The sequence below is a fragment of the Pan troglodytes genome, chromosome 21 (assembly GCF_028858775.2).
Source record: "Pan troglodytes isolate AG18354 chromosome 21, NHGRI_mPanTro3-v2.0_pri, whole genome shotgun sequence".
NCBI lineage: Eukaryota > Metazoa > Chordata > Mammalia > Primates > Hominidae > Pan > Pan troglodytes.
Genome location: NC_072419.2, coordinates 67,034,994 through 67,107,082, shown reverse-complemented (window position 1 = coordinate 67,107,082; position 72,089 = coordinate 67,034,994). Strand labels below are relative to the sequence as shown.

At 43.5% G+C, this 72,089-nt stretch overlaps 1 long non-coding RNA gene across 1 annotated transcript; it reads right to left on the bottom strand.

Moving 5' to 3' along the window:
• Nucleotides 1-31,831: 31,831 nt before the first annotated feature.
• Nucleotides 31,832-59,735, bottom strand: LOC134809153 (uncharacterized). Its single transcript, XR_010154151.1, has 3 exons — nucleotides 59,053-59,735; nucleotides 54,871-55,124; nucleotides 31,832-34,242 (listed from the first exon to the last, which is right to left on the bottom strand). It is a non-coding gene; the product is annotated as an uncharacterized LOC134809153 (long non-coding RNA).
• Nucleotides 59,736-72,089: the final 12,354 nt, after the last annotated feature.

The following is a 72,089-nucleotide window of genomic DNA, read 5'->3' as shown; positions in this document are numbered from 1 at the left end:
CTTATTTGTTTAAGTCAAGAATACACAGTGGTTTTGTCTGGTGTATTTTCTCTCTTTCTTCTTTGTTTTTGCTCAGATCTTCTTATTTATCTTTCTATTTCCCTTTCCTCACTCTAAATTTTTGTTTCAAAATGAGCAAACAACAGAAAAACAGCTATGAACTACCTTTTATTGTCTTAAAAATAATCCCAAATAGTACCCATGTCATAAGGGAAGCTGTTTATACAAATGAAATGTTTGCACAGATTGTTCTGCTCTTCCCTTGGCAATGCCGGGGCCCCTTTATTTTATCTCAGTAGAGGCAGTGAAGAAAGAAATAGCTCCATTTCACAAGAAATTAGTTATTCCAAGACACATGTTAGCTATTTTCCCTAACAACATGTCGTTAGGCACCTTCTCTCTCTGCCTGTAGGTGACTGTGCATGATTCAGGGGAACATCCCCATTCCCCTTTGGATGGAAGTTGATGACAAGGCACCTTGTACAAAGCAGTCAGTAAGGAGGAACGGCCCAGCCATCCAGGCGAAGAGCTCTGCCCAGACACCCAGGCAAGGAGCTCTGCCAGGACAACCAGACAAGGGGCTCTGCCCAGGCACCCAGACAAGGGGCTCTGCCCAGGCCCCCACACAAGGGGCTCTGCCCAGACACCCAGGCAAGCAACTCTGCCCAGACACTCAGGCAAGGGGCTCTGCCCAGGCCCCCACGCAAGGGGCTCTGCCCAGACACCCAGACAAAGGGCTCTGCCCGGACACCCAGACAAGGGGCTCTGCCCGGACACCTAGGCAAAGGGCTCTGCCCAGATGATGGACACAGTGCCTCGGATCCAAGTGAAGGGCTTAGGCAAATTGGAGCCTAAGTATAAATGCTGGGGTTTCAGGGGTTCTTTTGGAACTAGTATTTTTTTAAGTTGAAACAATTTCCCCCATACAATGGTGTTAGAATATTTTCAAATTGAAAGGCTAAAACCAGCTTCTTCCCTCAGGAAAAATGGACCTATTTTTAAACCGCCACATCTCACCTTTCTCTCAAATCACGCCGCTGACTTCAGAATGTAGCAGTGTTTTGGGGTATGAATTAAATTTCCCTTTAGGGCCTCAATCAGGGCTAATGGAAATGACTCTAATCCACCCTCCCTGGAATACAAAGTGCCAACCCCTTGTTACTAGTTGAGTTAATTTAACTGAACATGGGGGAGAAACGTTCAGATCCAAGTGAGGGCTTCCGCGGCAGCCATTGTGCCAGCAGCTGGCCAGGCCTGCAGGGCGATGGGCAGACAGGCGGGCAGTCTGTGATGGTGAAAGCTCTTAGGGTGGCGGCCTGTCCTCCAAGAGCACATCTGACGTGAAAGGTTAGAAGATGTGTCAGAGGATGTTAAGGTCACAGTAACCTGGTCAACCAGGGCCAGGGAACGGTCACCGACCTGTATCACAATCTGCAACCCCAGGGACCTCAGCACCCACGGCCACACCAGCACTGTAGTTGTTCTCACATCCTTTCTAGTACCATGCTATGTCTGCTTCCGCAGCCGCTGCACCAGAAGGAACGAAGGGGAATGCAACAGAGAGGACACTGGAATCGTCAGAGGGCAGTGAGGAGCTGTATCCATCTGGGTCTCATTTCTGCCTCCACCACATCCTAACCAGACCCATCTACACATTTCATCTGTAACCTGGGGTTAAAGAGAATGCCTACCACCTAAACTTTTAGTGAGAATCAACCAAAATACTATGTGGTCCAGAGGCTGGAAGTTTTCTCCAGAAATAAAGCACAACTGGAATTCTAATATTCTCCAAATATTTCTACTACTCTCCTCCTGGGGTTCTTAGAAAAATGGCTGATTCTGGGACTGGGGCAAGAAATGGACAAGATGAGCCTGGAGCATCCTGTAGATCTTGGAAGTAAGAATGTTCCAAAACAACAACAAAACCTCCAGTTTCAATGATGGGGTTATGGCAAAAAGACACAGGAGCCACTGAAGATGCCCCAACAGCTGAAGCTGAAATAATTGGAACAACAAAATAAATAAAGTGGTATTGGATTACAACCCAAAATATAAAATAAATATCTGTGGTCCATTAGTGATATAAATAAATGTTGGATACACAAATAAATGGGGGAGAAGACACAAATCTCCTCTGCAGAAGAATTCTGGATAATTTTTTTAGATAGCCGACTCTCTGGGAGGTGGCGCTAACTCCCACCTCGAAGCATGGACACAGAGTGCAGTGTGGAAATGGAGAGAACGCGAAAGTGCAGGGGAGAGCCCTGACACCACCTTGAGCCTGGTGACCAAGGTCAACGTCAGCAGCTTAAGTCACACTGGTACCACATACCCTGGACGGAAGGTGACAAGAATGGCACTTCCGCTCTGTCCTCTTCCTCCCCAGAACTGACAACCTTAGCCCAACCATGACAAAAACATAAGACAAATCCCCCTTGAGGGGCACTCCATCAAATATCTGGCCAATACATCTCAAAACTGTCAAGGTCATCAAAAACAAGGAGAGTACGAGAAACTTTCACTCCCTGGAGAAGCTGCAGACACAACCAAATGCAGCGTGGAATCCTGGGTGGGATCCTGGAACAGAAAGTAAACATTAGGGAAACATGAAGGAAATTTGAATACAGTCTATACATGAATTAATAATAATTCATCAACTTTAGTTTACTGGTAGGTTTATTGACTAACATGCCATACTAATGTAAGATGTGGATAGAGATAAGAGGGTGTGTGGTTTATGGGAATTGTTTGTATTATCTTTATAATAATTCTATAAACCTAAAATTAACCTAAAACAAAAAGTTAATTTAAAAGAACACAATGTGAAATGTTTTGAACAATATTATAAGACTGTCTTGATAAAAATGTATTCAAATTAAATGAGTGCCTTTTATTTTGAGATCACGCTCATTCTGAGGCGAGGCGGGGCTGGGAAGATGACCTTTAAGGAATGTCAGGACTAGCTCTGGACAGCCTTCCTCCTTGACGTTCTTCGATGATTACGATCTCCACATGGCCAGTGTCAAGCCTGAGGCCTACAAAGGTCTAGTGACCTCCTCAAAGTGACCCTTATGCTCTGTGAAGAAGCAGGGGCGGTTTCTTCCTTTGCTGTTGATCAGCTGGATTAAAATAATCATCTCTTTGATGAAGTAGATGGAGAAGGAACTTTTTAGACAGGAAATAAAGCATGCTTCCTCCTCTTCAAACACATGCTTGCCTTTGCTGTGAAGCATTTCTCAGCTCCTTTAAGGACAGCAGGCAAGATTAAAAAATTCCATCATATCATGTGGCAATGCACCCATTCATGCACATGTTGGGACCATTGCATGATTGTGGGAACTGAACATTGTTCTTTATGTCATGTCTTAGTGAGCTACTTAAAAAATAGATTCATTATCTGAGAATGACAGTGTTGAGCAATTACATATTGCCAATTACCTGTGCATCACAGCCGTTCACGAAAGAAGGCTGTTTGAAGTGACGTACCCGAGCACACTGCATGCATTTTAACAGGTGACCATCCTGGTTGCAGACATAGGCCACCAGAGGCAAGATAAACCCTGCCATGTCTGGAGCCAGCACCGACATGGATACCAGCAGAATGCCTCACTGTTTTTTAGCCCAGAGACGTCTCCTGGTGTCTGCATCTTTACTCGCTGAGAAATGAGGCAGAGGATGTGATATTATCCGACTTTCTGCAAAGCAAAATTGCAGTCTGAAGTTCTTCAGGGAATTTTAATGTCCGACGATATATAGCAGAAGATTCAACCTGGGATAAGTTTTGGAATGTTAACGTGGGTTTCCCCCAGAGATGGTTTATTAATACATGCTCTGGTCTCTGGGATCATGAGTATAAATCAGATTCTATTGAACTCTGTTTAAATTGTGCTACTGTGTCTGCTCTTATCTTTGTACAGTTTCTAAATCTGCTGAAAAACTTCTTGAAAAATATATAGAAAATGAAGTTTCTATGGCAATGTAATTTGTTTTACCCCCAGAAAACTGCAAAACAAATAGAAACCCGTCCTTAGACCAACCTCTTTCCTTATTCATTTTTTCTCCCAGTGTGGAGTTTTCACTCAGCTCAGCACAGGATGTCAGGAGGTGTGGCCAAGCAGGCGGTTCAGGAAAGGAACCCAGGCAGCTCTCTGCAGGGAGAACAGACACACTTCTGATTTTTTAAAATAAATGACGTCTCATTTCAGAGTCATGCTGAGCTCCAAATTTCAATTATTTAAATCACTGCCTCTTTAATACCCCTCCTCCCACCCACAAAAAAAAAGGACACCATATTTCCTAATGTTGGAGAAGCACCGTACCAGTTTGTAGACTTCGGCCCCTTAGAGCTAAGTAATTCTAAAACTCCAGGCTCGACTCTGACAGCTCTCACACTCCAGGACTGCTGAATCTGAAAGGCGACTGTGGCCAAATCCCCAAGAACCTTTTCGAAATCATCAGATCTGCGTCTCCCTCAGGGTGGGTGACAATGCAAAAAGGGAGTGAGCAGGTGCCAGTTTTCATTAATCTTCTTGTCATTCAAGGTTTCAGGGGGAGGGTGTTACAAGGTGACAGTGGGTCCAGATTTGCAAGTACAAAACAAACTTTCAGGTCCGAAGAGACAAAACAGTAAATCCCATCAGACAGTGCTGTCCTTTCCAATCAACCACAGTAGAAAGAAGAGGTGCAGCCTGGAGTTTTACCTTCTCCATGGCTGTTTCTCCTCCAGGTGTCATATAAATTGGCCAGGAATGTGTGCCTTTTCCTGGGAATGGTTTGTCTTCAGCAGTTTGACCTGGCTCTGGATAGGGGTGAATTTGTCATTGCCTGGGGAATCCAGGATCCTGCTGAGAAGTGAAGTCCTAGCCGTGTTGACTGGAAACACAGAAGAAGCTTAAGGACAAGGAGACCTTAAAGGTCCTATAGGAAATCCTGGTTTCCTCCTGTGCCCTTGGTTGATGGGAAATCAACATTTTTGGGAACCATTTTTTTTAAATGGCCCCTCTTCCTTCCTGACCCACAAGGATAAACCCTCAGAGGCCAGAAGGGATCTGATCAGTGAAGACACCTAAAGTCAACTGGGTGAATGGCATTCTCCTCCTTTGGGTATTTGTTATGCAGAGCAGGAGGCAATGAGCTGCCTTTTGAACCTGGAAAGAAATAAATGCAAGCCCTTTGTAGCAGCATGGATGGGGCTGCAGGCCCTTATCCTAAGCAAACCAGTGCAGGAACAGAAAACCAGATACCATATGTTCTCACTTGGAAGTGGGAGCTAAACCTCAAGTGCATATGGATGCAAAGAGGGGAACCACAGACACCGGGGCCTACTGGAGAATGGAGGTTGGGAGGAGGGTGAGGATCAAAACCTACCTACTGGGTACTACGCTCGTTACTTGGGTGACAAAATAATCTGTACACTAAACCTCTGTGACATGCAATTTACCTATATAACAAACCTGTACATGTACCCCTGAACCTAAAATAAAAGTTAATGAAATGAATCAATAAATAAACACATTCTATCAGGAACTCACATCCACGGGAAGGAAGAAGCTACTGTGTGGAGAGGAGCAGGGATGAGAAGGGCCTCCTGGTGCTGGCTCGTGTGCTGCCCAGAGGCCTGCTTCTGCTATCTCCAGGCAGCTGGCTTTCATGATTCTCACTATGTCCTCATAAAAATCCCCCCTTCCACCTGCCTCCAACTGGTTCTGTTCTCCAACAGCCCTCACTGCTGTGCCTCTTAAAGCGGCTTGTCTGTTTAGGGTTGGAGCCAGTGATAGCCAAAACACACAGCTTAGAATTGGGGTTGGGGACTCTAAAAGCACAGCAGGCTCTCTGGCTACTGCTCCCCAAGGCAGGGGTCAGGATGAGTGGAAGTGACGTCAGCCCTTCATGAGCGAAGAGGGGTTTGGAAGGAAGATTTGGAAGCTGTGAGGCTCCCCCATGGCCCTTTCACCCTGTCGCCTGTCCTGCCCCAGCTTTGCCTGCTCTTGATCCAGGGTGTAGGGTGCCAAGATGCTGGGATGCCAGAAAGCTGACCTTGCTCCAAACTGGCACACATATGAAGTGGGAGCCCTGTGTCCATCTGCCTTCCAAACCTCAGGGCTGCCTCCTTCACCACTGCCTCAGCCCTCCCCAACAACAGATACCCCATGCCTTTTTCCAGCAAACATACTCTTATTCCACAAACAGCTGTAGGATCTGGGTCCTCCAGGATCTGGGTCCTCCACCGTCATGCCCACATTAATGATAATGATTTGAAAATTAGTAAGTGGTTGGTGTGCACTTACTAGGTGTTAACCTCTGTTCTAAATCTTTATATGTATTAACTCATTTAATCTTCAAGCAACCCGATGTGGCGGTCACTATCACCATGCCCATTTTATATATAGGAGAAAACTGAGGCATGCTGTGGTTGGCCGAAGGCCTGGCAGTAAAACAACAACAAACATAAGAATAAGACAGCAAGCGCTAATGGCAGATTTTAAAAATATTACATGGAAACTTTCATGACAAAGAACTAGGTCTTATACTAGACTCAAAGTCACCCAACCATGCATCCCTATCCACATCAAGCTCCAATATCACTAAGCAATGTGAGATCCCAAACAGAAAATAATTGCCAAGATCACATAAGCATTTGGGCTTAGTGTAAACTACAGGGTCAGCCAACTGTGTCTTCTACTACGCAGAAAAGATTATGTTGCCTTTTCCCCTGGCAGCCTGGGCTGGAAATGGCCACTGAAGTTTTAACAACTGTTCAAAAAAAACCAGAAGTGAAGAATGTCTTCACGCTCTTGACAGTTATTCTGATTTGTGATTGCCACAAAAGGAGAGGAAACAGGGGCCGTTTCCCGTTCTCCCCCTTATCCAGACAATTAGTATCATTGATGTGCACCCAAAATAATCCCTCTTTTGTTCATTTGTTCACTCCTCCATCTGTCAGTCTTTTATGGAAGTGCTATGGTACACAAGGAAGTATTCCAGATTTTTTCAGGCATACAAAGGTGACTCAGGATTGCACTGAAACCCTGTTCTCAGGAAGATCACACTCCAGTGAAGAAGAAGAGAACATCTGTCTAAACAAACACCATGCAAGGGGTGGTAGGACTGTGCTGTAAGAAATGTGAAGGAAGCTTCCAGAATGAAGAGGGCTCTTGCACCTGGGACGTAAGGCTGGTGCAGGGGATGCAGGAACAGATGGAAGGGTGGATTTGAATGCAGTGACAGAAAGAGCAGCGGCTCCTGGGTGAGAAAGAATGCAGCATGATTGGGAAAATTAGGAGTATTTCCTCTTCTGTGGAATCATACAATTTACGAAAGGAGTAGGTTTGCTTAGATCCTAGGAGGCTTATCAGGCTAAGAATGTCATAGTTCATTCAGTAGCCTTAAAATTTTTCTGATTTTTTTAGTAAAAATAATCCGAGTGTTTCTTTAGGTTAATTAATTCTACAATTATTGAGCAGCTTTATGTAATAAGATGGGCTGGGAGAGCAACAGCCAGCCGGAATTCCATTACACACATGGGAGGGACTGGCCCAGGCTTTGGCTTAGTTGGAGTTGCTTAAGCAAAGAAGGTCATTTATTGACTCATGTAAATGGGAGGCTAAGAAGTAGGGCTCCCTCCAGGCATGGCTGAATCCAGGAGCTCAAACACTGTTCCAGGCATTGGTCTGTCCCTCTCCTCATTCCTGCTGCCTTTTCTGTTGGTTTGATTCTCTGGTAGATTGTCTGCAAATGGAAGCAAAGATGGGCCCTGCTGCTCCAGGCTTCCATGTTGCTTAGCACTGATGGTCCTGGAAGCAGAGAGATGGTTTTCCTTCATGATAACCATATGAATCCCCCAACAGGCTCTGATGGACCCATTTATCACGTCTCTATCCCTGAACCAGTTACAGTGCCCAAGGGATGAGGATGCTCAGATCTGCTGGGGTGGAGTGTGCGATGATCCCAGTGGGAGGAAGTGTAGAGCCTCAGATGAATCCCATGAAGCTGGCAGAAGACATTTTCCCAAGGCAGCTGTCAGAGGCCAGCACAAAGTCAACAAATGTTCACTCCTCAAGGCTCCTCTTTCCATTTTCCATGTTCCTGTGGCACTTTGCGAAATACTTATTGGTTTTGCCTGTCTTATTACATGCTGATTAACTGTGTGTCTAGTGTATTTTCCCAAGCAGATCATGAGATCCTTGAGGGCAGCACACTTCCAGTTGACATTGTGTCTCTGACATAGCAGACTGTCTGTACGATATTAGATACGAGACACATTTTTATGGGAATTCAGGAGGGCTTAAGGGCAGTAGTGCTAGAATGAAATAGAGAGGAGGTACACAAAAGATAGACTGTGTGTCCTGGAAAATTTCAGTCAGAAATTCTAATATTTGAAGAGGTTCCTTAAGGCATAAACAACTTAGAAATAAAACCTAGAAAGCTTGAGGTAAAATTATGAAGATGACAACTAGGGACAGAACTTGGAAAACCTTAGCAAGAAGCTGTGGACTGTCAGGACCCTGGTTTCATCTGTTTCATCATTGCTCCAACACAGTGAAGATGGAAGTTTTGAAGAAATTTCCACTGGATGCAGCACTAGCAGTCCATGTGGCCTAAGAAAAGCATTCTATGCCAAAAACATACCTCGAAGCAGAGTTTCTCTGAGTTCTTCAATGAGTGTTCTTAGATACCCAGAAATGACGGCTGTCAAATCACCGCATAGGCGATTTGTGTATTCTCCTCTATTTATGTATTTATTCCTTTTTTGGATTAGAAATCAAGAGCCTAGATGTGCTTATCACTGCTAAGATGTTACTGCTTCCAGGCCCTCTCACCTGACAGTCAGTGTTAGGAAATATATGTGTTTATGTTAATCTTGTGTATACATATATAGAAATATTTTTATATATAATCATCTACCTTTACATTACCCAAACATGAATTCATACTCATGTCTGCAACTCTAATTCACTACCACATGGATTATTCCAATGGCCTCCCCTTGCTTTTCTGTAAATTTTCACTCCAGCAGTGAGAAACCTGGCTCCTACCATCCACTATCCATTTACTTATTCAACTCCAGTATGCAGGTAGAGGAGTGTCAGAACTGTTAACCCACAACCCTGAGAGAAAGAGTGTTAACAACTAGAGTACAGTGCTATGTACAGTTGCCTTTGCCTGTAGTCTGCACACAATACTCAATTCCAGAGTTATTTAGTTGGCACCTTTTCCCCCAGCACCTTCAGTGAGATTGTGTCATACATCTGCAACGCAGTTATATTCTTATGTCACATTCAGTCTTCTATCCTTACTCCCTCCAACCTCCTAAATTATTTTTTAAAATTTGTTTACATTAAGGTGTACTACAGTGAACCTTATGGTAATGTGGGTTTTGACAAATGCATAGTGCCATTATACTATCATTCAGACTAGATTAACTGCTATGAATAATTTCCTAGGTTTGTCTGGGTGTGGTGGCTCATGCCAGTAGTCCTAGCACTTTGGGAAGCTGAGGCAGGCAGATCACGAGGTCAGGAGGTTGAGACCATCCTGACCAACATGGTGAAACCCCATCTCTACTAAAAATGCAAAAATTAGCCGGGCGTGGTGGTGGGCACCTGTAGTCTCAGCTACTCAGGAGGCTGAGGCACAAGAATCACTTGAACCAAGGAGGCAGAGGTTGCAGTGAGCTGAGATCACACCACTGCACTCCAGCCTGCAACAACAACAAAAAAAAAAAAAAGAAAAGAAAAAAAAAATTTCCCAGGTTCACCTATTTAACCCACCTCCTCTCAAACCCTGGCAACCACAGATCTGTTTATCATCTTTGTAGTTTTGCCTTTTCCAGAATGTCATATAATTGGAAGCATATAGTATGCAGCCTTTGACACTTGCTTTTTGCACTTAGCAAAATGCATTCAAGGTTCATCCATGTCTTTGTGTGGCTGGCTATATCATTCTTTATTAAACAGTAGTATTCTACTTAATGAACGCACCACATTTTATTTTGCAATCACCTACAGATGGACATTCTGGTTGCTACCAGATGGTGATATGAAGAAAGTTGCTAGAGGCATTTACCCACAGATTTTTATGTGGACATGAGTTTCAAATCAGCTATGTAAATACATAAGAGCATGATTGCTGGACCTTATAAGACTACATTTAGCTTTGTAAGAAATTGTCGACAAGTCTTTCAATGTGGCTGTACCGTTTTGCATCCCCATCAGCAGCAAATGAGAGTTCTTGTTGCTCCACATCTTCACCAACAATTGATAGTTTGTTTTTCATTTATTTCAGTCATTCTAATGGATGGGTAAACAAATATATTTTGAAATGAGCTCCTTTGGTATGTTTGTTGTTGGACCTGGTTACGTTCACTTTGATTACAAGTAACTATGCCTTTGGCTTAGCATTTGGTCCTCAGAGTTCTCCTATCATCCAGAACTGTTAGGAATATACATTAAAGGGATGAGGGGCCACAGAGGCACGTCTCTTCCTCAGATAGGGGTTACCTAATGTCAAAGCTGGTATCAGTGGAGAGAATAGATAGGAATTAAGATAATGAATACATAGCCACATCAACTTTGAATATTTCTTTAAGATGACTAGGTTTTCAATTTAATCCTAGGCTTAACTGCAATAAGTAGAAGGAAACATAATCTAAAATTATGATTCCAGAAGCCTCTAAATGATTCAAACCATAATATTTTATTACGAGTAGGCAATGGGGTTTTCCTGTATCTCTCCAAGTGCCCCTGGAGGTCTGCCCTCCCACCTAACTTTTATGACTGACATCAAAATGAATTTGGTGGAAGCCAGTGTCAGGCCAGTAGTGCTCTTGATTAAGAGAGCTTTCTACAAGAAGGGAAGAAACCCCAACACCAAAAGGAACAGTTTGAGTGTCCCTGCTCTGATAGCAGTTGGAAGTCTGGCTGTGCACAGTGATCGAAGTGGGAGGAAAGCACCCCACGGTCCGCCTGGCCCTCAAACACCTCCTCTTTGGCCTGTGTGGTAGGGGTCCTATGGGAAATCCCTTGATTTCCACATCTTGGAGCTGTCACCTTGTAAAATCCAGCTTCTGGAACCTTCTCAGGGACAGACCCAGTTTCTCTCTTCCTATCTGATTCCAGGCTGGTCTGTTCCACTTCCTTTTCTGGTTCCTGGTCCCACTGCATTTCTGCCCCCTTGTTGGCTATAGTTATGATTCCCCCTCGAGTTGTCCTTGGTAAACACCCATCTTGCTCTGAGCCAGGCCCCACTCGGTGCACAGGCCCACATAGGTGCCAGGTTGCCAGAGACAACCTTGCTGTGATGCTCTCTCTGCTCGCTAACACTGTGTCTGAAATTCTTGCCACTGGAGCCACTGTTTGAGGAAGATAGTCACAGTGAGAAACTGTCCCCAGAGGTCCCAGTGAACACACTGTGCAACCTTAGCACCGGATGACCTGGAACACCCGACAGCTGGTGTTATCTCAGATCCTGCAGTGGACAAGTTCCCTGGAAGCTACCAGAGAGGTGATGAGCAAATCAGCCAGAAACGGAGTGGCTAAGGGTCAATTTGGACAGGAATCCTGAAAGCAGAATGCAAAAATCCATGCAGTGAGGTGGGGACAGAAGCCGAGTCAGCAGGGCAGAGCAGGAGCTGAAAGCCTGGGCAGTGGTGAAGGGAGAGTTATGGAAAAGGGCTAAATCTGACAGAAGGTCACAGACAGGCAAGACTCAGGGGTTGAGACAGGTCCAGGTCTGAATTCACAGCAATGTCCTGCATGGTAAGTCGTTCTTTCAAAGGCCCATGCTGTTATGTGCATGGGAGGGACACCCACTGTCTCACGGGCATGGTGCTGTAAACCCAACAAAACTCTAAGACGGCTTGATAGGTCTCAGGACTTCACCACTGTCCCCGACTTCCTCAGCTGTCACCTCTGGTGGCAAACAGAGCCCTGAGAGCTTGAGAGGAAGAGCTGGGATTGGTCAGGAACGAAATGCAGGTTATGAGTTTCCTGGGACTGCTGCAGCAAAATACCACTAACTGGCAGGGCTTAAACAGCAGAAAAGGATCGTCTCATAGTTCTGGAGGCCAGAAATCTGAGATGAAGGTGTCAACGGGATTGCGCTCCCTCTGAAGCTGCTAGGGGTGGGTCTGTGATTCCAGGCCCCTATCCTAGCATCTTGCAGTTTGCTGGCAAACCTTGGCCTTCCTTCACTTGTAGAAATGCTACCCTGATCTCTGTCTTCACCTTCGGTGGGTATTCTCTCTATGTATGTACCAGTGTCCAAATTTCCCATTTTCTAAGGACACCAGTCATACTGAATTAGGGACCCATTTCACTCTATACAAACTCATCTTTATTAATTCTGTCTGCCATAAGCCTATTTCTAAATAAGGTCACAGTGTGAAGTACTGCAGGTTAGAGCCCGAGCATATGAACTTTGGGGCACAGCTCAATCCAGTATAGGCAACAGCCTTGGAATCTCCTAGGAACAGCTGTGTTGTGCTGGAGAAAGACACTTAGATACACACCTGGAGGGGCCTAGCTTCATAATTTATGCAAAATGAAATGTGAGATCCATTGCCTAAAAGTTGTTAGCAGTTTCAAGGTGTTGACAGTAAAGCATTAAACCAAGTGTGGGCCCTTCTGAGCTTGGGCCCTGTGTGAATGCCTAGGCTGCTTGCCGCTGAGGAGGAGAGGGAGTAGGCAAGGTCCTTGAGATCATCACCATCAAGAAATACCCAGGGGAAGCAAGGGGAGCTGAGGGTGAATTCTAAATTTAACATCTACTCAGTACCTGCTTAGCTTCTCCTGAACACTATTACAAATACATCAACAGAGAATCTCTTCAAATGCATTGTACAAAGTTTAATTTGTGTGCTGGGTGTGGTTCATGGGTATTCACCATGTTATTCTTCATATCCTTTTCTTATATCTAAAATATTTTCTAATGTGTTAACAAGTGATATTTTAGTGCATGCAGCTCTAACTCACTTTTTTATGCTTTCTGTCACTGTGCAATTTTCCAGCCCCCTAGCTGAGCCCTCTCTGTGGACACACATATGGTTTTTGTTGTTGTTGTCTCACTGTTTTCTATCCTTGGCCCTGGAAGTTTCCCTCTTTGAAGTGTGTATGGGTCTTGCCTCTCTTTCATCTCAGCCATATGCTTTCTCGCGTCTTGGAATAAATAAATCATGCCCACCTCTTTCTCTGAACAGAGGATTATTCCCATCCAGGGCACTCAACGTGCTCCAGGGCTTGAGTGAGCTGTGAGATCCTATTGTTTAGTGGGGGATAATTTTCAACACTCCTGCAAATATTCCCTCCCTCAGGAACTTGGGTAAGTAACACAGAATGAGAAGGTCATTATCTGAGCTTAGCTACAACACCACACAAAAAGCAAACTGTTGTTACTAAGAAACTGACCATGCAGAATGAAGAAAACCCTTGTGTGTTTTACATTTATGGGATGCAGGGCACATTTCTCTTCATAGCCAGCTGTTCATTGTTGCCACCCCTCGCCACTGTCAGGAGGCGGCAATGAGGGCAGTTGGAGTAACGTTTGGGTTAGTATGGTGTTTAATTCCATCACACATCAACGTATGCAAGTAGCCTCTCTCCTCTAATTGATAATTGTACACCAATTAACTTATTTCTGAGGGTCATTCTCAAATTCTAATCATGTTCCTTTCATGTCTCTAGAGAATCAAATTCATGGCAAATTTGCCAAATCTCATTCTTGTCTCTCCTGGAGCTCTCGAGCAGATATTCTACAAAGGATAAACTGGGCGTGCATTTCCTCAGTAGCTTCAACGATTAATAAATGTTGATGCCTTAGAAACACATCCCTCCGGAGCTCCCCTGGGAGCTTCCTGTAAGGACGCCCAGCTACTTTGGATTTATTTTGCCTATTTCACTCACTGTGTCCAAAGCCAAACTCTTCACCTTCCTAAACACACTCCTGCTTTCTCTAAACTGGTGGATGACCCAACTCCCTCCAAGATCACCACTGTCTGAAGCATCTTTGCCCCATCCCCCCACCCACCTCCACCCGGCCACCCGATCCTGCCAACCCTAGCTCCTCTTACTCCCCACTGACCTACTTCTACACCTCATTGTCCTTCCCTTTGTCAGATCCATGTCATTTTTTTTCTTGAGGGCAAGCTATAATCTCCTAACTGACTGCAGCATTCAATTCCATATTCCCTCCTTACCAATTCTGTCTTCACACTGCAGCCAGAAACCTTCTGAAATATCATTTCATGCCTCTGCTTAAATGCCTCTGGGCAGTGTGTGAGTTTCTTACAAAGTTAAACATACATCTACCATATGACTTAGCCATTCCACTCGTAGCCTACAGAAATAAAAGACATATGTTCATGCAAAGACTCGCACGCAAATATTCTACCAGCCTTATTCATTGTAGGCCTCAAAATAGAAATAACCCATATGTCTACAAACGGATGAATGGTTAAATAGCTGTGGCACATCCACACCATGGAATACTGCTCGGCAATGAAAAAAATGCATGCACACAATGACATGATTGAATCTGAATTACGATATCAAAGGGAGCAGCCTGTCACAAAAGAGTGCACACTGCGTTCCATTCCTTTGAAATTCTAGAAGTGACACCTCTGATCTATGGAGACAGAAGCAGGTCTGTGGTTGCTGGAACTGGGGAAGGGGTGGGTCGGATAGAATGGGCACCAAGGAGATTTGGGGGGCAGTGCAAACTCTTTATGTTTTAATTGTGGTGGTTGTACAGGTGTATATATTTGTCAGAATGTAGTGAAGTCACAATTGAAATGGATGTATTTCTATTACATGTGGAAGAAATAACTTCTAGGGGGTCCCTCTTCCTCTTAGCATGCCAGATTCTTTAAGGAGTCTACACAGCCACAGTCACCTGGCTCTGGCCCCGATTTCCAGGAACTTGTCTGGCCCCTTCCCATCCCCTAAACACACACAGTTCCCAGAACAACCCATGGTGACTCTCCTTTTTAGGCCTTTGAAAGGTTTGTTCCTCTGCCTGGAGCAGTCTTCTGTCCACTGTTTGTCCTGCATCCATCCTCAGGTTTCTGCCTCCACATCATCTCCCCTGGGAAGCCACCTCTCCCCTGAGTGAGATGCTGCCGCAGCATGGAAACCCCTCTGTCCATCGTGTTCTGAATAATCCATGTGAGGGGCTGGGAGTCTTGATGGAATGGGGCTGTGACCTTATTATTGTGCCCCGAAAGCCAAGCACAGGGCATGACCTGAAGCAATGGTCTGTGGTTACTTGCTCAATGAACGAGAGAATGCACTGACAAAAGTCTACGGATCCCTTCGCCGAAGGATAAGCAGTGCGAATGTTGTTGTGGGGCTGTCGCCGGATGTGGCCCGACCCCGCTGTTCTAAGGCCTGCCTTAGGTTGCCTTCCCAGGGAGTTCTGATTTTGAGACACTAGTATGCTGTGCCCTTTTCTCCATGAATGCATCTCAAAGACCGTACTTCCCAAATCCTACTGGTTTGTCATCAGTTTAGCCTGTTCATGTAGAACCAACATCTTGACTGGCCTTGAGACTGACACAGGCCACTTGGCTCCCAGCTGAGGGTCCTGTGAGCCTTTAGTCTACAGAGTGTGATTGTGCTGGCCCCAGCCTCTCAGGTCGTGTGGCAGCAGAGAAGGACAGGGGCTCTCTGAGAAGAAATATCAGAAAAAATTCATTCTGCAAGATGGGTGATGAAGGAAACACACAGAGCAGCCCACCCTTCCCTGTCCGTAGCAGGGGCTGACCCAGCATCATGGCAGCATTGAGCAGGGTGAAATAGAACTGTACCTCCCCAGCCAGCCAGACCCTCAGCCAGAGACAAACGCCACAGACAGCGCTGAGCTCTCCAGGCAGGATGGGGCTGTTCCTTACTCTTCTGAATTTCTTTAATGCGACCCGTAATACAAAGTTTTTAAATTTTTAATGAAGAAAAACATAAAAAATTAAAATTAAAAACATTAGGAGTGACCTTCTGATAAACAAACGCCTGGATCCGTGAGCCCCTGTGCGGGGGATGTGCATGCCTTGCCCCCGGCGGCCCTGGGTTGGCTGCCCAGCGCAGTCTTGGCTCCAATTACGGCTGAAGCAATTTTGGAGTGGACTCAGGAAGCAGTGGAGTTTGTTTGAGAGGCAGGTGTCAGGGTTTGTTGGTGCCCTGAATGCTCACTTTGGGTTGTATTAGCTTGAATTTTTTATGTTTGCCCTCATGAAAAATTAAACCAGAACGTTCTTACCCTTTAGCAATGCTCTTTGTCATCGGGACTGATAAAGAAATGGAGTTCCAAGGAGTCGGGAGGAAACTACAATGTGCTCAAGATGCATCAGATGCTGAAGGCTGGAGGAAGCTGGGTCCCTCGTGCATGCTGGCTTCCCACCTGCTCTGGCCAAAGAGTGAGGGCCTGGCCACAGTACAACGGTGGCATCACACAGTGGAGGTTGTGTGTTGCTGGACATGAGCCCATGAGCGTGATTCAATCCGTAATCCTTGACATTTGTTGAGCAGTGGCAGGAAAGGTGTGGGTTCCTTCCCAACACGGGCTTTTTCTGATGCATCCTCATCATGTCCACCTGAGAATTCCAAACCAGGACAGGACTGAGTTTTACTCTAACACAGTAAGGGGAGGCTCATTTCCCTTACGTGCACAGTAGACCAGTTGCCCTCTGTGGCAGGCAGAAAAACGGTCCCCTAAAGATGTTCTATTCTCAGAACCTCTGAATATTTCTCCTTGCACGGCAAAAGGGACTTTGTAGACGTGAGTAAGGTAAGGATCTGGAGATGGGGAGTCTCCTAGACTGTCCAGGTGGAGGCAACATGATGCAATCATAAGGATCCTTAACAGAGGGAGGCAGGAGGGTCGTGTCAGAGTGACGCAGTGTGGGCAAAGCTCCCCCGGCCATCCCTGGCTTTGAGATGGAAGGAGCCACAGGTTGACAAATGCAGGCAGCCTTCAGAATCTGGGAAAAGGGGATAGAAAAGGAGAGGAGAGGAGAGGAGAGGAGAGGAGAGGAGAGGGGAGGAGAGGAGAGGGGAGGAGATGAGAAGGAAGGGGAGGGCAGGAGGGGAGGAGAGGAGAGGAGAGGAGAGGGGAGGAGAGGAGAGACGAGAAGGAAGGGGAGGGCAGGAGGGGAGGAGAGGAGAGGAGAGGAGAGGGGAGGAGAGGAGAGGAGATGAGAAGGAAGGGGAGGGCAGGAGGGGAGGAGAGGAAAAGGAAGGGGAGGGGAGGAGGGGGGAGAGGAGAATGAAGAAAAGGAAAAGGGAAAGGAAAAAAGGAAAAGAAAAAGGAAAGGGAAGGAAGGAAACGAACGGAAAAAGGAAAGAAAAGGAGAGTTCTTCCCTGGAGCCTCCAGAAGACATGCAGCCCTGATGACACCTTGATTTTGAGCTCAGTGAGACCCATCTTGAACTTTTGACCTCCAGAACTGTAAGACAATAAATGAATGTTGCTGGAAGCCACTAAGTTTGTGGTTTGTTATAGTGCCAATAGGAGGCTAATATATCCACTTATTCCATATACGTTATAGAGGAGATGCAGGAATGGATGAATTTGTTCTTTCATGGGGAGAATTTCTTGTATTTGTTATCCCCTAGAGGCAGGGAAAGGGTGTGGCCTGCACTGCAAAGACCTAGGTTTGAGTCCCAGCTCCACCTGCTAAAGGAGACATGGTGTCGGACAGGTCAGTTTCCTGTAAAATGCAGATGGCGGTAGGCTGTTGGGAAGATCATCAATGGGAGAATGTATGGAAGGAGGATCTGTCTGATAGAATTAAGTACTACTGTCACTTTCCCCAAAAACATCATACATTTAGTATCTGCAGGGACTGAGTCAGGTGTCCACCTTGTGAGCTGGGTGTGGAGGAAACTTCATCTGATCCACAGACTGAGAATACGGAATGGTGCAACAGAGAGTACAGAAGGGGCGCTACTGAAGCAGGAAAAGGCATTGCTGGGAGTCTAGAAACAGTGCTGCTAGGATGTTACTCTCTGAGAGTACAGAGAGGGCATTGCTGCAGCAGGAAAGGGCTTTACTGGGAGTCTGGAGACAGTGGTGCTAGGATGTCACTCACTGAGAGTGAGTAAGGTATTATTGAGAGTATGAAATCATGGAAAGGCGACTGCAGAAGGGGTATGCTCAGTAGCACCCTCCATGCTTTCAACAATGTCCCTCCTGTACTCTCAGTAACACTTTCAGACCTTCAGCAACACCCCTTCTTTACTCTCAGAAGCACCTTTACATACTCTCAGGAATGCCGTCTCTAGACTTGCAGTGACACCCCTTCTGCAGTCACCATTTCATGATTTCATGCTCTCAATAACACCTTACACACTCTCAGTGAGTAACATCCTAAAAGCACTGTTTCCAGACTCCCAGTAACGCCCTTTCCTGCTTCAGTAATGCCCCATTCTGTACTCTCAGTGAGTAACATCCTAACGCCACTGTTTCCAGACTCCCAGTAACACCCTTTCCTGCTTCAGTAACGCCCCTTCTATACTCTCAGTAACATCCTAACAGCACTGTTTCTAGACTCCCAGCAACACCCTTTCCTGCTTCATTAATGCCCCTTCTGTACTCTGTGAGTAACACCAGCAGTACTGCTTCCAGACTCCCAGTAATGCCCTTTCCTACTTCAGTAATGCCCCTTCTGTACTCTCAGTGAGTAACATCCTAACAGCACTGTTTCCAGACTCCCAGTGAGAGGTGAAGCCAGCTGGACTTCCTGGGCCGAGTGGGGACTTGGAGAACTTTTCTGTCTTACAAGGAGATTTTAAAATGCACCAATCAGCACTTTGTAAAAACGCACCAATCAGTGCTCTGTAGCTAGCAAGAGGTTTGTAAAATGGACAAATCAGTGCTTGGTAAAATGGACCAATCAGCAGGATTCTAAAAGTAACCAATCATGGGGAGGATTGAGAAAAGGGCATTCTGATAGGACAGAAACAGGACATGGGAGGGGACAAATAAGGGAATAAAAACTGGCCACCCCAGCCAGCAGCCACCCAATCCATCCCCTTCCACACTGTGGAAGCTTTGTTCTGTCGCTCTTCACAATAAACCTTGCTATCGCTCACTCTCTGGGTCCATCCTGTCTTTAAGAGCTGTAACAGTCACTGCGAAGGTCCACGGCTCCATTCTTGAAGTCAGTGAGACCACGAACCCACCAGATGGAATAAACTCTGGACACACCAGTAATGCCCTTTCCTGCTGTAGTAATGCCCCTTCTGTACTCTGTTGCACCATTCCATATTCTCAGTCTATGAAGCAGATGAAGTTTCCTCCACACCCAGCTCAGAAGGAGGATGCCTGACTCAAGCTCTTACCCATTGGACCACGGTGTTCTCTTGGCCATGGGCTTAGCCGAGTTGGGCCACACGGGCCTCACTGGAGGTTCCAGTTGGGGCCATGGTTTAAGCCACTCTCTCCTGGGGCTTGCTGAGCTCTGGGGATGACACCGTGGAGTTGCTGCCATCTGTCCTGTGACGATATCTGAAAGTGAAGCCATGCTGAGGGAAACGAGGCTGAAAGATGAGGAAAGATGGATTCCGACTGGCATCGTTGGAACACCTGGATGCTGTCGATAGCATGAGCCAATACTTGATGTCTTTCCATAAGCCGGGGTAAGCTGTGTTTTCCGTCACTTGCAACACAAAGAGATCTAATTCAAAGGCGTTCTTATGTAGAATGTGGTCTGCAGTCTGCCCTATCTTCAAGCCAGGCTGAGGGCGGGTTCTTGCGTCATCTCCTTAAAGTGGCTTCTGTAATGTCCCTACTCGGTGAACCCCTTTAGGCTCCTCGCTACCTCCAGTAGTGGATGAAATTACGCCCCAGGGGATCAGGCCTCCACAGCTGACCAGCGACAACTCCCTGACTTTATTTTCCATCACCCCTTACATCTGGACAGCATCCTAAATGTTCCAGCTACCTTCTGCTTTTCACCATGCTCCTTCCACCCAGCAAACTCTTGCCACTGATCTTCATGCTGCCCAGTTTTGAAGTTCAATTTGAACTTGAACTTCATGCCCTAAGTCACAAAAAGCTTTCCACCGTAACTCCAGAGTTGGCCTCCAGTGTGGCTCATTTCTTGAGTGTCTACTATGTCCCACTGAACTTGGCTCATTTATTATCTGCTTTGTTCCACTGAATGGGAAAATTAAACCCTATGAAGACAGGGACTTCTGTGCTCCCAGTTCCTACTTCAGACCCTGGATCACAGCCAGCACTCAATAAACATTTGTACATCATCATATAGATTTCCTATAACAACTCTGAGGGACAAAGTTCCTGCTGCATGAATGAAGGGAAACTGAGGCTCAGAATGAATCATGCCGCTCAAGTTCACAGCAACCTAGTCAGGTGTGGGCTGGTCCATTTCAAACTTATGCTCTTGCCATTGTGAAAAACTGTTTCCCGTATTCATTCCCTCATTTGTTCATTCACTAATAATTCACAGAGTTATCTACTATGGGTTTTGTATTGGAGTCATTTGCAATGCAGGTGTAATTCACTCCTTACCCCATACAGTGGGCATCACAGGGCACCCACTGCACAGAACCAGTGAATGCTACTGCTGAGACACTCAGAAGATGCTCAGACAAGTCCCAGCAAGGGCAGGCCTTGGTCAGTTTTCCTCTGCCTCACTGCAGGTTCTCTGGGAGCCGAGATCATGTCCCATTTGCTTTGTTATTTACTCCAAATTAGCACACAGCGGGATTCCATATTGATTTAAAAAACTTACTACTGTTACAGTGAATTGCCATTTCTACTCATCTCATCAAAAAATGAATATAGAAAAGAGATCAATTAGCAGAGTGTGGCCGAAGCTGGAACTGTGTGCAAGGCTGTGCTGTGAGAGAAGGCTGAGGAGGTCAGAAAGCTGACTGGAGAATTCAGGCTTCTTCCTGGGTAAAGCACCTCCCAGAGGGTAGGGTTTATACCTCCAGGAGTATATGGGCTTTTCCCTAAGGCATGCAGATGATATTCTGAAGATGAAGTGTTTGAACGTGAAGAACTGACAGCATTATGTTGGATCTGATGGTGTCTATCTTAAAACATTCAGGCTTGTTGTCACTAAAATAGCTCAGATTAATAAGGGGTTTCTTCTTTTCCCAGAGTGACTGGGGATCTCCACGGCTTTGAAAAGACAAGGTGATGGGTAGACATATCGACATATCACAAAAAGTGGGTTTTTTTTAATGTGGAGAAAAGAAGAAACTGAAAGTAAGGGAAAAATGGCAAATGAAGGAGAATCACTTAATTCCGATTCTGGCAACATGATAATTTGTGAACATTCAGACGTGGGTCAGGAGGGAGGTTCCTTTTTCCTTGTTAAAGATTGTTCAGCAGATGAATTGTGAATAAGGGGTGACTGTAGAAAATATATGTTGACTTCTGTAGAAGAACAAATTGTTTTTAAGGTTACTGTGGTCATCAGATTGCAGAACAAAAAAGACTTCTATTTTCAGTTCTTTCCTTTAGTTGCCATACAAGCTTGACATATTTACTCAAAAAAACAAAAAAGAACGTACATCTAGAGGCATTTTATAATCTGGAATTTTTGCTAATTAACACTGACGGTCTCCTAATTTGGTGAAGTTTGATTGCGTGAATACTTTCCTTCAAAGAATTCTATAATTTTAGACTTGGAGAAAGCCTGAACAGTTGTCACAAGTATGACAGATGTGAAGATGAGCTATGATTTTTCCAAAAGTTTTAGGGAGGGAGAGGAGGAGAAGGGAGGAAGAAAAAATAGGAAGGTCAGGGAGATGTGGGTGTGGATCTCGGGGCCATCACTCACTCGCTCTGTGAGCTTTGTCAAGTTTCCTAAACACTGTGACCAGCTGCATTCTGGAGGAGAGGATACAGAGGGGTTTGGCATGGAGCAGGATGACTATTAGAGTTGAACTATTCATCCACAGAGATCCAACTGATTTCTTCTGACTTTTCACTAAGGTGCCTGCCACTGAAATAAGATTTATCAGTCTGTCAGTTTTGTTATTTCTGGAAGGCATTTCAAAACATCCTCCAAGGATCTGAATTAATTTTGTAATAATGAGATAATATCAAAATATATATAACATATATATATAATATATATAGATCCCTTGGGATCTATACCTAAAGAGGGGGTGGAGGTAAGAAGAGGGAGGTGGGGGAGAAGAGGACAGAGGAGGAGGGAGAGGGGGAGGAAGAGGAGGAGGGGGAAGAGGAAGGGGTAGAGGAGGAGGGAAGAGGGTGGTGGAAGGAAAGAAGAAAGGAGTAGGAAGGGGAGAAAAGAGGAGAAGGGGGAAAGGAAGGGGAGGAGGAAGGGAGAGGAGGAAGGGAGAAAAGAAGGAGGGGGAATGAGGAAGGGAGAAAAGAAGAAGGGGAGGAGGAAAGAGGAGGAAGGGAGAAAAGAAGGAAGGGGAATGAGGAAGGGAGAAAAGAAGAAGGGGAGGAGGAAAGAGGAGGAAGGGAGAAAAGAAGGAGGGGGAATGAGGAAGGGAGAAAAGAAGAAGGGGAGGAGGAAAGAGGAGGAAGGGAGAAAAGAAGGAGGGGGAATGAGGAAGGGAGAAAAGAAGAAGGGGAGGAGGAAGGAGGAGGGAGGGAGGAGGAGGAGGTGGAAGAGGGAAGAGGAGGAGGAGGTTGAGGAGGGTCTTCGTCATCATGCTGCGGTGGCCTGACCAGCAGTCCCAGCTGACTGCACGGGAGCTCTGGAGCTGAAGCAGCCCATTACAGGGCATGGGGCTGAGACGGCAATGCCTATATGCCTCTGTATCCATTCCTCTTTAGTTGGGCTGCCCCAGAAGGTGTGTGAGTGAGGAAGCGCTCTGCTTGTGAGGCAGCCCTGGAAGAGGGTGATGACTGAAGGTTGCCTGCTCACAGCACCCAGCAGCTGGTTGGGAAGGTGAGCTGGCAGATCATCCCTGCCCACCCAGCTGCCCTTAACTCCCAGTTTTTAAGTCTGTAGGACTGAAATGAGAGGCCTCTTAGGGCCCCAGGGGAATGAATGAGAGATTCCAGATAAAATGCTTAGCACAATGCCTGGCACGGGAAACGTCAATGAATGTGAATGAAAGCAATAACAATTATTTATTATTATTAATAGTTATAATAACTTGAATATGACTATTTGGGGATGCTTTACAAATATCTCAGCGTACCTAACCTCAGGCATCATTAAAGTCCGGCGAATTGACTGCTGTGCCCACTTTACAGATGAGAGCCACAGACTCATGGAGGATGAGCACAGAGCCGTGACCAGGGTGGGGGTTTCAGCCAGGAGTTGGGATCACAAGTCGTTTTTGAAAATTTCACAGTGGTCCTGTCTTGCTGACATTGTTTGAGATGGTTTTTCATCCTTTTTTGAGTGGTCTCCTGACTTTTCCTGGTCTTGCTGGAAGGATGTTTGGTGGATAAGAAGGAGGATGTGACCTCCCCCAGCGTGGCTCTCCACAGAATGCAGCCAAAGTCCCGTCCTTCATCTTGAGGTCGCACTCAATGTACCCGAGCTCCTCCCCGTGGTGGGGGAACAGCTCCAAGGGCTGAGCACGAGCACAGCTGCTTGTGCGTGTGAACTACACAACTGTTCTGTGATTGCCTAGAATTCCGATGTTTCCAGTTCGGTGTAGTAAAAAAATGTGCTTCAGTGGATGCTTTTTATCCTTACAGCACCAGTGTCAGAAGCACATGCATAATTTAAAAACTGTATATTTTCAATTATTGCGAGTTTCCCAAACAAGGGACTTTTTCTTTGTGAATGTTAAATGCAACCAGGTGATCATTAAAATCTTTTTTTGTGTTGACAGTTTCTTCAGCTCTGAAACTGAGTTAAAATTTCTTAGTAGTAATTGAGATCTCTTGGGAAAAGTGTTTCAAAAAAGGAAAACAAGATGTAAACAGCTTTTCCAGCAAAGAAAAAAAATAAAGAACAGAGGGGAAAAGAGAAATAGGCTTCAATTTTACTTGTTTTGGAATCAAAGTCCTAGCCAATATCTCACTGAGATGAAAATTATTCCAAGTTAGAGGAGCAGGGCTAAGAATGTGTGTTTTTGTGAAATGTATTCACATTTTGGCCTTGCTAATACATGTTACTATCTAGCCAAAAATGACAACATAACCAAAAGCACTGGCCAGTGTTATCTAAAATATCAGATATATAGTCTGATATGATCTCATTATTGCAAAATTAATTCAGATCCTCGAAGGATGTTTTGCAATGCCTTTCAGAAATAACAAAACTGACAGCCTGATAAATCTTATTTCAGCGACACCTTAGTGAAAAGTCAGAAGAAATCAGTTTGATCTTTGTAGATGAATAGCTTGATGTTCAAACTCCTTCCAGCCTTTAGATTCCATGTCTGTAAAAATATCACATAACAATAGGCGATGCTGAGACATGTCAGGACTCAAAGTTTCTTGGTTAGAATAATTGATTTCTCGTTAAACTCCTATACATACACTTTTAATTTCTTTCAAATCAAATTTCAACCCCCACACATGATTTTTCCAAAACTCTTCTTATAATAAAATGTCTAGAAAACTGAGAAAGTTTAATTCATTTTCAACTTAGAAAGCTAAGAGCCACCTTAAATGTTGTAAGTGACATCTCAGGGTAGCCCCACAGCTGCTCCTGACAGTGCTCATAGGGTGGCCAGCACTGGTGCACTCATCACACTGGGGCTGTTTTGTGGATCCAGATGAGGAGGTAGAGGCTCCCCTGTCTTTCTTTTTGAGAGCTGTGTCTCTGTGACATCCATTAGCCAGACACATCTGCACAGAATATGGAGGTCATGATAAACATCAGTAGTGTGTCCAGATGGCAGTCCCCATGTCTCTTTTTTCCCCTTTTCATCCAGGTGTTTTGGCAATAAAAATAGCTGCCCAGCTTTTTATGCAACGATTGCTCTCTCCGAATATTCAGTGTACCTTCCTTTGTACCAGTCCAGAAGTCTCTGAAGCATTTCACGGCATGACATCTGGAGAGGCTCTGGGGCTGGGCTGCTGGGTTGGATGTCAGGTGTACGTCTTCCTGACTGCGGCATCTGGGACACCGCTTAACAGTTCAGCGCTTGGACTTCCTCATCTGCGGAGTGCAGTTATTCACGGACTTAGGAACGAGATTAAGTGAATTCATAACACAAATGGCTTTGCACCGTGCCTGTCCACAGTGAGTACTCAGTACGCCGGGCTGTTTTATCATTGTTGTTACTGCTGTCGTTAGAGTGTGCAGACCCTGATTGCTGTTTTGATTTATTGCTTTCAAGATTCTACAATTCTCTACAGGCTTGTGGTCAAGCCGTTCAATAAGAAACTTTTCTCACCTCACCTGCTGTCAGGATTTGATACAAATTTCGTGTTGGTATAGAAGGAGGTTATACTAGCAACAAATGCTAATAATGCAGGGGCCTGCATGCTTTTCAATTAAGTAGATGAGTGTCAAGTAGAGTGTTCTGGTTGAAGAAAGAGGCACCAGCAAGAATGACAGGTTTAAAGTTAAGATTTGGACTTCAGTGCAGTTGGCCTTTTGCTTTTATAGCGGAATGGTTTTCTAACATCTTCTAAAGAATCCTCCAAATTGTTCGGTAGGTTCCTTGTATTTTCCAGTACAATACTGAGCAGAATTGATACACTAAAAATTTTTCCCATTTTATTTATTCATCCATTCAACAAATACTTATGGACCACCTACTACACATATGGGTGTGAACGAGAACCTCAAGTCTGATGGGAAGGGCCTGTGTTCTGGGCTGCCAGGAAACAGCTGTGAAGGAAGGAGCAGCTGTGACAGCTACTGTTGTGTCTGAGAGGGGTGCAGTGGGTAAGAGACTAGAACAGAGACTGCGCTGGAGTACGGTGGGGGTGTTAGGGGGCCTGCAGTTAGGGAAACATTGGGTTTTGAGGGGAAGCATTGAAGCTGAAATCTAACTGATAAGAGGAGACCAGCATCCAAAGACCTGGGGAAGCGCGTTCCAGGCCATGAGGCAGCAAGCACAGGGCACAGGTGTGTTTCTATGTTGTATCCGTGTGTGTGTGTGTTGCATCATCTGTGCACGCTATGTGTATTGTGTGTTGTGTTTCTGTGTATTGTTTCTGTGCATGCTCTGTGTGTTTGTATGTTGTGTGTGTATCTGTATGTTTGTATGCTGTGCCTATGTGTATTCTACGTGTTTGCATGTTGTTTCTGTGTGTTCTGTGTGTTTGTGTGTCTGTGTTTGTATTTGTATCTCTGTGTGTTGTTTCTGTGCATGTTCTGTGTGTATGTTGTGTCTTTGCACCTTCTACATGTTTGTATGCTGTTTGTGTGTGTGTTCTGTGTGTTTGTGTGTCTGTGTTTGTATTTGGGTCTCTGTGTGTTGTTTCTGTGCATGCTCTGTGTGTTTCTATGTTGTGTCTGTGTATCTGTATGTTTGTATGCTGTGCCTATGTGTTCTACTTGTTTGTATGTTGTGTGTGTGTTCTGTGTGTTTGCGTGTCTGTGTTTGTATTTGTGTCTCTGTGTCTTGTTTCTGAGCATGCTCTGTAGGTTTGTATGTTGTGTCTGTGTATATGTATGTTTGTATGCTATGCCTATGTGTGTTCTACATGTTTGTATGTTGTTTCCGTGTGTGTGTTCTGTGTGTTTGTGTGTCTGTCTGTGTGTGGGTAAAGAGCAGCTGCTGGGACTGAGCCTGTGTCCAGAGCTGTAGCTGTCTCACAAGGTGGCTGTTGGGCCCCTCCCATGGGTCCAGCTGGGAGCAGACTTGTCTTACTCCAGGGTAAGAGTCAGGTCATCAGAGCTCGCAGTCCAGGCACACCCAGGATGGCCAGGCAGGAATGGAAAGCAGCTCCACACCTGTGCCACCCACTGGCGTTCCCAACTGCAGAACTGAAGCTAATTGCTCACAGGCACCTGCACACTTCCGCCACACACGTGTGCACACTCTGACACCAAACTCAAGCTGCTATACCATCAACTTCTCTAGAAGTTCAACAAGGGAAGTAAGTTCCAAGAAGAAGAAAGCATGAATACAAGAGCAAGAAGACGAGGCTTAGTTTGGGGTTTCAAAATTGGTTTCAGCTGCAAACTCTGGGTCACAGCTCGTAAAGGTGCTGTCCATGGGAGAGAAGAGCAAGGTGGGTAGGAAAGGCTTTGGCCTCCTGGGCAACTTTGATTCTTAGCTTTTCTGGGACTGCATGTAAATGTCCTGTTGTTCCTGTTTGTACTTTGAGCCCTTTGCTCTAACTCCAATTGGGTAATCTTGGTTTGGACAAACTCCTCCAAGGACAGGAACAGGCCTTTTCTAAATTGCACCGAGACTCCAGGTTTAGATGGAGGATTGGTTGCCATGGACTCAGACTCTTTCAATATCAGGGCTCTAGGAAGGTTCCTTAGAGACACTGAGTGACAAGCTCTTCATTTAGAGAGAAAGTCCAGACAGACAGGATGGCCGTGCCAGAGGCAAGTGAGTTAGAGACAGATGCTGGCCTTGAAACCTGTCCTAGGTCTGAACCTTGATCTTTCCCTTTGTAATTTATCGTGGATGACTTAAAATTAGCTTATTTCCTTTTTTTTTTTCACTGCATTTCTGCTTTGCAATGAACAATCTCTTAAAACAAACACATTTGGAAAATAACAACATATCTTTCCCAAGGTAATTTCTTATACTGCTTTTCTGATTTATGCATTTACTACTATTTTAACATCTTCTTTTTTTTTTTTTTTTTTTTTTGAGATGGAGTCTTGCTCTGTTGCCCAGGCTGGAGTGCAGTGGCATGATCTCGGCTCACTGCAAGCTCCGCCTCCCAGGTGCATGCCATTCTCCGGCCTCAGCCTCCCGAGTAGCTGGGACTACAGGTGCCTGCTACCATGCCCGGCTAATTTTTTGTATTTTTAGTAGAGACGGGGATTCACCATGTTAGCCAGGATGGTCTCAATCTCCTGACCTCGTGATCCGCCCACCTTGGCCTCCCAAAGTGCTGGGATTACAGGTGTGAGCCACCGCGCCCGACCTATTTTAACTTCTTAAACTCTCATATGGTATTCCTGGCATGTAGGCAATAACTGATACACTTATCTTCAGTTTGGCGTTGTTTTTCTCCCTTCCGTCTCAGGGAACTCACATATACTTTCTAACTTTTCCTGTCTTTTCTGCCAAGACCTTCCATAGCCATTTTTGACATGTTTACAAATACCTTTGGCCATAAGAGTAGGGCATATTTGAACTTCTTTAAACAACTGATAACATGGAAACATTCTTATTATAATCAATTTAATCATTGCAGAGTACACTGAGTGAAAGAGGCTAAACCCTCCTTTGAGTATCTCTGTCACACCACTGTCTCCTCATGGAAATTCTTTAACCTTGGGGAGCATAAGAGTGTGCTCCATAGACCTTAGCCATCAATTCCTATAGCTATGGGCATGCACATACATTCACTTTTCTTTTTTGTACATAGAATTAGGAATTAAGATCATGTCTTTCTCTGGTCTTTTAATAATATGTTGGTTCTAAAGAGCAGTGATTATCACCTGGGAGCAATTTTGCCCCCACCCAGGGGACATTTGGTGATACCCAGGGAAAATGTTGGTTGTCACAATGTGGGAGGGGGAGCTACTGGCATCTAGTGGGCAGAGGCCAGGGATGTTGCTAAACATCCTACACTGCACAGGACAGGCTATCAACAGAGTGAGTCAGTAATGCTGAGGCTGAGAACCCTGGGAGGGCTCTACCTTCCCTCCTTGGGGACAGTGGTGCCCATGGTGTGGATCCTGAGTAGACAACAGGCACCCACGAACATTCAGGTGGTAGCTTAGTGTCCAGGGTTGCAAGTCTTGCTGCAGTAAACATCCAGAAGCACCCTTCTTTGTGGTATCAGAGGCAAAGTATTCAGCGAGGTCGAACTCCTTGCTGGACTGCAGACACAGACACACCACATTGTCACATGCTTCCAAGTAACACACATTCTGTTCCTTGGAATTTCCTTCCCATTCTTCTGCCAGAACTACTGGAGCAAGAGTACTTCCTGTTCTTTTTTCAAGGCTTCCTTCAAGAACTTCGTTTTGGAAGCCCTCCCTTAAGACCAGACAGAGCAGTTATTCTTTCCCTGTGTGTACTTGGAGGGTGAAGTGCTTCCTAAGCAGACCATGGCCTCCACGAGAAAAGGACCCAGGCCAGTCTTGCCCATGGTATTAAGCCCAGCATTTAGCACAAGGTTGGCACAATGGCAAGCACTCAGAAAATGTCTGTTGGTTGAAAAAGTGACTGAACATATGTTAGCGTTTATCTCACAAAAGCAATTATTTAAATATGCCCTGTCATCTTCATTAGACTATGATGTCATTATGGACAGGGGCTGTTTTTATTTTCATTATCTCCAGTGCCCAGGACAATACTTGGCACATAGCAGCATGAATAAAGGAATGAGTGTGGCTGACTGGCTAACTGAATGAATGAATGAAGTGTACCTAACTGAATGAATGAATGAAGTATAGCACCCTAATCTGACCTTATCTGATCAATGCTCATCCAAGATAATTTTCCTCTTTAATAAACATTTTGGTATTCAAAGCACTCTGCAGCCCCACAGTGAGGACGTTGGGTATCTATTGCTGAATAGCTGATTATTCCAACAACCTAGTGGCTGAAAACAACAAACATTTATTATCTTGTAGTTTCTATGGGCTGGGAATCTGGGTATGGCTGAGCTAGGTGGTTCCAGCTTGGGGTCTCTCACCAGGCTGCAACCAGGTGTTACTGGGCCTGCAGTTACCTCAAGGCTGACTGGGGTCTGTTTGCAAGCTCATTCATGTGTCTGTGGGGAGGCCACCATTCCTGACCAAGTGAGCCTGTCTGTGAGGCTGCCTTAGGATGTGGCCAGGAGAGAGTGCCCAAGGCAAAAGCCACAGCCTTTTTATGACCCAATCTCAGAAGCAGCATCTTATCCCTTCTACCATATTCTGCTCATTAGGAGCCAGTCACTAGGTCCATCCCACACTTGTGAAGAGATCACTCCAGGATGTGAATTTCAGAAGGCTGCAGCATTTGGACCATCCTAGAATCCACCCACCACAGTGGCAGTTAATTGGTGTTTGTTTATTTGGATCAGGTGATTCCTGGGTTGTTTTATTATTTCAACAAGTTCAATAGCTTATTTCTTTAAAAATGTGCTAAGAAAGCACAGGCCACAGAAGGCACTGGTGGAGCTGATAGTCCAAACAGCCAGTGCAGGTCTCCTCCCAATGAACCCTTCAACACTGCTGGCCTTGACTGGGGTTAGGAGGGGCATTGTTAGAAAAACTGAGGGGTTCACAATTTGAGGCCCTGAAATTAATCAAAGACAATAATTGGCACCTAAGGCACTAAGAGTAAATATCTCACAGAAGAATTGGATGCCAAACCCTCAGGTGGCAGAATCCCTGTCCAGCTCTGCAAAGGGAATCAGAGCTATGTTAGCGTCCTGGGGCTGCTGAAGCCAATTGCCACAGCTTGGGGGACTAAAACCACAGAAATGTGTTATTTCAGTTCTTGAGGCCAGAAGTTGGAAGTCAAGAGCTGGCAGGGTTGGTTCCTTCCGAGGGCTTTGAGGGAGAATCTGTTCCATTCCTCTTTCCTGGCTCCAGAAATCCTTGGTGTTTCTTGGCTTATTGTAGGCATATCCCTCCAAGCTCTGCCTCCACTTTAGACGGGCATTCTCCTCTCTGTGTTTCTGTGTCCAGCTTTTTAAAAGGACATCATTGGATTTAGGGCCCACCCTAATCCTGTATGATGTTATCTTAACTTGATGACATCTACAGAGAGATTGTTTCCAAATAAAGGCACATTCATAGATACTGGGGGTTAGGATTTGAAGATAATATTTTGGGGGATTCAATTCAGCCTGCTATGGAAAGTTATAGTAGGAAATGGCATTTATGCTTGAAGTATTTTGCAAATAGGTTTCTCAAGGTCGTCTCTGTTGTTCAAGCTCAGGACAGGTCCTGCCTTTCCTATGAGCCTTTGTCCTGTCTCTTTCAGCTCCACCGATGGCTGCAGAGCTGATGTGCAGCCTTTATGGGCTCAGACTGTTTCCAGCTTTGCCTGTTCCCTTCCATATTCCAACCTCTGCATCTTCCAGACACTTGGCCCTTCCTCCTTCCTGAATTAGAGCTACTGTGTAATAATTATACCCGTTTCATGCCCAGCTCACAGCCTTGGCATTTGCTGTTGCTGTGCCTGGAGCACTTTCCCACTGCTTCTTTGCATGTTTGGCTCCTTCTCTTATGTCAGCCTCAGCTCTGGTGCCTCCTCCTCAGCTAGACCATCCCTGACCTGCCTGTACAACAAGGCCTCCCCATGTCTCCTCCCCAAGCATTTACTTTTCCATGAAGTTTTGTCATCTTCCTAGAAAATGCCATGAATCCTGCTCTTTGTCTGTCTTACCAGTGACACGTGAACCCCCAAACGGCTGCACTCCACTGGCCTCTGCTGCTTCCTCTTCATTTTTAGAACACACCTGCCACCTGCCAGGTGCTCATAAATATTCATGGAGTGAATGAATGTCTCCCTGCAAGGCTATGCGTTATTTGAATTTAGGATATCTGTCTGATTTGTTTCATCTTTGTGTCATCCTCAAGGTCCAGAAAAATCGTTACATTCATAAGGCCCTCAATAAATATCGATTGCGTGCATAAATGCAGTGAATTGATGGGTTTATTCATGATGTATCAGATTCATAGTAGTTGTTCAATGTAGAAAAAGTAGGGTCTGGAAAGCATTCCATTTGATAGTGTAGCTTCAGTGTTTTCAGTGTTTCCTGAAATTCAATTATGTATCATTCACTTTCATTTTCATACAGCTAGCACAATCATTTATATAATATATTCTTTAAAATAACTCAATTTTTAAACATAAATCAATTTACTCAGTAATAAAATTTTATCATTATTGTAAAGGGAAAACTAGTATCATTTGTTATAAATAGAATGTAACCCTTGAAACTGAATATAATAAAACACTGTTACTAAGTTCTAGCTACACAGGGAAGGATCTGAGCTTGAGGTGGGAACCCTCTCTTTGTTATAAAAAGAGATTTGGTTTTGATTTTGCACCATAGTTTCGCAAGATGTTACCATTGGGAGAAACTGGGTGAAGAGTACATGCAATCTCTCTGTTATTTCTTACAACGCATGTGAATCTAGAACTCCTTCAAAATAAAAAGCATAATTTTAACAAGGAGTTTAGCAAGCGGTGCAGAGATGTTAAGTAGCAGTTAATCTCCTCGATCACATCAGGAACATTCAAACAACACCTGAGAAGGGAAAAGTTCCTTCCAGAGTGATTCCATTGTATTCCATGACATTCCTATGCACCACATGACATCATTTTGGAAAGAATAATGCGCATGGCCCATGCTTTGGGAAACACTGGCATAGGAGGACCCACAGATGGGGGCAAATGTAAAGTCCTTCAGAGTCATCTTGGGCCCAGCTACTGTGATTCCCAACAGCCCCTGGGACACGGCATGCAACCACCCGGTATCTGGCAAGGACAAGAAGCCCTGGAAACTCACACATGCTGGTGGAGGCAGAACGTGGTACAACCACTTGAGAAAAACAGTCGGCAATCAAGTTAAATATTCTATCCTTGGCCTCAGCAGTTCTATTCCTAAATATTTACCCAAGCAACATAAAAATAGCTGATCATACAAAGACTCATACCCAAATATCTATGGTGATAAAAGCAGATCAATGGTTGCCTAGGCTGAGTGGATCAGATATTGACTATGAAGGGGCATGAGGAAATAGTGAGGGACGTTTCTTTATCTTGACTGGAGGAGTTGTTACACTGGTGCATACATTTATCAAATCTCATTGAACTATACTCTTAAGATCTACGCATTGCATTTTATGCAAAGAGATTTCAATAAATTTGGTTTGAAGTAACTCAAACCATGCCACACCTCAGGTTCAGGCTCTGCAATGGCTTCTTCCACATTTAAAATTAAGTCCGCCAAGCCCCGTAGGTCCCTTCCTATGGGATCCCTCAAGCCCCGTAGGTCCCATCCGATAGGCTCCCTCAAGCCCCGTAGGTCCCATCCTATGGGCTCCCTCAAGCCCCGTAGGTCCCATCCGACGGGCTCCCTAGAGCTCAATAAAGAGCTCCATCTTCTGCCTCAACCACGGTCCTCACTCTACCCAGTCATACCGGCCCTCTTTACTTTGTGGATCCTCTCAGAAGATAATCCTTTTCTTGCCACCAAAACTAATGCAGCCCCCGCTCTTCTCTGTCCTATCACCTGATTTAAATGATCTGTCTGGTGAGCTCACCGGGTCTTTACTCGCATGCTGGGTCCACAGCTCCACTGTCCTGCAGGGTCCGTGAATGTGGGCCCCTTATCTATTTCATCATCATAACCCTGCGTGTCCTCAACTCCTGGCACATATTGGGTGGCCCCATCCATACACGGTTGTTGAGTGAATCCATGAGATGTCAAAGGCTATGATGTAGACTATATCATGAGCCAGAACCAGGCTTTCCTACCTCCAGACAATCAAGGGGCCTTGATTTGGGATTGAGGGAGAAAGGAGTAGAATCCAGGAAGGAGAAGAGATTGAGGTTTACCCAGGGTGCAAAGTCCTGGCCCCTGACTGTAGGCTGAAAACTATAGAAATCATAGAACAATTTTAGCAATGAAATGCAGAAGACCCTGCATCAACTTTAGGTGGGACTTCGGGTATTTTTATGGCCACAGAGCATCTTCCCATTTACCTGCATGGCCCAGACACAGACTTCAAAACAGTTGAGGCCAGCAGGCTCCGGGTAAGTGGTAGGATTCCAGAATGGCCTCAGCGTGTTGTGGGAGGCAGCAGGCGATTTTCCTGGACTTCTGAGTTTATGAGAACCCCAAACCCCAATTAGCATTAACATTGAGGTCTCAATGTATCATGGCAGGAAGCTTCCGAGTGGTGAAAAGGAAGGTGAACATCAAAGCTCGGAAGACAAGACGGTGGAGCAATGGCAACCAAGAGCAAGACGCTTCCCTCTCCTGTGATGGGGTGGCTCTACGTGAAGCCCCCAAACTGGACACAGGTCTGGCAGAATAAGGAACCCACTGAGATTTAGCCCCAACATCCAGCATAAAAGGGAGACTGACATAGAATTTGAGTTAGTTAAAAATAAGGCACAATGCTTTTCATGTACTCCTGAGTTTTGTGGACTGATGTTCAATTTGCAGCCTTCTTAGTTGATTAAATCTGAGATGAAGAAAGAGTGACCAACACTTTCACCTTGGAAAGCTCTGGAAAAACAAAAGGGAGAGACAATTAGCTTCATCCATTAACTCACTTAGTCATTATGCATTCATTCATGTAACTACCAAACACGTACTGAGTGCCTAATACTCCTGAGACACTGAGAAGTTTCTTGGAAACACAAAGATGAATAAAAACCATGCCAGGCAGGAGTTGGAGGAAGGCTCTGGATGCCACCACGCTCTACCTCCTGGCTGGACACCAGGCAATGTTGGTAACCTTCTGCCTCCAATTTCTGCAAATATATAATTAATAAACACAAGGTTATCTTCTAAACAGTTCTTAAAATGAGTCAACTCTGTTTAAACTTGTTCTTTTTAGAGAAAAATGTATTTTTGAAAGAGTTGGTTAGTGCTAGGGGAAATGTCTGGGCACAGCTCAGTCTGGTGTGAGAGCAGGAAGCAGCTCTGTGTGTCTGGGGTGGGTACGTATGTAGGACCTGTGGGAGACCAGGTTGGGGGAAGGCCCCTCCTCATCAAGGGCTCCTTTGCTTTGGTTTTCTTTGGCGTGGGAGGTGCTGTGCAACACGGGAATACAGGAAATAAGATCTCTGCTTGCAAATTATTACTGAACAGGCAGGACACTGCTGACCCATTGAGTCATTGTAGCCCAAAGAGCAATATTGTTTCAGTTGCACAGCCTTAATTTTGCTTGTCAGTTGTTGAGACAAATGCTGGATGTTGGCTTACTCAAGCCAACTTTAACCTCTTTCAAACCAGCTCTTCAGCAAGACAGAGCCTGGAAGGTAAAATCTACATTTGCCAGACTCTTTTGTAGCTGGTGCTGCAGGTGACCTCGGTGCTAGCTGAAGTTGACCTTGATGCCAGCAAGCAGACAATCTCCACGTCCTGGAGGGCGGGAGAGAGTGAGGAGAGAGCTGGCATGGGGAGGCCAGCAAGAGCGGAAAGGCCCTGGGATGCTCAGCAGTGGTTGTGGTCCCTAGTGTCCTGAGGGCTGTGACTTGCTAGGGCAGCAGGTGTTGGCACACTCCATAGTATGGCTGAGGGGTTCCTGTGATGGCATTGCCTTGGCTGCATGGTATCCAGGCTTGATTCCCTGGTCTTCCTGGAAATGCTATATGCTACCCAAGGTCCAATAATCAATTCATTTTGGCTTAAATCAGCTCCACTGGATTCTGTTACCTGCAACTAAGAACTGTCTGATAGAGTTGCCAAAACCCGATGTTTGGCTTCTCTTGAAAAACTGAAAATCTTTAAAAGCTGCAACGGATTTTCACAGAGCAACAGCTACAAGCCATGTAAAGGTGGCCTTCCTGAGAGAAGCTAAGTGCCGGCCGGTTAGCCACCAATAGGCCCAGTACATTCATTTCACTATTGGTCTGATTTCCACTGGCACTTGAGTTTGGGTCTGACCTAAAATCACTCCAACATACAGGGAGCTCTAGACACCAAATCCCATTTTGTTGCTTTATTTTTTTTTCTTTTTGAACCCAAAAGCCTAAATACTCTCTGAAGTATATAACTATTTTTAACAAAACCAAAGTTTTAGTTTTCACTTTTTGTTTGAAACATTAAAAAAAAAAATCAAGCCGGAAAATTAAATAGATGGGTAGAGTAAAAGAAAGATTGATTTGAAATTTTGAAATGCACGAAATATATTTTTCTCCTGATGGGAAATGCCATCATCTGGTTGTGGGCCATTAATATGCTATTCATATACCAGAAGAATATCATGTTAGCAGAAATTAATCCATCAGCTTTTCTATGTGGTGACCAGCACTGTCAGTTTAATAGCCACCAAAAAGCTGACGACGTGGAACGAGACTAAATAGCAGTGTAAATAGAGAGCTACACGGTGATTCTTCAGATGCCTAAGTAGATTAACCTGCTTATCGATTAGCTGGCATGTAAATTAATGAGTTATCCCCATTAATTATGTGTGTGTCTTCATAAAAGTCCTCATTGGATTTTCTAGTGATAAAGTGAGCCAAGTAAAGAATAAAATGAGGACGATGCCACATGTAGATCCCTGAATTTATGGGGCAATTTCTCAGGGTGTTTTCTCCCGGGTTATGTGATTGCTCTTTTGCCTTTCCACGTGCTCAGAGTGCACTGGGTATGTCAAAATTGACTGCCCTACCCGGAAAGTCACTCAGCCTACGGCTCCGCTTCCTCTGACAGCTGCCCCTAACTCTGGTTAACACCTAAATTACCCCTCACATCTTTCTTCAAGACGCCTCCAGTGAAAAGCCTTCCCGGACGCCTTCACATGCAGCTGGGTGTCCCCTCGGCAGCTTCCTAAGGTGTCCACCATACCAATTCCTGCACTGCAATTCCTTGCCCTGCTCCATCTCTTTAGCTGGGCCAAGAGCCCTTTCAGGTGGAGCCTGTGGTTTTTGGTTCTCTGCTCCCTCATGCCCAGATGGAGCTGGGTACAAGGTGGGACCTCATTGGGTGCCAGTCACGTTGAGGAACCATATTTCTATTGTCAGAAACCCTTGTTATGGGTCCGCCTTAGGATTGCTCCTGCGGAGGATGTGATGAGCTTGGGGACAAATGCATCCTGCAGGTGGGATGCTCCCTGGCTCCTCGAAGGTGGCTTCTGTGTCTATAGGCTGGAGAGTGGAGAGAAGGTGCTCCCAGGGTCCCAGCCAGCTATGAAATCCTCTTTTTGGGTGTGCTTCCCCACACTCGGTGTCTGGCCTCAGGGCTGCCTGCCCTTTCTGAACCCCTGCTGCTCCTGGCTGCTGCATGTGGTCCCATCCCTTATTTCTCCTTTAGGTGTTTCACTCTCTTTTGGTGACTCATCCAGGGCATCCTCTCTTTCTTGCCCTATATCCTTCGTAAATTTCTTGACATTTCAGATAAGTGGGTTGCACCCTTCTCTGATGTAGATATTTTCCTATTTAGAAAACAACATATATTTTCATTAAAAATTGGGAAATGAAGGAAGGTAAACATGTGTGATGAGTTCTCCATCTTAAAACAAAACTTTTGGCCTTTAAGCACTCTGTAAATTAACCTGCCCTGGACCATGTCTGAGAAACTATGAATGACAGTAAGTGTGTCTTTTTGTACACACTTTACAGCTTTACAGCTCACATATTAAGTCCTTTTTGGATGGACTTCGCCAGGTTTTATTTGCCTTTTCACCATATTTATTTGAACTGGAAGGAGTGGGTAGGAATTGCATGAACTGCCTGGCTGGTAGCACTGACGCCGTCCTCAATATTTAACTGACAGTGGGGTGGAAGGGATGAGTGGGCCATCCTGGCTACATCTCAGCTCTGCCACTGATGATTATGTGAAAATGGCACATCTGCTTTTCTCTCTGAGGTTCAGCTCCTTCTCCCTTCACAGTGGGAGAGTGTGCATGAGATGATCGCCTGCCAGCTGTGGAATGCCATAGTTCTATGGTGCTCCAGTAAGGGGCAGTGGGCGTGAATTTCTAGACATCTTGTCGAATATGCGAGGACAAAGTGAATGCTTGTGTTCCCCTTTGGAAATGTCAGACTCCAGGAAAGTAGTCAGTGAAAATAGATGCTTGGAGTAGTTGTGTACAAGAGGAAGTGGTGCATATCAAAGTGCCCTTTTCTCTGTTGCCTGAGGGCTGTTTCTCTATGTATGAGGACCATTTATCTTTTATCTTGCCTCTATGTACAGGTAGCAAGATCCACAGAAAACATCATCTGTTGCATTAAAACTCAGAAGGCATCACCATACAAAACAGGGGAATGGGTTCCTGACATATTTTTACTCTCTTTATTTGAAAAAAATCCCAATTTGGCTTGAAATTGAACAAGTTTTATATTCTGCTATGAATGTGGAGGCTTCAGATTAAAAGAAGCCAACAAATTAATAACTCAACCATTCTTAGGTGAGGAAAATTCTCTGAAAAAAAATAAGGGAGCAGGTTATGACATAGTAGGAGCTCAATAAAAGTTTGATGAATAAAAGAACGAATGAATGAACCAATGCACAAAAAAAGAATGATTTTCCAGTTGTTCAATCAAACGACCAAGAAATGACCTAGCCTGGTTAAGCTGTAATGAGAGGGCATTATTTCTGCAATGCTGATTCTTCTTCTCATAACTTGGCAAGGAGATAATGGTCCAGAGAAGCTCAGAGACCACCTCACTCTTTGCATGTATGATGTTCACCTGACATGCTTGTAAAACATGATGATGCCCCGTGCCACCCCTGGAGATTCTGTTTGAGTGAGGCTGCCAGAATGCTGTATACCTCTGGTTCTCAAACTTGTCCACTCACTGGTACCACCTAGAAAGCTTGAAAAATGATTATACTTAGCCCCCACAATTAGGGATTCTAATTAAAATGGTATGGGCCATAATGCCTTGGCATAGGGATTTTTAAAACTTCTCTGGGTTATTGTAGTGCGCAGGGGAGTTTGAGAGACGCTGCTGTGAGAGTAGCAAGTGTCTCAACTGGTTTTGGTAATTGCTTAAGAAGACAGCAGCCCAGAGCTTTGCCTGTCATGAGACACAGTATGCAACGAAGTCTGTGAAGAGATTTTTGATTTGGAACATCTGATGGCATAGATACCTTTATATCCCATTACCTACAAAATCAAGAAACGGTATATTAAATATGACAAATGTGCTTTTAAATGTACAATTGATTATGCAAGAAAGGAAACAAATTCCCCAAGTGCAATAAGAAACAGAGAGAACGAAAAGGCAGTTTGCATACCTATGCTATGTGACATCTAGGTGTAAGAAAGGGAGGAGGGGTACAATCTCTATAATCTAGGGAAGAGATTCTTTTTTATTTTTATTTTTGAGATGGAGTCTCGCTCTGTCACCCAGGCTGGAGTGCATTGGCGCGATCTCGGCTCACTGCAAGCTCCGCCTCCCGGGTTCACGCCATTCTCCTGCCTCAGCCTCCCGAGTAGCTGGGACTACAGGCACCCGCTACCACGCCTGGCTAATTTTTTGTATTTTTAGTAGAGACGGGGTTTCACCGTGTTAGCCAGGATGGTCTCGATCTCCTGACCTCGTGATCCGCCCGCCTTGGCCTCCCAAAGTGCTGGGATTACAGGCGTGAGCCACCGCGCCTGGCCGGGAAGAGATTCTTAATTCTAGCTACGAATAAGAATTGCCTAGGGAAATATTAAACCACATTAATGCCCTGTCTCATTAAATATCTGTGTGGATGGGGCTCAGCCATCAGCATTATTGTAAGTTCCCCAACATGATTCTAATATGCAGTCAGGTTGATTTGGGATCTTGGGGTTAATTTCCATATTGAAATCGAAGGAGGCTGATTATCACCATCATTACTCTGGATGCCATAGTAATGCAGAAAAACAAGGAAAAGGAATAAAGACTAAAGGACTGGAATACCATTAATTGTAGATGGTGTGGTTGTCTACAGAAAACTTTAAAAATTGACAGAAAATCTATGGGAACTAATAAAAAAGTTAAACAAGGCAGACAGGTACAAGAACAATGATGAAAAAATAGTTGTATTCCTAACAATAAAGAATACAATTAGACCATGGCATATTTTAAGAAGATATTCACAACATTAAAAACTGTAGAAGTAGCTAAAAACAAAACTAATGAAAGACAAAGAAGTCCTTTAGAGAGAAAATAATAAAAGGTTAGTAAGGACATCAAATAAGTTTCAACTCGATGATGAGGTGTACCATGTTCATGAACAAAAGACTTAATCTTTTAATTAATTCGACAAATAAAATTCAGCAATTTTCACACTTCAGGTGGTATTCTGTGAATGAATTTTATACTTAATGGAGTGTATAATATTATGCATAGTATACCTGATGTTAATAAATCATATGGAGAAAAAATAAAGCAAAGTGAGGGAGATGAGAAATGAGAGAGTGGAGGGGATTTCTGTTTTTTATACAAAATTCAGGGATAATGAATCCTGATAATGTGATATTTGAGCAGGAAGTGAGGGCATGAGCCAGGAGGATATTGGAGTAAGTTATTTCAGCCAGGGGAAAAAATGACACCAATGCCCAGAGAAGGTGCATGCTTGGTGTGCTGAGAGATGACAAACTGGTATCTCAGTATGGGTGGAGTGGGGAGTGTGGGTGTGTGTGGTGGGAATGGTGGAATTTGAGGCAAGAGAATTAGGCAGGTGCAGTCAGGCAGTGCTCTGCTGGATACTGTAATAAGTTTGACTTTTATCACTAGTAGGATGGGAATCTTTGGATAATTCTTAAACAAGGGAGTGAGATTATCTAACTTAGGCTTTAAATGGCTCACACAGCTTCTGTGTGTCAATAAATTGAAAGAGCACCATGGTGGAAACCATAATACAAGTTTGAGGTTATTGCTATAATCCAAGTGGCAGTCATGGTGGAGGTGGTGAGAACTGAGAACAAATTCTGGATACATTTGAAAGTACAGCCAGTAGGATTTGCTGATCAACTGTATATGGAGTGTGGTGTAGGAGGAAGGGAATGAGGAGTTAGGTCTGGAATCTATAAAGTCTCAGGTGATTATTAAAGTTACTACATTGTTAGTTGTACATGGAATTTTGGAGTTCAGAGGAAGGTGGATGAAGTTTAGGCTGAGCATAAAAATTTATCAGTATATAGACGGTATTTTTAAAAAACGTCTCCGTGAACAGCTCTTCTCAAAGGGTGGTCCCAGGAATAGCAGCATTGATTTGTTAGACAAATTCTTGGGCCTAACCTCCGACCTACTGAATTAGAAGCTTCAGGGATGGTGTCCTACAATCTGTGTTTAACAAGCAATCTACGTGATGTGAAACATGCCGGAATCTGTGAACCTTGCTCTGGTGATTATGCATAGAGAGAGAAGATGGTTGTTCCAACTAAGGAGCCCTGGGACCTGCTGAGGCACTGAGGGCAAGACATGGAGATAAGAAGGAAACCAGCCAAAAAGACTGAAAAGAAGAGCAAGCAAAGTAATACCAGGAAGGTGGGAAATCTCCCCAGATAAAGCACAGATTTAATGCAATCCTAAACAAAATCTCAGAAGTTAACAGAGCTTGACAGCTGATTCTAAAAGTCATATAACAGAGTAAAGGGCCAAAGATGGGTAAGACAATTGTGAGAAAGAAGCAGGATTAACCTCAGTAGAAATCCCAACAGCTGTAGAGGATTTGTGCATGAGAGAAGCAGTATCTCAAGTCAATGGGAAAGGATGGACTGTAATAACCGGTGCAGAGACAATTGGCTAGACATATGGAAAAAGATATATTTAGATCCCTACATAACACCATATACAAAAATATATTCCAGATGGATTAAATTCCTACAGTGGAAGGCAAATGTTTGAAAAGAAAATATAGAATAATATCTTTAACTCATTGGGATAGTAAAGAATTTCTCAAGAAAAAAGTGATAAATTTGAATACAACAAAATTTAAAATATTCGAATGATTAAACTCAGTTTCACAAATTGGGAGACAGTATCTGGAATATGTATCAGGGATAAAGTTTGATATCCAGAATATTCAGAAAAAAATAATAATTTTTAAAATAATAAGGGGAGAAAAATCTGGCAAAACTATTTTAACAAGAACTCTCTAGAGTAGAAAACCTAAATATGCAATGAACATATGATACAAAAATGCTTGGTCTGTTAAGGATGAAAATGCAAACCAAAACATTAGCATATCATTTTCTACCAGGCTGGCAGAAAAATAATAAGGACAATACCAAGCTGTGTTAGATTCCTATTGCTGCAGTAACAAATAGCTGTAAATTTAGTAGCTTAAAACAAACCGAATTTGTTCTCTTACAGTTTTGGAGCTCAGAAGTTGGAAAACAGTCTCGCTGGGCTAAAGTCAAGGTGTTGCACAGCTGGCTCCTTCTGCAGCCTCTCAGGAAGATTCCCTGTTCTTGCCTTTTCTGGCAACTCCAGCTCCATTTCTCACATTCCTTGGCTCATGGCCCTTCCTGCACCTTCAAAGCCAGCAGCCACAGCATCCTCAACTCTCTCTTGGATTCCATCCTCACATCACCTTCTGGTTCTCTGATCTCATGCCTCTTTCTTATAAGGACCCATTTGGATTATCCAGGATAATCTCCCCACTCAAGATTCTTAACTTAATCCCAGCTTCAGAGTCTCTTTTGTCATACAGGCTAGCATTCAGAAGTTCCAGGGATTGGGAATTGGCACCTTGGAAGACATTACTCAGCCAACCACACAAGCTTTGGAAAGGATGGGGCCACTAAGAGCTCCCATGCCTTAAAATGCAGTACAGGTTCATTTAAGACTAATTTGTCAACACCTCTTAGCAAGTTCATCCCCTGTGGCCCAGAATTTCACTTCCACTTGTCTATCTTACTCTCACACAGTCTTGCACAAGAATGTTCCTGGAAGCACCTTTTGAAGTAGCAAAGTAAAAAAAAAAAAAAGGAAGAAGAAAGTTGACTTTCAGAAATGTCACGGAAAAATAAATAGTGGGTTTATTTACAGCAGGACACTGTGCAGCAGTGAAAATAATATCAACATGTATCAATAATATGTATCAAATGCATTCTAAATGCAAAAAGTATCTTGCAAAAGAAAGAATATTATTGTACGCAGGTAATATTAAAAACACACAAGAAATGTGGATATTGTTAATGGATGCATACATATGTTGTTAGTCTAATAATCCAAGGAAGGATGAACAAGGATTTCAGAAGTGATTATTTTTATAGAGAGTGTTAGGGGAGAGAAATCAGAAATCGGGGTTTAGCTTTCTATCCTGTTTCATTAGAATGGTAAAATGATGGCATTTTCTCCTTTAATCTTGGTGATATGGGTTTCTATTATATTGCTTTTTAAACTTTCCTCTAATAGCTTATAAATTCAAAAAGTAAAAAATAAAACAGGGGAGCCTGAAGGTCCATTATTGAAAAGTATCCCTTCCTCTAACTGTATCAAGTGGGGGTTCATCTGTGCTAACAATGCTGTTAGAATGCACCGGGCTTATCCTGCACACTGCCCGACAAAACCACTACCTTTCCTCTATTTACAGCACCCCGTTTTTCTTCTGACAAATGAGCCCTTGGCCTGCCTTTCCCAGCCAATTTCTGCATCCCACAACCCATGCTTTGGGCCCTAGAGTGGAGAGTCTAGCACAGAATGGCCCAGGATGGAGAATGATTAGTGCAGGCCTATCCTGTGAAGATACTCCGAGGAGTCTGGCCAGAGGTTTCCACCACTAGACGACCAGAACAGCTCCGGTCCCTGACCACTCCTGAGTTTTCACTGTTCCTCTGATTCTCTCAGTTTTAATTTTCTTTTTCATGTAGTTTAGCCACAGTCTGATTGTGTTACTTGTAAGCAAAGAGCTCTAATCCCGATCCACTTCCCCGCACCCATGTCTGTGTAGCAGAACCTGATTCCCGTTCCACTTCCCTGCATCACTCTGTGTTTGGAGCCCTCGTCTCCAGCCTCTCTCTGGCACCACTCCTGTGCACATCTGCATACCTCCTCTGCAGTGTGTCTTATTCCAACCCTGCTGCAGTGGCCAGCTGCTCTCAGGTTTGGAGCAGCTTCTGAACCTTCGTCGCTAGTGTGCCTCTTGTTTCATGGCCGTGTGCCATGCCTGCACAGACCTGGGTGTTCACCAGGTGTGAGCTAGAAGTGCTGGGAGACAACACTCAGGGAGCCGCCCTTGAGCAGGTAGGCAGCTGAAGAATCAGTGTTTCTCCCCTTAGACTCCTCAGCAAACTGTTGTGAAATGCATTTAGTTAGGTCCCAAACAAGGTTCACTGGGACCTAGGAGGGAGCTGTGGTCACGGCAGTGGCCTTGTGCCCACGTCCCTGGTTCCATCCCTTATCACTCAGTACTGCTCTCTGCATGCCTTTGTCTCCATCCCTGCTTTTGGGGAAACTGAGGCTATAGCACTCACTTTGGGGTTATTTATTTTTACTATGGAAGTTTTCAAACAGACACAATAACACAATAAAGCCTCCTGTGTCCATCACCCCGTGTCAACACTAACATGTGGCCGATCTGGAATCATCTTTTGCTCCTCTTTCCCTTCCCTTTCTCCTGCCACCTCCTCCACTGGGTTATTTAGAAACAAGTCCCTCATATCATTATATTTCACCCCAAATTTTTCAGTCCACACCTCTGAAAAATTAAGCCTCTTTTTCTTAACACAATCTAACAACAATTTCATACCTAACACTGTTAATAAGTTCCAAAATCAAATATTCATTAAATGCTAAAACGTCCTACTGGTCAATGTCTATGTATTTATATTTAATTGGTTTGCACTGGGATCCTAAAACGTCCATAGTGCATTTGGCTGCTCTTTCTCCCATCTCTTTTCATCTGTTGCATCCTCCCTTCTCCCCACTTCAGCTCCTGATGTTTATTTACTGAGGAATCTGGGCCATTTGTCCGGTAGAGTTTCCTGCATTCTGGATTTTGCAGAGTAAAACCCCATGGTGTCACGTGACATGGTTTCTGTATCCCCTGTATTTCCTGCAAACTGGTTAGCAGGAAACCAGATCTGGAGGCCCGACCGCACTCTGATGCGTGTGTGTGTGTGTGTGTGTGCGTGTTGAGGAATACGTCTCCAGAGAATGGTGTTCTCCTTGCAGTGCGTGGCCCAATGTCATCTGGGGAGGTTCAGCTCCACCAAGGTCCACTTTCAGGGAAGGAATCACAGAGTGGGATTTACCCCGAGGCTAACAAAGCTGAAGCCTCAGGGCCGGTGACTTGTGAGGGCTGGAGCTGCTGGGAGCCATAGAACGTCCTGGCTGGGGAGGGAAAGCCAGAACGCAATCGGGACTCATATTCATGATAGCAAGGCCCAAGGAATCTTAGAAGAAAGAACCTGAACTCCAAGGGCTACCATAATTTATCGTGACTTATTTTCCAATTTTAAATTAGCATTTATTTTTAAGCCTGTCTTTCTTTTTAAAGAAGGCTCCAAAAGTTGTATTATGAGTTTTAGGTCCCACAAAACCTGGATTTGCCTCTGCTGAAGAGGGGAGGTAGTGGACAGTGTTGCCTACGTTAAGGGGAGTGTATGTGAGTGTGTGACAGTGTGTGAATGTGTGTATAGGTGTGTGAGTGTGCAAGCGTGTGTGTGAATGTGTGTATAGGTGTGTGTGACAGTAAGTGCAAATGAGTGTCTAGGTGTGTTTGTGTAAGTGTGTGAATGTGTGCATAGGCGTGTGTGAGTGTGGGAATGTGTGTATAGGTGTGTGAATGTATGTATAGGGGTGTGTGTGGATGTGTATAGGTGTGAGTGTGCATGCAAGTGTGTGAATGTATATGTGTGTAGGTGTGTGGATGTGTGTATATGCGTGTGAATGTGTGTACAGGTGTGTGTGAGAATGTGTGTATAGGTGTGTGAGAGTGTGCAAATGTGTGAGTGGGTGAATGGGTGTATAGGTCTGTGTGTGTGACATTAAGTGCAAATGTGTGTGTAGGTGTGTTTGTATGTGTGAGAGTATGTGAATGTGTGCACAGGTGTGTGTGAGAAAGTGTGTGAATGTGTGTATAGGTGTGTGAATATATGTATAGGGACGTGTGTGGATGAATATAGGTGTGAGTGTGCATGTAAGTGTGTGAATGTATATATAGGTGTGTGTGAATGTGTGTACGTGTGTGTATGTGCATAGGTGTGTGTGTGAATGTGTGTATATGTGCGTGTGTACAGGTGTGTGTGTGTGAATGTGTGTATAGGTGTGTGTGTGTATGCATGTTTGAATGAGGGTGTGTGTGTGAGAGAGGGTGTATGTGTATGTGTCTGTGTGTGTGTGAGGAAGGCACTGAGGGCCTGGGATCAGGAAGTGGAGTTTGGATGCCAACGATGCCAACTGGGTCTGGGGAAGGAGGGGGCTGGGCAGATGCTGTCCATGGAACAGGACTCAGGGTTCCAGCCCCAGGGCTAGGCTGAGCTTGGCTGTGGCCTGTGTGTGCTTGGCTCCTTCTGTGGTCTCCACTTGATGCCCAGGCTGGCCCTGCTGACCTAGCTGTGGGCTTTCAGAAGAGAAACCCAGGCTCAGGAAGGACAGAGGCTGAGTCTGGCCCACCTAGATAGAGAGAAATAGGTCTAAGACAGCCACCTAAATTTCCAGGTTTCTTGTCGACCTTACAGAGCCCACCACCTGACACAACCTGCAGCCCCTCCACTGTCAGAGTGAGGCAGAGGAGAGGGCAAGACAAGAGAGATGGGCAGGTGCCGGCTCACCCCGTCTCTTCCCAGCAGGGCAGAGCAACATTATTAAGAGGATTTCCTCTCTCAAAGGGCTTTTAGTCATATCCCTCATGACTGCCGAAGTCTGCAGTTAATCTAGGCTGAGTCCCTTGCAGGTTTTAAATGAGGTTGTGTGAAATACCAACGTGTATCCACCAGCACGGGTGTCATTTGCTTCTGAATATATCAGTGTGCACGCACACATCTTCAGAAATAGCCTTTTCATTAACTGCAGTGTGTAGTTTGGTAATTTAGAATAAATTGGCTTCCAGTGTATTGGCATGTTTTGGCAGGAAATTTGAAGTAGTGGGGGATGTCTCTGCTACATGGTGATGTTCATTACTCAGAACTCATTTTAATGGTTCTTCAGAGGGGTCTGTCTGTGTCAGAAATCTGGCTGTAAATAAACATGGGCTTCAGGGGCTTTAGGGGAGAACAAGACCGCCCTTTCCTATGCACCCAGTGGCTGCTAAGGAGCGAAGGAGAGAGTGTGGAAACCGGGTTGAGTGTGGCTTCCTTCATTCTTTTTCACCACCTCCCCAACCCAATGTGCATGGAAGACGCATATGCGCAAGGCTTTGAAGTACAGGGATGAAGGGTACAAAGATCAGTTAGACATGGGTCTTTTTCTGAGGGAGTTTGCATGTAATTCAAATCAATTCCACAGCTATTAATAAGCATGTCTTTTGTGTTAGACTCAGAAGAAACAAATGGTAAACCTAGCCTGGGTTCTCAAAGCTTTCTGTGCAACAGAAGAGGCAGACAGGAAGCTGGAATTTAGAGAGAGTCAGCTGAGTGAAATTCATTTTCATTCATTCATTCATTCATTCATTCATCAAATACATGCCTATCACATTCCAGAGGCTGTGGTGGGAGTACAGGTGCTTAAGAAACAGATATCTTCATTTAATCTCTGCAGATGCGGGGAGCAGGGGTGATAGGGGAAGCTTCCCACAAGTTCCTTCTGCCTTGTCCTGGAGAAAATTCTGCTCTCAGGCTCTGAACTCCAACCAAGCTGGGATTCTAGTCCTTAGAAATTATCCTGCTCCTTTCTTTATCGCTCCATGTGGTCCCTGTAGGCTGGGTGGGGCTCTTTTCACACCATCCTATCTGACCTACTTGTAGGTCTCCGCTTCCAACTCACCTCCTATGAGAAAACCCAACAGGACTCAACCACCGAGGTTTGCCCAGCGTCACCCATGAGTCATATCATTTGTGCGTCTCATCTGTAGTGCCCATTGCCTTGGCAAATAGCTGTCCAGAGTTTCTTTGTAGACGTCCAGCCTCAGCGGGAAGGCAACTGCGTCTGTCTTGTGTGTTGCTGTATTCCACTGACAGCAAGGGCCTGAAATACAGGAGGCCACCAACACATATTTGTGATATGAATGAATGAATAAGGGAATGGAAGCATGAAGGAATGAATGAAAGCCTGCATGGTGTCATGGTACCCTTAGGGTTCTGGTGTAAGTCTGCCATTTTTGCTTTGCAAAAAATGCAAATGGGGGGCAATGTAGATTAATTATTAAGTTGGCTGATGCAGCGGAAAACGTGAGATGACTTATAAAGCAGGCATCCCTGCCCCCTTTTCTGATGCCATCCACTATAGAGACTTGAAGATGGATTATTTATTTTCTTACCTCTCTGCTTTAAAGTCTGACCATATGACAAAGTTCTGGCAAGTAAGAAGTAAGCATAATGCTGCCGTGGACTTCCAGGAGAGTCTTTTCCTCTCTTAAAAAAATGAGCAGACATATTGTTGGCACTGTCCTCCTTCCCTGAATGTTGATACAACGGGTGGAACTATGGCAGCCCCCTTGTGATGATGTTCAGAAGATGTCGGAAAAGTCCGTGGATAGGAAGGTGATGGCAGTGCATGAAGGCTGAATAAACCTGGTGTTTGATGGCATCCATGAGAAAGTGAATTTAAAGTGACAGCCACCTCTTGATACCTTACTATGTGAAGACACATACTCTTGTTTGTTTTAGCCATTATTTCTTGGGACTTCTGTTACTCACTGCTAAACATGTTTCCAACCAATACTGCTAACTGGGGGAGGGCTCTGGCATTTTATGTTTTAATTCTGAACCACGTTGTAGGTTAACTCAGTACTTGGGTGCTGGGCAGAGATGGATCACTGTGAAGAAGCAGAGAAGGCCTTTAGTCCTGTAATCCGCGGTGCACCTCCTGTGGCCACAGCGACCTCCCTCCAGCAAGCCTGGGAAGGTTATGATGCTACTGTAATTGCTGTAATTGATGACTTGTCCACGGGCTTCACGGCTGCTCCCTTTTATAACCCTTCTTAGAAAAGCCTACAGCTTTTATTCGGCTGTGGCGAAACACAGACAACTTTGATGAAGCTTCTCTGCCTGGATCCTGGACATTGTACATGTCTGTGCATGAGGGGAGAGAGAACCACTTCCCTTCACTGCTGGCGAGCTGCGCCACAAGAAACTCACCTTAATGCCTCAGGCTTCTCAAACTCATGGGGCTGTGCCAAGCCCCCTCCCTGCTGCACATCTGAAGATCCCGGCCCTGTGTTCTGCAGGATGCCCCGGCTCCTGCTGAAGGACCCCTGCCTGCATCCTCACACTCGCCGTAGAGCTGCTCAAGGCACCGTTTGCACAGGCTCCAGGCTCTGACTTTCACTTTGTGCAAAGTGCATGTTTTTGTTGAAAATATCCCATAATCCCCAGGTATGAATGGCAATACTGGCTCCCACAGAAGCCCCTAGAAGCTACAGTCCTGTTTATTCATTTCTACTTTCAGCAAATATTTAGTGAGCCTGACTACGGGGCCAGGCGTTGTGCTATGTGCCCTGCACAACAGGGAGGAAACTGTAGCTCTCGCCCTCATGGAACTGTGATGGGGGAGATGGATGCTAATCACAAATTCACATGCATAAGTGTAGAATTGTTAACTAAAACAAACGCCATAGGGAGGGGGTTTTGAGGGCCCATAAAAAGGGGGTATACTCCTCAGAAAGATCAGGGACAGAAAGGTCTCTGAGGAAGGAGCATTGAAGCCGAGATCTCAGTCAGGGTTCCCGGCTTCAGTGCTTTTGGCATTGGGCTGGATCATTCTCTGTAGTGGGGAGGTGGGTGGAGGGAAGGGGCTGTGTTCTGCACACTGTAGGGTGTTGTGTGCTTTCTGTAATTATTTCCTTAAAAGTTTTGTTGCTAGCATGAGATATTCTTTGGCAAACATAAGCCTTTCTCAATTGTCCTCAACTGGGGAAACAGGAGAGGCTTATTTTGCCTAAGATCCAGCCAGCAATAAAAAAATAAAGAACATCTCTCTGGTAGGGTGAATGGTGGCTGCTATTCACCCTGAAGGAGAAGCAGAAATATAGGGCTTCTCTCTGTTTGTGTGTTTTGTGTATCAGTTTTTACCTGTGATGAAAGTAGCTGCTTCCTCACCATCGCCATGACTCGCCATAAAGTACCTGTAGACTCCAGCCTCCAGGTGCCCCAGTGATCCTCAATTCCTGATAGTCACACTCTTGTGTAATTTCCTTCCACATGGTACCAGGGTTGGTCTGCGAGACCAAAAGAACACAGAAGAGGTGCTTCTTCATTCCTGATATTGGGTTATGAAAGACACGGTGGTTTCTAGCTTGGTCTTTCTTTCTCCTTCTTGGGTCATTCTTTCTAGGGAGGCCCTGTTGGCAGCAGCCCCACGGAGAGGCCCAAGGGTAAAAAGATGAGGCCTCCGGGCCACAGCCATGAGTATGATCCCAAATGCAGAGCTTCCATCCCTAGTCCAGTCTTCAGATGACGGCAGCCTTGGCTCACATCTACAGTGCAACCTCATGAGAGGCCCTGAGCCTGAAATACCCGACTAAGCTGCTTCATGATTCCTGATCCACAGAAGCTGCAAAAATGATATTTGTTGTTTTAAGCCAATACATTTCAAAATAACTTGTTACACAGCAATAGAGAGTAAATTCAGTGTTCGTGTGCATTCAGTGATTGGCAAAATCCAGAGAAACATATGGAGGGACCTAGACCACATGGAAAGAACAAATCTGGATTTTTCATTCATGTGTCCATCTATTTGAGCACATCAGTACAGTTAGAAAGTTTTTCAAAGGTAAAACCCAGTTTTATTTTTCCTAATTAACTTTAAAGCATCCCAAAGAAGTGATCACAGTCTTGGTGATAGGTTCTGAGAATATTTGAGGGATGGATTTTATGTGGAGTCAGTGAATGATGAGTTAACTTGAAATATCCAAAACATCACTGCCAAGGCCAATGTCATGGAGTTCTTCCTGTGTGTTTTCCTTTAGGACTTTTATGGTTTCAGGTGTTACATTTAGGTCTTTAGTCCATCTTGAGTTGATTTTTGTGCATGTTGGAAGATAAGGGTCCAATTTCCTTTTTTTTTTTTTTTTTTTTGGCATGTGGATATACAGTATTCTCAAGGTCATTTATTGGAGAGGCCATCCTTTCCTCATTATGATTCTTTGGTGCCTTTGTGGAAAATTAGTTGACCATGTATGGTTGGGCTTATTTCTGGGCTATCTGTTTTGTTTCATTTGTTTTTATGCCAGTACCTTAGTGTTTTGATTACCATAGTTTTGTAGTATAATTTGACCTAAGAGCTGTGATGTCTACAGCTTTTCTTTTAAATCTTTTTTCACAAGCTTGCTTTGGCTATTCAGGGTCTTCTGTGGTTCCGTATGAATTTTAGAGTTTTTTTTTTTTTCTAGTCCTGTAAAGAAAATTTTGATAAGGATTGCATTAAATCTGTAGATTGCTTTGGGTAGTATGGACATTTTAACTATATGAATTCTTCCCATCCGTTAACACTGGACATCTGTTTATTTATTCGTGTCTTCTTCAATTTATTTCATCGATGTTTTATAGTTCTCAGTGTACAAATATTTCACTTCCTTGGTTAAATTTATTTCTAAGTATTTTATGCTTTCTGATGTTACCATAAATGGGATTATTTTCTCGATTTTCTTTTCAGGTAGGTCATTATTAATGTAAAAAAATGCAATTGATTTTTGTATGTTGATTTTGTATCCTGCAATATTACTGAATTCACTCCTTATTTCTAACAGGGGTGTGTGGGTGTGTATCTGTGTGTGTGTGCATGCACATGCATATGCACGTGCATACACACTTGTGTGTGGGTGTGGGTGGTCTTTAGGGTTTTCTACATATGGAATGAAGTCATCTGCAAATAGAGATAATTTTACTTCTTCCTTTCCAATTTAGTTTCCTTATATTTCTTTTTCTTGTCTGTCTGTTCTTGCTAGCACTTACAGTACTAACAAAAAACAAAAATAAACAGATGGGACTATATCAAATTTAAAAGCTTCTTCACAACAAAGGAAACAATCAACAAAATTAAAGGCAGGTTACAGATTGTGAGAAAATATTTGTGAGCCATCTATCTGATGAGGAGTTGCTATCCAAATTGTATAAGGAACTGCTACAACTTAATACCAAAAAACCCCAAAACCTCCTTAAAAATGAGCAACAGACCTATATAGACATTTCTCCAAAGAACACATACGAGCGGCCTACAGGCTTACAAAAAGTGCTCAACATCAGAGAAACATCAGAAAACATCAGAGACATGCAAATCAAAACTACAATAAGATATCACCTCACAACTGTTCGAATGCCTGTTATCAAAAAGACAAGAAATGTGAGTGTTGGTGATGGTCTGGAGAAAAGGAGCCACCATCCACTGTTGGTGGGAATGTAAATTGATGCAGACATCATGGAAAACAGTATGGAGTTTCCTCAAAAAATTAAAACTAGAGCTAAATACCTTACGGTCCAGCAATCCCTCCTCAAGATATGCATCCAAAGGCAATGAAATCAGCACCATATGAAGGTATCTGTGCTCCCATGCTCACAGCAGCATCATGGACAATAGCCAAGATATGAAAACAACCTAAGTAAATGGATAAATTGCTGTGTGTGTGTGCATGTGTGTGTGTAATGGAATACTATTCAGCCTTAGAAAAGAAGATCCTGCCATTTGCGACAACATAGGTGAAACTGTAGGACATTATGCAAACTGAAATAAGCCAGGCACAAAAAGAAAAAATATTGCAGGAAACTCAGTTATAAGTGGAGTCTAAAAAAAGTCAAATATATAGAAACAGAAAGTAAAATGATGGTTACCAGAGTTAGGATGGGGGGAAAATGGGAAGATGTAGGTCATGGGTACAAAGTTGCAGTCATATATGATGAATAAGTCTAGATCTCTAATATCCAGCATGATGACTGCAGTTAATAATATCGTGTTTTACTGGAAATTTGGTAAGAGAATAGATTTTAGATGCTCTTACCTGTCTCTTACACACACAAGTAACTATAAGAGATGATGGCTTTGTTAATTTGCTTGACCATGGTAATAATTTCATTATATGTGTAGTAACATATCTAGTGAGATATATATACACATATGTTTACATACATGTATATCTCAAAACATCATGTTTACCATAAATATATACAATATAAAAAGAAATTTCTACCATGAAAAGCATTTCATATGGAACATTCACAGCACTGAAAAAGTAGTTGAAATTAAAACAAAAAATTCTTTTAAAAAAGATTTTACTTGTGCTTCTATTTTCAAAGAAAACTTGTATGAAGTGAACAAATCATGTCCTTTTGTGCAACCTTTTCCCCACTCCCATGATCTTTAGGCCTTTGTGATGAGGAATCTGAGATGGGAATTGATTCACATTCTTACAGGTTGACCTGGCTTCGTATTTTTATTCCAAAGAGTTAAATAAAAGTCAATTGGATCCCTTTTTTCTTAGACAAAAATTTGCCCCACTGATTATATGAAAGATTAATATAAAGAAAAGTATGGAGAATAACGTCAAAAAGACCCATGGACCTGAAACCACAACTTAGCAAATATTAATTTTTTTCATTTTCCTTCAGATATTTTTAAAGAAATAGAATGGTACAGAGAGAAAATAATTCTTTATGGAAAACATCTCAGATCTGTGCCCATTCTACTTTCCACCTCTCAAATTTGGTGATATCCTTTGATTCATGTTTTCATATTTCTACTATACATGCATGTGACCAGTAATGATACATAGTATTAGCCTGTGTTTTTAAAAAATTGTAATTTGATCATGTTTCATATACCCTTCCAAAACATGTTACTTTCACTCACCACTATACCGTTATGTTTTTGAGATTTATGAATTTAGACATATTTAGCTCTAATTTATTCATTTTATCTGCTGCATATTATTCCATCAATGGTGAAACTATATATGTGTGTTTGTGTGTATATGCTAGTGAAGACTAAAATAGTTCTAATTTTTCTTTATCCCTAAAATACTGCCCTGACACAGTAACATGTGGCTCTTACTTACTTGTGTTTCGAAGGAAAGGATGTGCACTCTTTTCATAGCAGCAATCATAAACCTCAGTGTGCATTCCCTTTCAATGAAGTTCATTTCCAAGGCTGCCGTTGAAGCCATGATGTTTCTTCGTATCACAGGCCCAGCAGGTAAAGCAAGGAACTGGTTGAAACCAGGAGCTCCTGGTAGATCACACTCTGGGTTTTCCATTTTCTAGAAGCTGTTTTGTTGACTGCTTAAAAAAATACCAAAACACAACAAAACCCACCAAAAAAAAAGGGGGGGCACTGTTTCTAGAAGTGGAAGAAAGTAAAAATCTCTCCAGGTGAACTCCAGGCTCACCCACCTTCTCCAAATGCCGGGATCTCTTGAAGGTTCCCATGCTGTGGGCTCCCTCCTTCCCTGTGCCACTCCCAGGGTGACATTTGAATATAAAACCAATAATAAGGTAAGAGGGGGCTGGAAAGGGCCGGGCGCGGTGGCTCACGCCTGTAATCCCAGAACTTTGGGAGGCCGAGGCGGGCGGATCACGAGGTCAGGAAATTGAGACCATCCTGGCGAACACAGTGAAACCCCGTCTCTACTAAAAATACAAAAAAAATTAGCTGGGCGTGGTGGCGGGCGCCTATAGTCCCAGCTACTCAGGAGTCTGAGGCAGGAGAATGGTGTGAACCACGGAGGCGGAGCTTGCAATGAGCCGAGATTGCGCTGCTGCACTCCAGCCTGGGCGACAGAGCAAGACTCCGTCTCAAAAAAAAAAAAAAAAAAAAAAAAAAAAAAAGGTGGCTGGAAAGTTTGGTGATCAGAGTCCTGCAATCTCCAGCCACAATTCATTTCTTTAATTACACTGAAAATCGTTTGCTCGGCATGTAAACATTTCTGAATGGCGGGGTGTGCAGAGAGCCAGTGGGATTTAATGAATTATGTAGCAGCATGCATTTTCTTTCACCAGAATTAGTGTTTATTAACCAGTTTCCTAAATAAAAAATAATATTTTTAGAATCTTGGGGAAAAAATAACTGGCAAAACTATCTTTATCATTGAGAATGACTTCTCACTTTTGTCAAGATGCTGAAAAATGTTACAAAGATGATGCACTGACTTTTAGTAAATTATTTTTCAACTTACCTTATCCAAAATATGAATGTTCCAGTGTGCGAGCTGCAGGGATTTGATGGCTCTGAACTGAAGCCAAGGAGCGAGAACAATGGACAGCCATAGCCACAGCCTCTGCAGGCCTTAGAGATGAAGCTGCCAAGTCCCTGGGAGGACTTGGGAGAAAGAGGCCCCTAGAAGGATGTGCTGTGAGTTTCTGAGCCATGTGGTCATTAGGAAATGATCAATTCGGAGTGGTTGGAAAAAGCCAGGCACACGGCATAGACCTGTGATGTGAAAATGGGTACAGAATTTAATCCTTGGTCAAATCCACACACAATGAAAACTCTTTCTATAATACAAATTAATTTCTAAACTCTACATTTTTTTTTTTTGAGACAGAATCTTGCTCTGTTGCCAGGCTGGAGTGCAGTGGCACAATCCCAGCTCACTGCAACCTCCACCTCCTGGGTTCAAGTGATTCCCCTGCTTCAGCCTCCCGAGTAGCTGGGATTACAGGCACGTGCCACCACTCCCAGCTAATTTTTTTATTTTATTAGAGACGGGGGTTTCACCATGTTGACCAGGGTGGTCTTGATCTCCTGACCTTGTAATCTGCCCGCCTTGGCCTCCCAAAGTGCTGGGATTATAGGCATGAGCCACTGCGCCCGGCCTAACCCTACATTTTTTAACCAACATTGTTAAGACTCTGGGCCAACCAACAAGAGGTGAGGATCTTTACCCTGTTGTCAGGAGTCTTGCTGCCACCTGGGGCCCCATGAGGCTTCAATGTGTGACATATACAAGAAGAAACTGGAAGAGATCAGTGTTCTTACTGTCCCTCATGGAGAACTTTCATATGGAAAGATAGCTCTCTCTCCTGACTTACATGTTGTTAACATTTCTTAATATTTTCTGATGAAATTATAGGCTTTTTGGTACTAACATTTCTGAAATATTAGTAAGAAAAGAAAGTTTTTAAGAGAGGGAAATGTTGAGCCGGTTCTTAGTTCTCATCAACACTGCAAACTCCACTAGGAAACTGTGAGTCTGTCCAGTTCTGTTTTTCACAGAGGCCCTTCCCATCCTGTCCTTCCTAAATGTGGAGCCAGCAGGGCCATCTTCACAGAAACCTGGCAGATCTCTCTCGAGTTGCCACAGCCTTCTGACCCCATCTTCCTGCCTGACTGATACATGGACTCTCAATCCTAGAGACCAGGAAGGTGCTGTCCAAAGGCCACGCCCCAGCATCAGGTGTGAGAGGCTCTCCTGGTCCTATTGGAGGAGATGGGCCCAGAAGGACAGCGAAATCTGTGCACGTTGCCAGGTGTACTCAGACCTTCAGTAGCTTGATTTTCCTGTGCATGTTTTTACCCAACAGCACCAGGAAGTGGCATTTCAGAAACTGATTTCTAGGTCCAAAACCAATGGTGAGTGGGAACCAAAGCACAGCCATGTCTCGCTGGGGGACAGGGACCACTGAGGCAGAAGATGCTATTTGCTCAACTCAGCACTCATGTGCAACACGATGGCACAAGTTGTGGGGCCACGAGATGTGAGCCATGAAGATGTGAGCCACAGCTGAGATGTGAGCCATGAAGACAGCACATGCCACGTGGATGGTTGCACTGGTCTGAGGTCTGCACAGCATCTCAGCTTGCTATGCTTGGGACTATGAGCAACAAGAATCTTGCTTCGTTAATCAAAAGTCTTCACCCAAGTGGGCTTCATTTATTCACGTAAGGAGTCTGGAGGGAGGCAGCGGGTGTGGTCTCAGGGCTCCGCAGTGTCCAGCTGCACTACCAGTGGTTCTGGTGGCCTTTCCATCAAGGGATCACGCTGTCACCACAGCATGGTGTCTGCCCCTCAGACCTGCGAAGGGGAGGAAGGACAGTGCTGGCCCATTATCAGGAAAGAAGTGAGATGTCCCAGGGCAGAATTCCTTTGACACTTCCTGCTGGAATGAGGCCATTTAGGGCTGTGGCTGCCTGAGGGCCTTGGAAAGCCAGAATGGACTTTTCCTGTGTGAAAGCAGAGCCAGGCCTGCTGGGTGGTTAGGGAGCTGTTTGAAAAGGAGAAGGAGGAAGGCAAATGCACATTCGCCCTTTTTACTGGCTCCTACACGTGGCCTCCTGAGCCCTGAGCGACCTTTCGCTGAGCAGAGTGTCCTCACAGCATTGGGTCTGCATCTGGCGCAAAACAGAGCTGGCCGCTGGAGCTTCATGTGGGAGGGAATAGGAGAGAAAGGGGACCTGGCAAGGGTCCAGGGACACGGGTGTGGGAAGAACACACACCATACACACTCATGCTTCCTGCCTGTATCGGGACGACAAATCTTAAATTTCTCCTTGCTGTGCACAGTGAGCATAGCTGGGCGTGGCCACGGTGAGCTGTGGTCATGGCCAATGAACTGCTACGCTTCCAATTCAATACCCAAATTTACAGGGCCTGGGAGATGCACCCAAAATGTGTGTCATGTCTTCGTTTCGTCCTAGCATTCCATCAACCTCTTCTTCTGATAATGCTCGAGTCAATACAATCCCATTAGCACAAAGACCTTTTATTAAGCTTGACAGTTTACAAATTGCTGGGGTTTTCATATCCAATATCATCAGGTTACTAGGGTCCTGAGCTGCACCAGTCCAGGCTAGAGAGACTTTGAATAATGGGGATGTGATAGTTTTGAATTGTTCCTTCTTCCTCATTAAATGAGATGATAAACTGGTTGGAAGCGCTCAGGAAATCTCAGAAAACCTTGAAACTGGAGCCTAGTGGTAGCTGCACCTCCAGATGGAGGCTCAGTCTTGCCCCTGTGGGTCAAAATGCAGAATCGGAGACCTGGTTTTATGCAAATGCAGCTCTCACCTTTGCTGAAAATGAGAGACAGCACTGAAAGCCTAGCCTTTTGAAAAATGAGACGCTAACATGGTGCCCCAAAGAGTCCCTACACTCCTGAAGCCTAAGCCATTGTCATTTGCACATGGGGAAGTCAGGGTTGAGAAACCCGCTCCTCACCTGCTAGCGGCCTCCAACACTAACAAGCTGTGAGACCGCCAAAAAGACACTTAACCTCTCTGAGCCCTAGTTACTCCAAGTGTGAAATGAAGGGATTAGGGGGCAGCTGAAGACCTTTCCAGCAACAAACATCCATGATTCAGGGTCGGTTCCCAGCTGGTCTCAGAGGGAGAAGACAAGCCAGAGAAGGCCTTCCCTGTACACAGACGAGGTGTGAAATATCAAATCAATCACACAGAGAAAAGACGGCGATTACAAGAAGAAAGTTCCAGCCTGGTGTCTGTGAGGCTTCCATTACTTTTTAGCACCGGATAATTCTTCCTTTTAACCAGGAGCCTAGGGGCTTCAGGCTCAGAGGCTTCTTCAAGTCACCTCATGGAGCTGGGATTTCATCGTATCAATAGCTCTTGTCCACTGTATTTAGTTTTACATTTACTTTCTCCTCATGGCAAAGGGATACTAACTGCTTTGCCACTTAAGGTAATGGTATATAATCTCTTTTTGACATCACTTATTTTAGAATATGAATGTGATTTGCTTAAAGAAAACACAAATTAAGTAAGTGGCTGAATTTGGTGAGTTGTCTTTATTTTCTTTCTTCTTTGTTTTAAAAAAATGTGAACAGAAATGCAAAATGTGTGGAGAGGTCCTCCCTTTTTATCATGGAAACAATTCATTTGGAAATTCAGCCACTTCCTCTACCTAGAGCCTGGAGTGACAAAGAAGTCAACGGGGAAAGATTCTGAATGAGGGAGAGGAGAGGCTGACACGCAGAGTGAGAAATAAATAATATCATGTGTAAGGAACTTAGTAGCTGAAGAATAAGGCTCAAACTTAGAGAGAATAAAAGACCATATAAAGGAAAGGGTCCAAAGAGTAGAATGATGGAAAATTTAATAATAAAAGTAAATGGACAGGCAGGGAAAGGTGCCTGACGAAGGAGGATCTGGAGAAATATCTAGAGTGGATACTGGGGGTGCTCACGCTTCTAAAGATGCACCCAAGCTGCTTTCCTGTCTTTGAATTTAGCAACACGCCCCACACCCCACACCCCACGGTTGTCACGAGAGAGTGTGGGGGCGGCCTTTACACTATGGGAGGATGCATTGGATTCAAGCTAGGAAGGGTGGTTTGACTGCGGTAAGGCCTCCTTCTTCCCTTCTGTTAAATATTATTTTAAAAATATGTTGTTCTACTTACGCTAAGCAGCCATCTGCTCACCGGAGAACCCCCAGTCTTGAGACAGTCAGACAGGCAACCCAGGGCATGAGGCAGAGCGGTGTGGGAGAGGAGGTGGGAGCCCTGACTGTGGAGGTCCCCAGGGGCCTCCCCCATCTCAGGATGCCTTCACCAGCCCTGCAGACTCCAAAGGCAAATTATCTGGACAGGTGGTCTGTTCTCTTTCTCGTCGTCTCCTGTGATTTGGGAACAGAAGAAGGAATGTGTGGGAGAGCTTGCAAACGGGAAAGGACTATAATACGTCGAGCACTGCAGTACTTTTCCCTTTGGGGAAATCTCCTTTGGCACCGATGCTGGGTCAAATAACCAAGCAGAGGCCTCGGGAGAAAACCACACGCCCAAGAAATAAATCATGGCCTTGCTGCTTTCACACTGATCACACTGCTTCCTTTAGAAATAAATCACGGCCTTGCTGCTTTCACACTGATCACATTGCTTCCTTTAGAAATAAATCACGGCCTTGCTGCTTTCACACTGATCACACTGCTTCCTTTAGAAGTAAATCATGGCCTTGCTGCTTTCACACTGATCACACTGCTTCCTTTAGTCCCTGTAGTACCCCCAGAACCCTTGTGGTGGAGTTTCTGTCCCGCTCACAACCATTCCGTCTACGAGGAATTCCTTCCTGTTCCAAACACAGGCCTGCCCCTTGCAATCATGGGAGGATGGCATCAGCCCTCCCATTAGCAATTGCTGATTGGACCACTGTGGATGACTGACTCTCACTCGTCCAATCAGGTTGGAGTTAGCCTCTGCAAGGGGCTTAACCTGGAAATAATTTTACCTCTTAGGCCAGAGGCTGCCATGTTGGCTCAGCCGTCACCAGTTACGTGGAAAGAGAACATAGAGAAAGGAGGAGAAGGAGACAGGAGATGAACACTGAAGCAGAGGAACAGAAACACCTATGGAGGCATCCAGAGAAATGGAGGTAGGTGTGCACCCCCTGACACACTCAAACCACAAAAGGACAGAGATAAGCACTCAGACTCACAGCAAGGGATGGAGAGATGAAGAGACAGGAACACAGACATGGAGCAGGACTTCCAGCAAAATTGACCAGAAACCGTGGGACCTTCTTGTCAGCAGAACATCTCGCTTGCTCCCACCCTGCCCTTGTCCAGGGCACACCCTGTCCTTGGCTTTGGTAAGATTCTCCTTCATCTTTTCAATAAATACACCCTTTTATTTCTTCAACTACTTTGAGTGAGTTTATTTCACTTTTGTCCAAAAAATCTTTGGCTCTGTCAATAGAGCCATCCATGGGGGTGGCAGAGGTGCCTCTGAATTAGCTCACCCTGCCGTTCCCTTGCAGAGAGGCCTGGACACTTCCCTTGAATCTGTTCCCAGAGCATGTTAGAATCACAGGTTCAGAGGACGCCTTGCATGGCCTTGCTCCAGCCTCCAGGCTCCCAAAGCTTCGGCCTGATGGAGGTGAGTCTCACGGCTGCGGCATTTACATCTTTGCAGTCCCAGTCAGGGAGAGTTTGGCTACTTAGTTCTTACAACAAGAGAGAGCTAAGAAGTGTCCAGAAAAGATGCCCAGCTTTTCTCTAGAGAGATCCAAACCTGATCAAGTGGTAACTCAGGGTTAAAATGTCCCTTTAAAATGAACGAATGTATTGCGAAGTTGAAGCCGAATACGGAATGTTGACACTGCATTAACTGACAAGACTCACTCCACCCGTCTCAGTGCTGTCTCTGCTGGCTTGGCTTGTGGGTCATCTCCTGTCCTGGCAATTTCTTGGAAGGTAATGGATTCTACTGACTCCTCCCTCCTAGACTAGCATGCTTCCAGATTCTCCCCACAAGTCCTCCATCTCAGTAAAAACACACCATCCACCAGCTGCTTAAGCCAAAAGCCTCTCTCTCTCCCACTGCTCATATCCCACCCACTGGCACGTCCTGGCTGCTCCATCTTCAGCTTTTTCAAACAAGTGTCCACCTCTGCCCATCTCCTCACCTGTGGCCCAGATTCCAATTTGTTTCTCTCCAGTTCAAGCTATACATTGTTTCTCGATAGATCATTTAAAAACATGAACCCCCTGCTTAATTAAAATACTACAATGGCTCCATGTAGCATTGGGAGCAAAACCCAAACTCCTCAGTGTAATCCATCCATATGCAAGACTGGGCTATGCCCCCTCTGTCCCGCCTGCTGCACTCTAGCCAGTACAGGTATTCCTTCAGTTCTCAGACACACTAAATGTATCCTGGATCAGGCTTCTGGACTCATCTGCTGCTGTTAGTTGGAACTCTCTGCCCTCTACACTTTACCTGGGTTCGTCCTGCTCACTCAGGCACTGCTCAAATGCCACCTCGTCTAAGAAACCCTCCTTGACTACTCCAGTTAAAGAAGCTCCCCATCACCTCTGCCATTCTCTGTAACACCCTGTCTTAATGCCTTTAATACACTTAATTGGCCTGAAATGATCTCATTTAGATATGGATTCACATTGTCTCTGTTCCTCACTGAAATGGATGGTCCAGAACTCACCCCAGCATCCTGACACTGTGACTGGCATGGGCGACCTGCTCAACACATATTTGTTGAATAAACAACTCCCAACCCCCTTAAGTTTTATATCCTGAGATAACCACCATCCCCCAGCCAGGTTTTAATCTCTGACCGTGGGGACGAGTTCAGTTCTGTTTCTCCAATTTCTTCTAGTCACCAGGCTCCCTTGCTTGTATCAAATGCTTTTGAATATCATTGTCTCTGAATTGTATTTACATGAAAAATCTTCAACCTAACTTTTACTCCCCCACCATGTGTGTGAGTTGTGGGTGTGGCTTTCTCCTGAGTTCTGGGCACCCCCGCACTGCAGGGATGGCTAGATGTGACCCAGGCAGAATCCCACGTTATAATGGTTGGTTCTGCAGGGTTCTGCAGTGACGCAGGCCTCAGCCAGTCCAATCCCAGTGAATGGCAGGAATTTAGGAGCATTACTAGAAGAGACTTGCTCTTGCCTGCTGGGCTAAAACTGACTGTCAGTGGAAGGAGACTGGAGCTACCTCATAGAATTATATGGGAAGGCCCTGATACGGCCAAGGGCCACACTGTGAAAAGAACTGCTGTGGCTGGGGGTAAAGTGGGATTGTAACCCCATGAAGTTAAAGTTGCCCCTGAAGCCAGCTCTTCCACAGACATTTCACATACTGACCCAAACAATTGCTTTTTATTGAAGCCAGTTTGGATCCGGTCAATTTCACCAGAAAGGTATTTTATTATTACAGCGCATGCCACACCCACATTTTCTTTTCTGGAGAAATGGTGCAGCTCATCAATAGGTGTTCAAAGGAATTTGCAACCTAGAAGACCCAAAAGCACTTTCTGGCCCTAAGGTTCTATATGTGTAGCTATTAGGGCCAGAAGCAGGGCAATAGAAGGTGAGCTGAAGTCATCAACTGTCAGCGTGGGTTATTCATAATGTTCCACCAATGTGAAATGTGCACAGTGGAAGTAGAGAAGAAAATGAACAAGCATGCCTGTGAGAATGCACAGAGACCGATTCTTATATTTCACCAGCTGAACGTTTAAATTTCCCCAGACGAAAGCAAACATGGAATGAGACATAGGAGAGAGTATGGCTTCCTTCCATCAAGAGTTCTTAAGTCCTCCCAGAGTCTCAGTTATTCATTCATTCATTCAGCAAACACATATTGACAGCTGGCATATGCTTTGGCACCACAAAAGCAGTCAATAAAAGGCACAAGTTCCCTGCCCTTGTAGAGTTTCGATTCTAGTGGCTGAAGACACACAAAAAGAGGCTGTAACATATCTCCACAAGTTAATTTCGGACAATGAGAAATGCTATGGATAAGGGAAAAAAAAAAAAACAGGAAAATAGGCTTTCCAGTGTCATGGTTTGTTTTTAATAGGTCAGAAAGACTGCTCTGAGAAAGGAGGATGTGAGCTGAGACATGTAAGACCAGGTATCATCAGGCATACAGGAATTGGACAAGGAGTGTCCCGTGAGCCTGAATGGGGGATGGGGGATGAGCTTGGTGTATGTGAGGGACAGAGAAAGGCCAGAGCTCCCATTTGCAACTGCAAGGTGAATAGATACAGTGAATGAACATCTTTTTGAACGGTGCAGAATTACATACTTTTTAAATCTTTAAATTATATATTCTTTGGTCTGTAAATAAAGAAAAAAACAATAAAAAGCAACAGAAAAACAACTGATAAGTACAAACTTCAGTGGAAGTGGAAATCAAGGGAGTGGAACAGATCATCACTAAAGCCATTTCTCTCGAGGGCATTGGCAAATCTGGCGACGGTGGCTAGGAGTTCAGTTTCTGTGGCTTCATAGGGCAAATGGTCAAGGGGGTAGGAATCAAGGAGCAGTATTCTCCCCTGCAAAGAAAGCCAATGAAAGACTCCTGCATATGGCTACAGCTAACAGGCTGCATGCTCAACATCAGGATACACTTTCACTAAGAGTAAGCCTGTCCCCACCCTCCTCCAGCTGACTTCTTCCCACTATTGCTAACTCTCCCCTGGGGGAGGATAATTTACTTAGGGCAGAGTGCAGGAAACATATCTCTCCTGATAACACATTATTACAAGCCAGACTTCAAGCAGATTTGTAGCCCAATTTCACACTTTTGATCACCCAAAGTAACCTCAAGCTGATAATTTCATGTCCAGTAGTGCAGGGTGGTGCTGCCTGTGTTGCCACAGCAGCATGCCCAGGTCCTTTTTAAAGGAATCATCGTTAATTTGAAGCTCAGATAATGAAAAGATGCAGTTCCAAAAATATGAAAACTTGCAATCAAACATCACAAGTGGCAATTGAGAAAATGAACCATGAATGGAAGATGGAAGAAATAATAGCAGATTCATGCTGATATGGTTTGGCTCTGTGTCCCCACCTAAATCTCTTGTTGAATTGTAATTCCTGTTGTTGGGGGAGGGACCTGGTGGGAGGTGATTGGATCATGGGGCCAGATTTTCTCCTTGCTGTTCTTGTGATAGTGAGTTCTCACGAGATCCGATGCTTTAAAAGTGTGTGGCACTTCACCCTTCACTCTTTCTCTCTCCTGTCACCATGTGAGGAAGGTTCTTGCTTCCCTTTCACCCACCCTCTGTGACTGTAAGTTTCCTGAGGCCTCCCTAACCATGCTTCCTGTACAGGCTGCAGAACTGTGAGTCAGTTAAAGCTCATTTCTTTATAAACTGCCCAGTCTCAGGTAGTTCTTTATAGCAATGTGAGAATTGACTAATAAACATGCCCACAGGAATTCTGATATCAGAATTATCAGATTCAGAATAAAAAATAAACCTGTTTAATATGTTTAAAGAAATGCAAGTTTGAAAATATGGGTACGGTGTAAAGCAAGTGAACGTTTAAAAATGGTCACGTAAAAAAGAAATCAATAGGACTTCTAGAAACACATACACACACACATGCATGCACACAGTGCATATTTTTTAAATAACTAATTGGATGAAATAGAGTAGATAAAGGTGAAGGGAAAATTATTGAAATGGAAGATAATTCGGAGTATGTTAAACAGAATACAACACAAAAATACTAAGGGATGGCAAATATGAAAGAGGGGGGAAGGAGAAAAGGAAGGACTGAGAATGTCCAACTATACTACAGATGGGGAGGAAAGAGACAAGGTAAGAGGCAATATTTTGAAAGGTATGATCAAAATTCTCCAGAACAAATAAAATCAATCCTAAGCAGATGGAGGAGGGCAAAGTATGTTTTCAGAAGGAAGGAAAAGTAAATATATTTTCACATATGCAAACTAAGAGAGATTATAATTCAGACCGAAGTAAAGTAAAGTGATCCCAGGTGGATGACTTGAAATGGAAGAAAAAATAACAAAGAGAAGCTCTCAAATGTAGGTGCAAATGTCAGCAAACTTTGATGATATGAAGCATTAAAAAAATGAGTTGTGAAGGGATTTTCAGCCCTACCCTTTTTCTTCTCCCCTTCTGGGACTTTGATAATGTGATATTAGATTTATTGTTGTTGTTATAGTCCTACAGGTGCGGGAGGCCCTGTTCATTTTTTTCCTGTTTTATTGTTGTTGTTCTATTTTAGTCTGTTTTATTTCTGTTGTTCATTTTGGATAATTTCTATCTTCCAGTTTACTTATTACAGTCATGTATTGCTCAACGATGGGGATTCATTCTCAGAAATGCATCCTTAGGCAATTGTGTCATTATGTGAATATCATAGAATGCACTTAGACAAACCAAGATGGCGCAGCCTACTACACACCTGGCCACAAGGTAGAGTCTCTTGCTCCTAGACTGCAAGGAGCAAGAGGCTGTACAGCATGTGACTGTATTGAATACTGTAGGCAATTGTAACACAACGGTGATTATTTGTGTCTCTAAACATATCTGAACATAGAAAGGGTACAGTAAATATAAAAGATTGTAAAAATGAGACACTTGTATAGGGCATTTACCATGAATGGAGCTTGCAGGACTGGAAGTTTCTCTGAGTGAGCCAGTGAATGAGTGGTGAGATAATGTGAAGCCATCAGACATTACTGTACACTACTATAGACTTTATAATAACACTGTACACTTAGGCTACACTATATTTATTTTTAATTATTTTTATGTTCTCAATAATAAACTTAGCTTATTGTAACTTTTTAGCCTTATAAACTTTTAATTTTTTTAAAACTTTTTGACTCTTTTATAAAACACAAACACGTTGTACAGCTGTATAAAAATATCCTTACTCTATATCCTTTATATCCTTACTCTATAAGCTTTTATTCTATTTGTTTTTATTTTATTTTATTTTTTACTTTTTAAACTTTGTTAAAAACTAAGACATAAGCACACATATTAGCCTAGGTCTCCACAAGGTCAAGATCACCAATATCACTGTCTTCTGCCTTCACATCTTGTCCCATTGGAAGGTTTTCAGGGGCAGTAACACCCATGGAGCTGTCATCTCCTGGGATAACAATGCCTTCTTTTTTTTTTAATTCTATTATTATTATACTTTAAGTTCTAGGATACATGTGCACAATGTGCAGGTTTGTTACATACATATACATGTGCCAATGTTGGTGTGCTGCACCCATTAACTCGTCAATTAACATTAGGTATATCTCCTAATGCTATCCCTCCCCCCTCCCCCCACCCCACAACAGTCCCCAGAGTGTGATGTTCCCCTTCCTGTGTCCATGTGTTCTCATTGTTCAATTCCCACCTATAAGTGAGAACATGCGGTGTTTGGTTTTTTGTCCTTGTGATAGTTTGCTGAGAATGGTGGTTTCCAGTTTCATCCATGTCCCTACAAAGGACATGAACTCATCATTTTTTATGGCTGCGTAGTATTCCATGGTGTATATGTGCCACATTTTCTTAATCCAGTCTATCATTGTTGGACATTTGGGTTGGTTCCAAGTCTTTGCTATTGTGAATAGTGCCGCAGTAAACATACGTGTGCATGTGTCTTTATAGCAGCATGATTTATAATCCTTTGGTATATACCCAGTAAAGGGATGGCTGAGTCTTCTGGACACCTGCTGAAGGACCTGCCTTAGGCTGTTTTATAGCTAACTTTTTTTTTTGGTAAGTACAAGGAGTATACTCTAAAATTATGATAAAAGCAGAGTATAGTAAATACATAAGCCAGTAACATAGTTGTTAATTATCATTATCAAGTATGATGTACTGTACATAATTATATGTGTTAGACTTTTATATAAATGGCAGCACAGCAGACTTGTTTACACTGGCATCACAACAAACACATGAATGATGTGTTATGCTATGATAGTATACTGGCTACAGTGTCACTAGGCAAAAGGAATCTTTCAGCTCCATTATAATCATATAGGACCACGTCTTATATGCGGTCTGTCGTTAATTGAAATGGTATGCACTGCGTGACTGTATTTCCTTTCCTCTCAATTCTTCTGTTGAGTTCAGCCATTGAATTTTTAATTTTGTTGATTGCACTTTTCAGTTCTAAAATTCCCATTTGGTTCTCCTTTAAATCTTCCATTTTCCTTTTTGCTGGTACTCTATTTTTTCCACTTGTTTTAAATTTATTTGTAATTGCTCATTGAAGCACTTTTACCATGAGTGATTTAATATTTTGTCAGATAATTCTAACTTCTCTTGTATCTTGATGTTGACATTGATTCATTGTCTTTTTTCATTTAACTTTAAATCTTCTTGTTCTTGCTGTAGTTAATGATTTTCTGTTGAAATCTGGGCATTACAGGTATTATGTTATGACACCTTGGATCTTATTTAAACTTCTTGTTTTATCTGTCTTTCTCTGGCACAGATCTTTTAGGGTAGAGAGAGACAGTATTGTCTTGCCACCACCAAGAGATGGTAGAAGACCATGTTCTCTACTAGGCCTTTGTTGACACCGGGAAGGTGGGAGTCTAGTTCCTGCTATGCAGTGTGAAAGTTCTGGCTCCCTATTTATTCTCCTCTGGCACTTTGCTAGTGTAGGTTGTAGAAGTGTCTCATTACTGTTGCCCAAAAGGCTGCCCCGGAGACCATGAAAAAGGAGAGAACCTTTTCACTCATTTCTGCTAAGTGATGGTGAAAGTCAGAAAACATGAAAGCCAAAGGCATGGGATGATATCTTCAAGGTGTTGAAAGCAAAAAACTCAACCAAAAAGGTATATGCAGCTTAACATCGCTCCCCCCGCCAAAAAAGTAGTAAGACACTCCCAGATAAACTAAACTGAAGAGATGTATGACTAGTAGACACTTCACGCAAGACAGGCTAAGTAGAGATCTTTAGCTGAAATGAAAGGTCACTAGATAGTAACTCAAAACTATAAAAGAAACAAAAAGGATTGCTAAATGCAGTTACATAGATGTCATGAAAGTCAGGGTAAATACACATTTGCTTCTAATCTTTCCCATCTGTTTTAAAAGGCAACTGCATGAAGCAATTATTATAAAACTGTGCTTATGGCTTTATAAGGTATTAAGGTTTAATTTATATGACAATAATAGTACAAAAAAGAGGAGAGAACAGAGCAACTTGGAGCAAATATTTGTACATTATTGAAATTGAACTCATACTAATGTGAACCAGATTGTTGTATGTTAATATGTTAATTGCAATCAATGGGTCAACCACTAAGAAGATATCACAAAAAATAGTAAACAACAACAACAGCAAAAGGATTAAAAGGTAGACTAGAAAGTATCTATACACAAAATGCAGGAATCTCAAAACAGAGAAACAAAAGAGACACAGATATGTAGAGACACAGATACTTGTTTCCTACAATCTGTGTGTCTTTTGTTCCTCTGTTTTGGAATTTCCAAATAGCAAAATGGAAAACATAAATCCTCCCTTATCAGTAATTACTTTATATGAAAGTCAATTAGGCACAACAGTCAAAAGACAGAGATTAAGAGAACGGATACAATTACTTGATCCAGCTATGTGCTGCCTAAAAGACACACGCTGTAGGTTCAAAGAAATAAACAGCTTGAATACAAAAGAGTGAAAAGAACATACTGCTTGGTTTCAAACAGTAATCAAAAAAAGCTGGGGTAGGTATATTAATATCAGATGGAAAAGAATTTAAGGAAAAACAAATACTGAGGACAAAAAAGATCTTAAATGATAAAAGTGCCATTCATGAAGACGATATAACAATTATAAGCAGATATGTACCTAGCAACACAGCCTCAAAATAAGCAAAGCAAAAGCTGACATAATTGAAAGAAAAAATAGACAATTCAACAATAATATTTGGAGACCTTAATATCCCGCTTTCAGTGGGTAGTCCAGCAAAGTTAAAGGTCGACAAAGAAATAGAAGACTTTAGCACACTTACACCAACTATAGCTAATGGACATCTATAGCACTCTACCCAACAGCAATAACTATAAGTATTTAGGAAATACAAGGAACCGACCTAGAATAATCAAAGCAAACTTGAAAAAAAGAGCAAAGTTGGGGTACTCACATTTCTCAATTTAAAAGCTTACTACAAAACTACAGTAATTAAGATATGATGGCAGTGACATTGTGATAGACATACAGATCAGTGGAATAGAATGGAGAGTCCAAAAATAAATCTTCAACTGATTTTTGATGAGGGTGCCAGAAAATAAAACCAATGAAGGAAAATGGTCTTTTCAACCAGTGTTGCTGAGAAAAGTAGATATACATATGCAAAAGAAAGCAGTTGTTCCCTGCCTCACATTATGCAAAAAATTATCTTGAAATGACTCATACAACTAAATGTAAGAGCTAAAATTATAGATATCCTAGAAGAAAATATAGGAGTTTATCTTCATGATACTGGGTTAGGCAATGGTTTCTTTGGCATCAAAGCACTAGTGACAAAAAACAAAAGCTGGATGAAGTGGACTTGATCAAAATGGAAGTTTGCCTCAAGGACACCATCAAAGAAGTGAAAAGGCAGTCAACAGAATGGGAGAAAATATTTGCATTTTATATATTTAATAATGAACTTGTATCTAGAATATACAAAGAACTCTTAAACCTCAATAATAAAAAGACAAAAATGCATCTTAAAAAGGGGCAAGGGGTTTGAATACTGATTTTTCTAAAGAAGACATACAAATAGCCAACACCTGAAAAGATGCTACCATCATTAGTCATTAGGGAAATGCAGATCAGAACCATAATACGACCTATTTCACACCCACCGAGAAGGCTATAATACAAAAAAAAAAAAAAAACAGATAATAACAAGTGTTGACAGGAATGTGAAAAAGTCCAAACTTTTATATATTGCTGGTGGCAATGTAAAATACTGGAACCACTTTGGAAAACAGTTTGGAAGTTTTCCAAGATGCTAACTATATAGCTATCATATGACCCAGCAATTCCAGTCCTATATACATACCCAGGAGATATAAAAACATATATTCACACCAAAATTTTTACATGAATGTTCATGGCAGCATTATTCATAATAGCCCAAAGGGGGACACAACTCCAATGCCTAACAACTGTGAAATGGATAATATTATTCAGTCACAAAGGGGAATGATGTACTAACGTGTGACAAAATAGATGACTGTGGAGACCAATACACTGAGTACAATAAGCCAGATGCAGAAGATCATGTTTTATGCACTTTCGTGTATGTGAAATGTCCAGAATAGGCAGATGCACAGAGACAGATTAGTGGGAGTTTGGTAGTAGGTTAGTAGTAGATTGACAGAGACTGGGAGGGTGGAATGGGGAGTGATTATTCATTATGGGGTTTCTTTTCGGGGTGATAAAAATATTCCAACATTAGATTGTGTGAATATGAATATGCTAAAAAGCCACTAAACTTTAGATAGGTGGATTTTATGGCATGTAAAACATATCTTAATAAGATTTTTTTAAAGTTATTGTGGTATTGACATAAGGATAGACATATATATCAACAGGGCAGAAATAGAGTTCTTGAATAGAATCATATGGTCAACTGACTTTCAACAAAAGTACCAGTAATTCAATGGAGAAAGAATAGTGAAGGATTTCAACAAATGATGCTTGAACAATTGGACATCAAAATTCAGCTTATATAAAAATTACCTTGAAATGGAACATAGGCCTAAGTGTAAAACCTAAAAGCATAAAAATTCCCAAGTAAAATACAAGGGAAACTATTTTTGAAATTTGGCAGATTTCTTAGGAATCAGCCCGAACCATAAACAAAGACATTAATAGATTGAACTTTGCCAAAATTAAAAACTTCTGCTCTTCTCAAAACCCTGTTAAAAAAGTGAAAACTGAAAATTTTCTACCACTGAAGGGTTGAAAATATTTGCAACACATATCTGATGAAAGATCTGTATCCAGAATATATAAATAACTGCCTCAGCTTTAAAAATAAAGCAAATGAAAAAATGTACAAAATATTTGAACAGATGCTGTACCAAATAAAAGATATGGATGCTTGACATCATCAGTCATTAGAGAAATATAAATTAACACCACAGTGAGATACCACTGTACACCAACTGCAGTGGCAAAAAAAAAAAAAAAAATGACAGTGCTGAGAGACGTCCAGGAGTACTGCTGGTGGGAAATAAAATGGTAGACACACTTTGGAAAACATTTCGGCAGTACTTTTTTTTAAGTTAAACATAAGCCTACTACAAAATCCAGCAATCTCGTTTCTAGGGATTTATCAAAAAAAAAAAAAGAAATCAAAACTTATGTCCACACAAAGATTGGTTTATGATCATTTTATAGTAGCATTATTTATAATCTCCCCAAACTGGAAACAACCCACATTCCCATTACCGATAAAGGGATAAACTAACTGTCATATATCCAAACAATGGAACACCACTCATCAATCCAAAGAAATAAATCTCATTTTAAATTTTTATTTATTTATTTATTTATTTATTTATTTATCTATTTATTTATTTGAGACAGAGTCTCACTCTTTGTCGCCCAGGCTGAAGTGCAGTGGCGCCATCTCTGCTCACTGCAACCTCTGCCTCCTGGGTTCAAGGGATACCCCTGCCTCAGTCTCCCCAGTAGCTGGGATTACAGGTGCAGGCCACCATGCCTGACTAATTTTTGTATTTTTAGTAGAAACGGGGTTTCACCATGTTGGCCAGACTGGTCTCAAAGTCCTGGCCTCAAGTGATCCATCTGCCTCAGCCTTCCAAAGAAATGAATCTCAAAAGTACTCTGCTAAGTTCAAATGTCTAGACTCAAAATGCTACATACTGTATGATTCCATTTATATTATGTCTGGGGAGAAATCAAGTGAGTGCTTACTTGGGGGCTAGGGTGTGGAGGGAGGGAATCAATTACCAAGGGGGGCATAGAGAAGCTTTTGGGGTGGTGGAACTGTTTTAAATATCTCAGTTAAGTTATAATTATATGACTGCATGTATTTGCCAAAATCCATCAAACTGAACTTGTAAAAGAGGTGAATTTTACTGCGTGTATATGTATCATACCTCAATGAATTCAACTTTAACAAATTGAGTCTTGACTATCCATCTCACATATGCAAAAAGTCAAATCCACCTGGGTTAG